The sequence below is a fragment of the Mobula hypostoma genome, chromosome 9 (genome assembly GCF_963921235.1).
Source record: "Mobula hypostoma chromosome 9, sMobHyp1.1, whole genome shotgun sequence".
Lineage (NCBI taxonomy): Eukaryota > Metazoa > Chordata > Chondrichthyes > Myliobatiformes > Myliobatidae > Mobula > Mobula hypostoma.
Window position 1 is genome coordinate 55,422,478 of NC_086105.1, and position 60,948 is coordinate 55,483,425.

Below are 60,948 nucleotides of genomic sequence, written 5' to 3' on the forward strand. Positions count from 1 at the left end.
TGTGGGAGACAATGGCCTGGTGCTCCTTAGTGGGGTCACGATCAAGGGGTAAATAAGAGGAGGTATCCGCGAGTTGTCGCTGTGCCTCGGCAAGGTAGAGGTCAGTACGCCAGACTACAACAGCACCCCCCTTATCGGCGGGTTTAATAATAAGGTTAGGATTAGTGCGGAGGGAGTGGAGAGCAGAGCGTTCCGAAGGAGTGAGGTTGGAATGGGGACAAGGTGCGGTGAAGTCGAGACGGTTGATGTCCCGTCGGCAATTAGCGATAAAGAGATCCAGAGCAGGCAGAAGACCAGAGCGGGGTGTCCATGAAGAAGAGGAGGGTTGCAGACGGGAGAAGGGGTCATCGGTGGGGGTGGAAGAGTCCTTGCTGAAGAAGTAGGCTCGGAGACGGAGACGGCGGAAGAAAAGTTCCGCATCATGGCGAACACGGAACTCGCTGAGGTGTGGGCGAAGGGGGACAAATGTGAGGCCCTTACTGAGAACAGAGCGTTCTGCCCTCCGACAGTTGAAGGTCCTGCAAAGCATGGCCAAGAAGAACAGGCAGGCTGGAGGCAGATTATTTCATACAGTTCAGTGTATAGTGAGACAGATTGGTAGAAAGAATGAAGAATATGTCGTGACTTGTAGCTCAAAAGGGAGAGAGAGTTGTGGGTGTATGTGAGCATATTTCTTGAAAGTGGAAGACATTTTGAGGTTAAGGTATATGGACACATAACAAAGGCAAAGGCAGACATGAGCAACAAATATCTGACCTATATGGAACTGGTGTAGAGTGAAATGTGGTTGTGCAAGAGCAACTTGGAGGCAGTGCCTGTACTTTAGTGAGATTATCATAGTTGTAGATGAGAACCTTGAGAGACCTGATGTTGAGGTTCTAAACAGGGGAACACAATTTTGCTGGGATGAGATATAATTTTTCAAAGTGGACCAAAAACTAAAAATAAGCTAAAGCAGTGATAAAGGAGTGCAAATATTAAACAAGTGGGATAGGAACAGATGATTAAAAGACATAGAGGACTGTGGTATAAGCAGAGTCTCATAACCCACCTGGTTATATATTCTATATCCTGGTTCAGGAAAGCAAGCATCTGTTTGCCTTCTTTACCATCTCACTAAGGATCAACCCTATTCGCCATATACTATACACTTATATACATTCGGAATTTGCTGTGGTGTGTTGGTAAGTGCACCAGAGAAAACATTCAACAATGATAAAGAATTTTATGATAATAAAATGTGCATAAATACCAGCATATACTTACAATGTAAATAACTTTATAAAGTGCTTATGGTAAACTAGCATCATGTAAAGTGTTTACAGTGCAGTATTTGGGGTAATAGATGAAGGGGGTGCGGGTGGTTAACTAGCACCATTGATCAAATTAACTGCCACGAGGAAGAAATTTTTAAGATGGTGTGAAGATTTTGCTTACATCTACTTGTACTGCCCCCTTCAGGGATCTTTGGACTTGTACACCAAGTTCCTGTCATTCTCTATTCCTTCCCTTATTTTGGACTTTTCAGAATAAAGTTCCATCTGCTCATCTGACTGGTCAATATCATCCTGTACACAACTATCCTCCCCACCATTACCAACATTCGTGTCTTTAGCGAACCTGTCATTCAGTGCAAATTGTGCCCAGTGTGTAGAATCCAGGGTAGCTGATGAGAACGTGGGTAGAATAATGAGAGGGATCTTATTGAAACCTATGAAATGTTGAAAGGCCTAGATAGAGTGGATGTGGAGAGGATGTTTCCTGTAGTGGGGAAGTCTAGGACCAGAGGGTACAGCCTCAGAATAGAAGGACATCCATTTACAACAGAGATGAAGAGGAATTTCTTTTGCCAGAGGGTGGTTAACTGATGGAATTCGTGGCCACAGATGTCGGTGGAGGCCAGGTCATTGGGTGTATTTAAGATGGAGGTTGATAGGTTGTTGATTAGTCAGGTTATGGAGAGAGGCAGGAGACTGGGATTGAAGGGGAAATGGATCAGCCATGATGAAATGGCAGAGCAGATACAACAGGCCAAATTCTGCTTCTATGTTTTATGTTCTTAATAAGAACTGTAGGATTAGCACAAATGGGTGGTTGATGTGTGACACTGACCTGTGGGTCAAAGGCTCCATTTTTCTGCATCTCTCTGTGACTCAATTCCTAACCAGGTGTACATAACTATCAGTAAGGGTCCCGGCACTTATTCCCGTCGTTCACTCAAGTTGAGTTTGATGTCCTCCTAAAGGCCACACTGAGATCCACATATTCTGGTGCCGTGCGTGTAAAAGTGAGTGGTGGCTGTGGTTAGTCTGGTACACCACAGGTCACAGCAAGTACACCATCTCCTGCTTCTCATACATACCACCTGTCCTGCTGAGTTCCTCCAGCAATCTGTGTGTTGCTCTGGGTTTCTGCAGAATCGCTTGTGTTTATGGCCTTCCTCTGCCTCCCATTGCCAACCATTTTTGGGTCAATATACCAACTTGCCATGGATCCCATTGCTCCTACAACTGTCTCCGGTCTGGGACTCTGTGAAAGACCTTATTGAAATAAATGCGGATGACGTAAGCTCCTCTGCTCTCATCAACACATGTTGTTACCAGTCCAGAGAAAGCAGAAACAGCCAAGTTTGTGGCACCATGGTTGGCTTGGCTCCACAGCAGCAAGGAAAAGGACTTGGATAACGATATTAACAGGGATTTGATTGTAAGGGGCAGCCAGGAATTTCTTAGGCCGTGAGCAAGACTTTTGGATAGTATATTATTTCCTGGTGGCAGGATCCGGATGTCATAGAATCATACAACATGGAAGCAAGCCTTTTAGCCCAACTTGCTTATGCTGACAAAGCTGCTTACTTAAGCAGCAACATCCTTGCTGGGACAGAGCAGGGTGTTGTCCATGGGGAGAATAAACAACCAGTGGGAGTAGTACACATTGGTACAAGCAGCGTGGGTAAAAAGAGGAACAAGATTTTGGAATTGTTAGGTTAAATAAGAAGTGCAAAAAGAGAAAGAAAAAGTGGTGAGGTAGTGTTTATGGGTTCAATGTCCATTCAGAAATCTGATGGCAGAGGGGAAGAAGCTATTCCTGAATCATTGCGTGTGTGCCTTCTGGCTCCTCTACCTTCTCCCTAATGGTAGCAATGAGAAGTGGGCATGTCCTGGGTGATGGGGTCCTTAATGATGAATGATGCCCCTTTGAGGCATCGCTCTTTGAAGATGTCCTGGATGCTGGGAAGGCTAGTGCCCATGATGGAGCTGGCTGAGTTTCAATCCTGTGCAGTGCACCCCCCCCATACCAAGCAGTGATGCAGCCAGTTAGAATACATCTGTAGAAATTTGAGAGTGTCTTTGGTGACATACCAAATCTCAAACTCATGATGAAATATGGCTGCCTTTATGCCTCCTTTGTAACTGCATCAATATGTTGGGCCCAGGATAGATCCTCAGAGATGTTGACACCCAGGAGCTTGAAATTGCTGAACCTTTCCACTTCTGATCCCTTGATGAGGTCTAGTGTGTGTTCCCTCATCCTACTCTTTAAGGAGCAGAACTTCTTTGTAATCCAGAACTTCCCTGGATTATTTCTGATGCTGTGTGATCGCAGGTATGGAAATGATCCTTTCGACTGCTTATTCCTCTCCATAGATGCTGCCTGACCCGTTGATTGTGTGTGTCGCATCTGCAGGATCTTGTGTTTATAAGACTAGGAAGGATAGGTTAGATGAATGCATGACCATAGCGGGAATGCCATATGTAAATCTGATCAACAGTGTGGCAAAGACACAACTGTGCTGGAGAGAGTGCAGAGGAGATTCATTAAAATGTTTGGGTGGAATGTTTCGTTTATGAGGAAGGACGGGATTTGTTTGGCTTGGTGCAGAAGAGGCAGAGGGGGAATCTAATGGAGGTATATAAAATGAGAGGCAGAGATAACACAGATAGCAAGAAACTCCCACCCTTCACCTCCAAGCCAAAGGCGGCTACGGCCGGAGGGCATGGGTTTCAGGTAAGGAGTAAAAGTTTAACCAGAACTATGTTTAATATCACAGATGTGTCATAAGATTTGATTTGTGGCAGCAGTACAGTGTGATACATAATAATAAACTATAAAATACAATATATACAATGTATATAAAATTAAAAGAGGAAAAATAGTGGGGTAGTGCAAAAATTTAAAAAAGTGAAGTAGTGCACATGGCTTCATTGTCAATTCAGATATCTGATGGTGGAGAGGACGAAATACATTGAGCCCAAGTTTTCAGGCTCCTGAACCTCCTCCTTGATATTAGCAATGAGAGGAAGGCATGTGGCTTGGGTGATGGGGGTCCTTAATGATGAATGCTGCTTTTTTTGAGGTATCGCCTTTTGAAAATGTCCTCAGTGCTTGGGAAACTAGTAATCATGATGGAGCTGGCTGGGTTTGCAACTTCCCATAGCTTTTTCTGGATCCTGTGCTCTGACCCCTCCATACCAAACAGTGATGCAACCGGTTAGATTCCTCTCCACAGTAATTCTGTAGAAATTTGTGAGTGCCTTTGATGATATACAATTCTCCTCAGAGTCTTAATGAAATATAGCTGCTGTTGTGCCTGTGTAATTACATCATTGTGCTGCCCAGGATAGACCTTCAGAGATGCTGACACTGACAAACTTGAAACTGCTCACCCCTTCCACTGCTAAACCCTCTTTGAGTTCTGGTGTGAGCTCCCTCGACTTCACCTTCCTGAAGTCCACAATCAATTCGTTGGTCTTACTGATGTTGATAGGCAAATTGCAGTGGGTCCAGGTCCTTGTTTAGCCAGGAGTTGATTCTGGTGTTGACCAATCTCTCAAAGCACTTCATGACAGATGTGAGTGCAACTGGGTGATAGTCATTGAGGCAGCTCATCCTGCTCTTCTTGGGCACTGGTATGATTGTTGCCCTTTTGAAGCAGGTGGGAATCTGACTGCAGCAGTGAAAGATTGAAGATGTCCTTGAACATTCCTGCCAGTTGGTTGGCACAGGTTTCCAGTGCCTTACCAGATACACCATCAGGGACTGATGTCTTGAAAGGTTCACCCTTCCAATGTTCTGATCAGCCTCCAAGACAGAGATTACAGGGTCACCAGATGATGTAAGGATTTGCACGGCTGTTGTTTTATTCTCCCCTTCAAAACTTTTATAAAAGACTTTGAGCTCCTCTGGGAGTGAAGCATCACTGCCATTCATGTTAAGTTTCACAATGTAGGAAGTAATGGCCTGCAACACTGTCAGAGCTGACATGTAACCCATTCTGTCTCCAACTTCAATTAGAATAGGTTTTTTTGCTCTTAAGATAGCCTTCTGTAGGCTGTACTTGGACTTCTTACATAGTTCTAGATCACCAGTCTTGAATGCTACAGACATGGCCCTCAGCAGACTGCAAATCTCCTGGTTCATCCACGGCTTTTGGTTTAGGTATGTCCGGTATGATCTCGAAGGCACACACTCATCTACACAGGTTTTGATTAAATCAGTTACAACTATGGCATTTTCATTCAGATTTGAAGATAAATCCTTGAATATTGTCCAGTCCACCAATTCAAAGCAGTCCTGTGAGTGTTCCTCCGTCTCCCTTGATGATACCTTTGTGGTCCTCACTACTGGTGCTGGAGTCCTCAATTTCTGTCTGTATGCCAGAGGAAGCAGCGCAGGCAGATGATCGGACTTGTGGGTATGAGGTGGTACGGTAACCAATGGTGATAGAATCACCAAAGGTATAGTAGTCAATGGACCAAGTGCTGGGAAATAGGATTAGAGAGGTTCTTGATCAGCATTGACTTGATGGGCCAAAGGGCCTGTTTCTGTGCTATAATGGAAAATTGGAAATGTAACACTATTCTTGAGAGGGAGGGAAAAAAGAGAAACCAGGTAGCCAAGGCCAGTAAGCTTCACATTTACCATCAGGAAATTGCTGGTTGCCATTACAAATAAGCACCAAAAGGACACCAAAAAATCCTAATGTGGTTAGGGAGGGGCAAGATGGATGCCTGAAAGGAAACAGCAACCAACAATTTACTTAGAATTTTTTTGGGGTTATGATTAACATGGTGGAAAAAGGAGTACAGTGAATGTGGTGTATCTAGATTTTCAAAATAAATATTCAAGGAGGTACCGGGCAAATTCGGAATATTGAGGACATTAGATCAGTAAGGCAGAAAAGGATGTATAACTGATAGCATGCAGAACAGGGTCATCTTCATATTAGCAAGTGTTACTACAGGATGAAGGATGATGCATACAGTATGTATACTTGCTGATGACAAAACAATTGGTGCTTTAAGAGAAAAATTAAGACCATAAGACATCGGAGCAGAATTAGGCCATTTGGCCCATCAAGTCTGCTCCACCATTTCCCTCTCAACCCCATTTTCCTGCCTTCCTTCCGTAACCTTTCATACTTTAATCAAGAACCCATCTACCTCCACCTTAAATGCACCCACTGACCTGGCCTCCACAGTTGCCTGTGGCAATGAATTCCTCAGATTCACCACCCTCTGGCTAAAGAAATTTCTTCTCATCTCTGTTCTTAAATGGATGTCCCTCTATTCTGAGGCCATGGCCCCTAATCCTATACTCCCCTATCACAGGAAACATCCTCTCCACATCCACTCTAGCTAGGTCTTTCAATATTCAATAGGCTTCAATGAGATTCCCCCCCCCCACCTCCATTCTAAATTCAGTGAGTAAAGACCCATAACCATAAATCATTCCTCATACAATAAGCCTTTTATTCTCAGAATCATTCTCATGTATCCTCTCCAATGTCAGCACATCCTTTCTTAAATGTGGGGGTCCAAAAATGCTCACGATACTCTAAATGAGACCTCACCAATGCCTTATAAAGCTTCAGCATTACATCCTTGCTCTTGTATTCTAGTCCTCTCAAAATGAATGCCATTAAGAGACAACAAAGTCTGTAAAAGGATATGCATAGATTATCCAAGCATTTTGAATGTTTACAGATGGAGAACAAATAGTAAGATAATGAAGGACTAATGAATAAGATCTAGGTGTACAGTATGGTAGCATGTGACGAGAGGGGGATGAGCATGGCAGTGTAGCAGTTAGTACAATGCTTAACAGCAGCTAGCTGTAAGATTGGGGTTTGATTCCTGCCACTGTAAGGAGTTTGCACATTCTCCCCGTGACCATGTCAGCTTTCTACGGGTGCTTAGGTTTCCTCTCACATTCTGAAGATATACGGGTCAGGGTAAAGGAGCTGTGGGTATACTGTACTACAAGGTAAGATATACAGGTCAGGGTAAAGGAGCTGTGGGTATACTGTACTACAAGGTAAGATATACAGGTCAGGGTAAAGGAGCTGCGGGTATACTACAAGGTAAGATATACAGGTCAGGGTAAAGGAGCTGCGGGTATACTACAAGGTAAGATATACAGGTCAGGGTAAAGGAGCTGTGGGTATACTACAAGGTAAGATATACAGGTCAGGGTAAAGGAGCTGTGGGTATACTACAAGGTAAGATATACAGGTCAGGGTAAAGGAGCTGTGGGTATACTACAAGGTAAGATATACAGGTCAGGGTAAAGGAGCTGTGGGTATACTACAAGGTAAGATATACAGGTCAGGGTAAAGGAGCTGTGGGTATACTACAAGGTAAGATATACAGGTCAGGGTAAAGGAGCTGTGGGTATACTACAAGGTAAGATATACAGGTCAGGGTAAAGGAACTGTGGGTATACTACAAGGTAAGATATACAGGTCAGGGTAAAGGAGCTGCAGGTATACTACAAGGTAAGATATACAGGTCAGGGTAAAGGAGCTGTGGGTATACCATGTTGGCACTGGAAGCACAGAGACACTTGCAGGCTGTTCAGCACATTCCTTGCTGATTTGATTTGATGCAAACAACACATTTCACTATTAGTTTTCAAAGTTCAAAGTAAATTTATCAAAATACTTACTGTATATGCCACCATATACAATCCTGAGATTAATTTTCCTGCAGACATACACAGTAAATCAAAGAATCAATGAAAGACTGCACCCAACAGGACGAACAACCAATGTGCAAAAGACAACAAACTGTGCAAAAATAAAAGAATAAATAAATAAGCAATAAATATTGAGAACATGATGAAGAGTCCTTGAGACTGAGTCCATAAGTTGTGGGAACAGTTCAGTGATGGGAGAAGTGAAGTAGAATAAAGTTATCCCCTCTGATTCAAGAACCTGATGGTTGAGGGATAATAACTGCTCCTGAACCTGGTGGCATGGGTCCTGAGGCTCCTTTACCTTCTTCCTGATGGCAGCAGAGAGAAGAGCACGGTCAGGATAGTGGGGGTTCTTGATTATGGACGCTACTTTCCTGCGATAGTGCTCCATGGCGGGGAGGGCTTTATCCATGGACTGGGCTGTATCCACTACTTTTTCTTTCTGTGACAAGAGGCCTAGGTGAAGAAGGTAAGGACCCAAGTGCTGGAGTATCCCAGACTAGAACCCACATATGATTTCAAGACTGAAAACGAGAACAGGTTTCTTGACTAGATGCTGGACAGGGACAGATCCTCTGATATGGTAACACCGAGGAATTTAAATTTCTGCCGCCTGCCATATCTGATCCCCCAATGAGGACTGGCTCATAGACCGCCAGTTTCCACCTCCTGAAGTCAATCAGCTCCTTGGTCTTGGGTGACATTGAGTGAGAGGTGGTTGTTGTGGCACCTCTCAGCCAGATTTTTAATCTCCCTCCTATATGTCGATTCGACCAACGACTAGTGTCGTCAGCAAACTTGAATATGGCATTGGAGCTGTGTTTAGGTTCACAGATATAACTATAAGGCGAGCAGAGTAGGGCACTAAGCACACAAACCCGTGCTGATGGAGAATGTGGAGTAGATTTTGTTGTCAATCCAAACTAACTGGGGTCTGCAAGTGAGGAAATTGAGGATCCATTTGCACAAGGAACTATTGAGGCCAAAGTCTTGAAACTTATTGATTAGCTTTGAGGGGATGATAGTACTGAATCCCAAACTATCATTGATAAAGAGCATCTTGATGCATACATGTTTGCTGTCCAGATGTTCCAGGGTTGAGTGAAAAGCCAATGAAATGGCATCTGCTGCGGACCTGTTGTAATGGGAGGCAAATTGGAGCTGATCCAAGTCACTTCTACAATAGTCGCTGAGGCAGGTCATCACGTTCTTCTTAGGCACTGATATAATTGAAGCCTACTTGAAGCAGGTGGGTACCTCACACTGCCAAAGCAAGAGGTGAAACATATCAATAAACTCTCCAGCCAGTTGATCAGCACAGACCTTTGGTACTTGACCAGGTACCCCATCTGGACTGAACGCTTTTCAGGGGTTCACCCTCATGAAGGATGCTCACACGTCGATCTCCGAAACTGAAATCACAGGATCATTGAGAGCTGCGGGGAGTTCATGATGGTCCCTCCATGTTTTGAAGGTCATAGCGAGCATAAAAGACATTGAGCACATCTGGGAGTGAAACCTTGTATCACCTATGTTGCTTGGTTTCACTTTGTAAGAGGTAAGAGCATTCAAGCCCTCTCAGTTGGTGAGCATTCTTCAGTGATTCAAGTTTGGTCTGGAATTGGCACTTTGTACGCGAGATGGCTTTCCAGGGATCGTATCTGGACCTCTTGTATCTTACTTGGTCATCTGACCTGAATGCCATGATTTGGCCCTCTCATGTTTCATCAAGGACTTGTGGTTGGGAAAGACTGAATGATTTTGTGGGGACATACTCATCTATGACTTTTCATAAATGTCCGGGATAACCATGGTGCATTCATACAGTTCCTCTGATGAGTCCTTGAAGACAGCCCAGTCCACCAACTTGAAGCAATTCCATAGCTGCTACTTTGCCTCCAGTGAGCACCTCTTTTGTTGTTCTTTAGCTCCGAAGCTTTGCTCTTAAGCCTCTGCCTGTATGCAGGTAGAAGGGAAGCCAAATGATCACATTGCGTGATTAAGGTATGGAACGACAGGTATTCCTAATCACATTATAGCAGTGGTCAAGTGTGCTGTAACCTCTGGTGCTGCAGACTATATCCTGATGATAATCGGGCAGATTTCTTCAAACAAGCCTGATTGAAGACCCTATGATTTGAAATATGTTGAGGTGTGCTGTTTCTTGTTTGGCGATGGCAGCATTCAGTATCCTGAGTGCCTGATTAACATCAGCTTTTGGAGGTGCATAAACTGTGGTTAGGATCACAGAGGTGAACTCTCTTAGCAAGTAAAGCAGCTGGCACGTAATTGTTAGATGTTCCGCGTCGGGGGAACAGAAGTGTAATAAGATTGCTATGTCTGAGCAGCACGACCATGAAACATAGACCCCATCTCCGAATCAGCAGTCCGGTCCATCTTGCAGCAAGAAGCCTTCAGTTCTTACTGACATATCGTATCTGGAGTGAGCCACGTTTCCATGAAACACGGATCACAGCAATTCCTCATTTCCCTCCGATACAGCAAATTCGTCCTCAGGTCTTGTCCTCCAGCAACTGTAAGTTTGCTAATAAGAAGCTGGATAGAGGTATTTTCATTCCCTGGCATTTCAGTCTGGCATAAGAGATCCAAGTTCTCTTGTGTAAGCAAAGATGAAATAAATAGCTGCTGTGGTGTTACACACCTGGCAGCCATTTGATGTAAATGGTCTGAAAACTGAGGAACCAATTCTATATGCAGTGATCAACCTATACATGCTTGTTCAATATTGGGACACAGCAAGTGCAACATGACCATTCTGGAGTAGTTGGTCGAATGTACAAGGGAATATGATGGTCCAAGTGGAGATTTGGGACAAAGGGCTACATTTATTGGATTCCAATCAACAGATGGCTAGTGTTGCTTTTGCTACTGCAAGAGTTTCTGCAATTGGGTCATAGCAATGCCCTCTAAATCAGGGTAGAGAGGTCAAGAGCAAGGGTCAATTAAAATCAGGATCATTTGGAGAAAAGGTACTAAAACTGCCATTCAGGCTGAGAAGACAAAATAGTAAAAATTTAATAAATGGATACAAGAATGAAGAGGAGCTCTACAGAACAGAGGGAATCCAACACCTAATGCTCCAGTGATCTGCTTTGGATATTGTACAGGTAGGAACTACGAGAAGTGGAAGAAAAGAAATGCACGCCAGCTATTCAACCTATGTTATCCTGGTAAATCATTTATTGAACAGTGGAACTATGACAGTTGACTAGTATTGATGATTGCTTATCTGGTCAATAAAACTGCAGCCAGTATTAGGTTAATGCCTCAGGCAAAAAGTTTCTTGGATATCATTTAAGGATTCAAGAAAGTATCAAATCACTCAAAGAAATTAAACTGTTGGCTGGAGTGTGAGCAGTTCCTATTGTGATATATTTACCCAGTTAGTGGCACAGTGACAGACAGAACAACTTCAACTGTACAGCATCTGCAGAATTCATGCACGAGAAAGCCAAAATATCCTCATGGAGTCAGTCTGAACAGAATATTACAGAAAGCTGCTCCTTTCCCTTAAAAGCTCTTTACTGTTAAATCAAAAATTAAATCCCACTAAAGTGAACATGAGTAAGGATTTGAAAAATTAAAATGAAAAAACACTGATTTGGTCTGTCTGCCTTCTTATTCCTGTCTGCCTCCTTGTTCAGTTAGGACAAGTACATTATTTTGCTTGGTTTGGTCTAGCTCCCACTCAATAATTGTTATGCACCATCCAGGTATTCCCGTGCTTGGTATCTTGGCGTTGTTGATACAGCTTTACTAAAGGTAAGTCGTGTCCATGAAATGTGTTAGCCAAATCGCAGCTGATTTTCTAAGCCATAAATCTTTGCCTTTAACTTCTTGAGCTCTCCTTGGATCATCTTTGACTGGCTATTCGATTGGCGCACTTCATGCAGTATAGCAAGATCCTGGTCGGGGCCAATTCCAAGCGTTACCTGCCGAGGGAAAAGAGTAGTATTTAAACTTTTAACTGAAGAGGATATCAATCAAACTACTGAATAAGAAATACACCCTCAGAATTGAGAAGAAATTGGCCAATTCTATTTGTTCAAGTCCTTTGTGTTACCCTGCCCAATAATGTATTGAGACCCTAATTACGTCATATCTATTAATGTCATTGAATCACTTTGAGCAACACATAAAATTCTGCACCTTCCATCTATATATTTATTTATTTGTAAATGGACATTGCTGGCAAGGCAACATTTACTATTCACCCCAAATTGCCCTTGAGCTGTGTTCTTAAACCAGTGCGTTCCTTCTGGTGAAGGTACTTCAACTATGCTATTGGCAATGGGTCCAGGATTTAGACCCATTGACAATGAAGGAATCGCAGATCGTTTCCCAATCAGGACAGCATGTGATTGGAGGGAATCCTTCAGGTGATGGTGTTTGCATATGCCTGCTGACTTTGGAGATAGAGACCATTAGGTTTGGAGGAATTGTCATACAAGCAATGATCTTATTTTTAAGGATTCTACCTCATGTTCTCTTTATTTATTGCTAATTATTTTTATTTGTATTTGCAGTTTGTTGTCTTCTACACTCCGGTTGATCTTTCATCGTTATAGTTACTTTTCTATAGATTTGCTGAATATGCCCACAGGAAATTGAATCTCAGGGCTGTATATGGTGACATACAAGTACTTTGATAATAAAATTTACTTTGAATTTTGAGCGAACATTTGTGTGGCACCTCAAGCCCTTGTCCTTCATATCCTGAAAACACCCCTGTTCACAAGCTTGTGAGTTACTGCTAGAATAGCCTAGACAAAACAATTGCAATTCATACAGTGTAACCAGAACGACGGTATTGGAGGGATTCTGGCAGAAAATGGAGAAATGGAGATTAGATGATGCAGTCATGTCTTAATGATGAGGCATGTCACGTCTCTGGTTTCTTACATTTTTACACAATACACACTCAAGCCCCTTTTTCTCCTTACACACACTGCTGAGACACTTGCACCTAAACACTGCTCTGTGAACCTGTACCCCATCTATTCAGAGTTCAACACTCTCTATACAAGCCTCTGAACTGCTTACTGCCTGCATCTCATTGCAAATATCATTTCTTTAGCAAATGCAGGTTTCAGAGATTTTCAGATTAATATGCTAAGTTATAAATGAGATTCTTGGAACTGGCAAGTGACTGGAGAACACATCCTTGATCTAGTCAGTCAATGAGATCAAAATATCAAGGCCTGAGTATGACTGAGGAATATGCTTAAATTGCAGTGGTATATTAGTGAATATTAAATGCCCAGTCCTACCTTGAACAGCTGCTTCTCCACATCTTTTAACCTCTGCCGCAGCAGCTTTATATCATTTTTAAAGCCTTCGACTTCCATAGCTCGTCGCTTTTCCAGTGCCTCATACCGCTGTGTCATTAACTGAAGCCGCTTCACTGTTTTATCAGAGCGCTCCTATATCAAAGTAGTACATCCTGTATTAGTATGAGGTAGAGTAGTGGTACAGTGGTTACACAGCACAAAGATTAGTCAGTCATACAGCACGGGAACAGGCCCTTCAGCCCAACTGGTCCATGTTAGCCAACCTGCCCCATCCCAGCTAGTCCCATTAATCTGAAATGAAAACAGAGAATGCTCGCAACATTCAGTAGTGCAGTGGTTCGTGTAACACTATTACAGCAGCAGCAACTCTGGTTCAATTCTGCTGCTCTCTGCAAGGAGTTTGTACGTTCTCCGTGACCGCATCAGTTTCACCCCACATTCCAAAGACGTACGGGTTAGTAGGTTAATTTGTCACACAAGTGTAATTGAACCGCGCGGGCTCATTGGGACAGAAAGGCCTGGTACCCTATTCTGTCTCTAAATAAAGAAAGACCAGGCAGCATCTGTAGAAAAGGAAATAGTTGACATTTTAGATCAGAGACACTTTGCCAAAACAAGTGAATTCTAAGAAGAGTCCTTGGCCTGAAATGCTAGTTCTGTTTCCCTTTTCACTGATGCTGTCAGTATCTTCTTTGGATTTTCGGCATCTATAGTTTATCTTTTCCACTCGCTAATAATCTAGAAACCTGGACTAATAACTGAGAAAGCAAAGTTCCCAACATAGATCCTAACTGTGGAATTTAAAGTCACTTAATAATTTGGAATTCTAAAAATCACAAGCCATTAGGATGATTCAAGTTAATTTGTCACATGTACATAGAAACATACAGCAAAATGCATCACTTGAACTAACAAGCAATTCAGCTGTAGGTGCACTGGGGGCAGCCCACAAGCACCATCATTCCAGCCCCAACAAAGCATGCCCACAATTCTCAGCACAGCACAGAACATAACCAAACAGGACACAACGAACAACAGCACAAGCAAGAAACAACAGCAAAACAAGCCCCAATCCTCCCTCCCACCCACACACATACACAGTTCTCTAACCCCAAGACATCTCCTTCAGCCTCCAATGGGCACTGCAATGATACTCACAAATCTACCACATCAATGGAATTAACAGGAGACATGCTCATCCTATAGGGGTTATTTACAACTCCAGCCCCTCCACAAAGCAATGTAAAAATATACACCATAATATTCCTAGTCTGACATGTTAGTCCATACCCATTTTAATTCCACTTCCCATTCCGACATGTCAGTCCATGGCCTCCTCCTCTGTCGCGATCAGGCCATGCTCAGATTAGAGGAGAAACACCTTATATTTCGTCTGGGTAGAGTCTAACCTGATGGCATGAACATCGATTTCTTGAACTTCCAGCAATGCCCCCCGTATCCAGAGAGCCGTGCCTGTCACGGCTCAGCACTGCCCTCTACCTGGTCGGAAGGCACACCACGTGCCAGTCAACATTTCACCTCTCCCAACTAATCAATGCACACTTAACCACTGGCCACCTTAATTGGATTAACCTACCTAGCACCAAGCCGTTGGCCCCCGGGTGAATCACCTGGGCTGAACCCTCCAGCCCTCTGACCTATAAAGGGTGCTACATGTGCTTGGCTTGCTCTCTTTTTTGCCATCCTCGAGGGATCACCCTGCTTCACTCCAGGCTGAAGACTACAGAGCAGCGCTGGAGACATGTGGTGAGCTGTGCATTGAATAGGGTTTTGGGAGCGTGTATTGTTGTCCCTGTAGCAGAGAGCCGTGCCTGTCCATAGTCGAGAGGGGCAGGTATCGTAGTTACTTTTCCCTTGCTTGTATATGTACCTGTACTCTGTCCCCACACCGTTTTCCCATGTATTGTACTGCTGACCCAACTTTTCCCACACTTGTCTATTCTCAGCGCATTTGTGCGAATATTGTAGCCGCTTGTGTTGTCCCCAAGCTCTTCTCCCCGTGTAAATAAACTTATTGTTAAAACTGTGTGTCCAGAATCCTTGCCTTGAGACCCAAAGAATCTGTCTCATTTCCATCACAACCCCCCCCCACCCACCATTCCCCAGTACAATTTCCCTCTCTCACCATATCTCCTTAATTGTCCATCACCTCCCTCTGGTGCTTCTCCCCCTTTTCTTTCTTCCATTGCCTCTGTCCTCTCCTATCAGACCCCTTCTCCAGGCCTGTATCTATTTCTCCAGTCAACTTCCCAACTCTTTACTTCATCCCTCCCCCTCCTGGTTTCACCTATCACCTTGTGTTTCTTCCTCCTCTCCCCCACCTTCTCATCTTTTTTTCTTCAGCCTTGATGAAGGGTCTCAGGCTGAAATGGTGACTGTACTCTTTTCCATACATGCTGCTTGGCCTACAGAGTTCCTCCAGCATTTTACGTGTGTTGCTTGGATTTCCAGCATCTGCAGGTTTTCTCTTGACCATAATAATCTATACACCTTGCCTTGTATATCCCCCTATCCACCACAGCCATCAAGCCAAGTTTACCAATGAATCAACCAGACAAATGACTTAAACTTATCAGTCCTTAGAAATTTGACTATTCAGAGATGGTGGGTACAAAACACTGACTATGTGGTTGTCTATCATGTCTGGTGCTCAAGATGCAGCCTCTAAACTGGTGAGAGTCATCGTAAATTAGGGGACCACTTTGTAGAGCACCTCTGCTCCATCCACCAAAAGCGAATCTTCCCAGTGGCCAAATATTTTAATTCTGATTCCCATTTCCGTTCCACTATGTCAGTCCATGGCCTCCTCTTGTGCCATGATGAGGCCACCCTCAGGGCAACACCTTATATTCTGTCTGGGTAGCCTCCAACCTGATGGCATGAATATAGATCTTCCCTTCAGGTACAAAACTCTTTCCCTCCCTTCCTCTTCTATTCCCCCATTCTGGCCTTTTGTCTCTCCTCACCCACCTATCACCTCCTCCTGGGTCCCCTTCTACTTCCCTTTCTCCTATGGTCTACTTTCCTCTCTTATCAATTCTTTCCTCTGAAGCCCTTTACCTTTCCCACCCACCTGGCTTCACCTGTCACATTCTAGCTATTCTCCTTCCCCTCCCCCACCTTTTAAGTCTGACGTCTTCCCCCCTTCCTTTCCAGTCTTCATCTCTACAGATGCCGCCCAACCTGCTAAATTCATCTTGCATTTTGTGTGTGATGTTTTGGATTTCCAGCATCTGTAGAACTTCTTGTGTAAATGTTGACTATTTCTCTTGTCACAGATGTGCCTGACGTGGTCAGTATTTCCAACATCTTCTGTTTCAGTTTTAACATTTTGTTGTCCTACTCAAGTACCAAGGTTCTTTTTTGTTCTTTCTTTCAAAGTGGATAACCCATTTTCATACATTTACTGATTGTTAACTTCATAACACTCACTTCACCAGTCTATAGACATCTAATCTCTGATGGCTAACTACTCCATCAAGGAGAAAATGCTCTAGTGAGAATTAGAACTTCTCTCTCACAGGGTAGTCGCAGTTATTGGAGGGTAACTCAGCAGAGCCCCAGGAATGCCACATTGCTACAAACATTCCTCAATGACCTTCCTTCCATCACAGTACCTGTGGCAAATTACTGTATAATGCTCAATTTCAATCATAACTCACCAAAAGACCAAGAAAATGCTCAGACATAGGCTAATAAAACGCAGTAACAGATGTACGACCCAAATCCAAGTAATATGAATTTTCAACAAGAGAGATAAACCAGCTCTACTTGATCATACTTCCAAGTTCAGTTTTATCAGCCAGGCCACTTGCATTAAAATAAATGCACTCCAACCTACCTGCCCCATCTACTCTTCTGAGTGGACCTGCTGGGTTGATCCTCTATACTTGTCTCTAGCTCCCCATCTACTGTACTACTGTTCAGCATTCCATTCCAGTGTCTGATTAATTTAAATCCTCCCCTGAGTGAAAGCAAACCTCCCTTTCAAGGATATTGGGCCCCTTGCAGTTCAGGTGCAACCTGTTCTACTTGTACAGGTCTCACCTTCCCTAAAAGCAGATCATTACCTAAAGCCCTCCTCCCTGCACCACACCCTCAGCTGTGCATTTAGTTGACCTTATTTTTTTTAATACACATTAGTATGTGGCACAGCTGCCAATCCAGAGATTACATATTGGAGTGCCCTGCTCTTTAATTTTCTACCCAACTCCCCAAATTAACTTTACAGGACATCATTCCTCTACTCAGGTGGTTACTATCGATGTGTACCACAGCCCCTGGCCAACCACCCTAATCCTTTCAGAGCACCCTGCAGCTACTCCAAGACGCATCTGACCCTGGCACCAGGGAAGCAATATCTGGGAGCAGTCCCATCCCTGCCCCTCATCTCCCTGTTTCTTTCCCCTCCTCCACCTACCACATCAACCCAGCACTCACACAGTGTCCCCACCATTTACCGTCACCCACACACCTTCTCTGATGCTCTCTTTCTCATCAGATTCTATCTGCACCCCTTTGTTGCTCCACCAATCATCTCCCTGCCTCCATCATCAGTCTTTCCCCCATCGACCTATCATGGCTCCTCATCTAATACTTGCCAGTTCTTGCTCCACCCCTTCTGCTCACTTTTTTTTAATATACTGACTTTCTCCTCTACTCTTAGGTCAGATGAAGGGACTCCTCACTCCTCATTTCCCTCTATAGATGGCACGACTCGGAGTCCCAAAGTTCAAAGTATATTAATTATCAAAGTACGCATGCCGTATATAACCTAGTGATTTGACTTCTTGCAGACAGGCACAAAACAAAAAAAACACTATAGAACCAGTTTAAAGAATCCCCCCACATAACGAGACCAAATGTGCAAAAAAAAAACAAGTCATGCTAACAGCAAAAAAACAAATAATACACAAACCATTAAACATCAAATGGCAGAGTCCCCAAAAGTGAGTCCACAGCTATGAGCCACCACAGCAAGAACAGCCATAGCCACCATGTTAATCAGTTCAGCACTGTGTCGATAATCACTCAAATGGCAAACTGTGTTCAGCACGGAGGACATTAAATATCAAACCACAGCTGAAAGTGAGTCCATAGCCAAAGCCGCCAAAGCAATCAAAACTTTCAGCATTGGACCCAAGATTCCGGTCAAACGCACACAGACAGCACTGAATAGCCATTCATTTTCAGTTCTTATGCTCCTCACTTTAATAGGCACGGAACGATAGAGCTATCCAGAGGTTCGTATTCTGCCCATAGGAATCAACACAGCATACACTCCCAGCGACAACCATAGCTGCACTCCACACCAAATCCCCCAGATCAGAGAAGCACCGGATCTTCAGTCCGCACAAAAATCCATACTTAAAAAGATAATTACAGGCTAAAATCGATACAATTTCAGAAGATGAAGAATATTTGGAATAAAAGTATCCAGTAGGTTCATAAGGTGACTGCAAGACACCGCTGTTGGTCACTGGCGCCATCTTGTCTCACTAACAGCCACAGAAATATCTACCTGCTTGCTGCTGCCTTTCCTACAGGTCATTTCCCCAACAAAAAGCTGCACCTGTTGGAAAAGGGGATAGGGCCGGGAGACCTGACTACTGCTTCTCTCGGGGTGTTACCAATCTCCTTTCTGCTTGTGGCTGTGGTGCAATGGCTCATGAAATGGCCTATCCAATTCCTTATCCAAATAAAAATAAAATTTAAAAAAAAAAATGGCCTATCCACAATGTTCTCAACATTGCAGATGCTCCAGAGGGCCCAACCTGAGCATCAGCACAGTTTCTCCTTCCACAAATGCTGCCTGACCTGCTGACTGCAACCAGCACTTACTTTGTTTTCTGTTCCCATCCATTTCATCCCATATGAATCTCATTCACAGTAGCTTCTACCTTCATCAGCTCCTTCAGCTTGCACATACCCACTATCCTGCTCCCCACCTGTGGTAGAGGCAACTCATTGCCTACAATCCTGCCAGTCATCTCCAACACAACCACAGACCATAACACAATGCTGCAGAATTAGGCCAATTGACCCATTGAACCTGCCCTGCCATTCCATCTTGTCTTCTCCCCGTAACCTTTGACGCCCTTACTAATCAAAAACTATCAGCCTCTGCTTTAAATATACCCAGTGAGTTGGCCTCCACAGTCGTCTGTGGCAATTAATTCCACAGATTCACCACCCTCTGGCTAAAGAAATCCCTCCTCATCTCTTTTCTAAGGGATGTTCTTCTTTTCCGAGACTGTGCCCTCTGATCCTCGACTCCCCCACTATAGGAAACATGCTCTCCACATCCACTCTACCTTGGCCTTTCAATATTCGATAGGTTTCAATGAGATTCCACCCCCACCACCCCCAAACTTCCAAACTCCAGTGAGTACATGTCCACAGCCATGAAACGCTCGTCATACATTAAATCTTTCATTCTCGGGATCATTCTCATGAACCTCTTCTGGACCCTCCCAGCATATCCTTTCTCAGATAAGGGGCCCAAAACTGCTCACATACTCCACATTGGAGGGAGTGTGGAAGGGACTAGTCTCCCCTTTAATTCAGTTGACTTGTATCTGCCAGTGAATCTATTATTGCATGGACCTCTTGATTATCCACAATATTCTTCCATTTATGGCTTCGTTAGATACAAGTGAAAGAAACTGCATTCTTACCTTAAACAGCTGCTGGCCTATGTCTCCTTCTTCTCGAATGCATGCCAGATTGTCTTCAAGTGTCACACACTGCTCCCTGTACATATCAGCCAATCGATGTGCCTGGTTTAACTGCTCCTCCAGTGACTGGGAAAAGACAGTAATATTTCATGACAAACAACGAATTCCCAAGTACTTACAATAATGTTACTGTTCTATGTTCTATGACAACAGACAGATTAAGCTGACTAAACTCCACTTGTATTTGTCAGCTGCAGTAGTGGCTGCTTTTGTGCCACTAGCTACCACTCATTCAGAACCAAAGTAGCAGTGCTGAAACCCTTTATGGCATTCCGACTAACAGCTAACAAGCTTCTCAGCTCTTGCACCCTTTCGCTGTATCCTGAGAAAGTGATCTGAGAACAGAAGTTATTAAAATTGAACATTGTCAGAAGACGCTTGAGTTTACATCAGCCTTGCACGTTATCCCAATACACCTAAGCACAAGACAAAATGCATTGGAGCACTGATGGGCTCTACCTTACAGAATGAATGAAGGTACTCTGCAAAGCAGTCATTCATTTTGCTTTTGATTTCTCTGATGTACAAACTGAGAGCATCAAATATACAGTAGCATCGTCACCGATTAACTGAAAATTCACACTGATTCCACAATCTCACTTTATTTACTTGTGGCCAAACAGAACAGCCTGATCTCTGTCACCACACTGTTCTGAAGTCTGAACAGAGGAATGCCATTTTGATACAGAATTGACTCGCAGCTATGGATATTGACAATTTGGTAAACGGTGGATATTCACATTCCTTATTTAGGAGATCAATCACCATTCACCATACAGATGTTAAAAGTCAATGGAAACTACAACTAACAACCAATGATACTTTAAAGTTAGTAAAGTAATAGTCCCTTTGTTGGTGTACATGGCCTGCGCCCTTCTGTAACATCCTTATCTTGTCTTTGTATGCCAGATGGCTCCAGTCCCCTGTTGTGCAAACGCAAGCTATACTCTTCCTGTTCTTGCAACACACATAAAAGTTGCTGGTAAACGCAGCAGGCCAGGCAGCATCTCTAGGAAGAGGTACAGCCGACGTTTCAGGCCGAGACCCTTAGTCAGGACTAAATGAAGGAAGAGTGAGTAAGAGATTTGAAAGTGGGAGGGGGAGGGGGAGATCCAAAATGCTATGAGAAGACAGGAGGGGGAGGGATGGAGCCAAGAGCTGGACAGGTGATTGGCAAAAGGGATATGAGAGGATCATGGGACAGGAGGCCCAGGGAGAAGGAAAAGGGGGAGGGGGGGGAAACCCAGAGGATGGGCAAGGGGTATAGTCAGAGGGACGGAGGGAGAAAAAGGAGAGAGAGAAAGAATGTGTGTATATAAACAAATAATGGATGGGGTACGAGGGGGAGGTGGGGCATTAGCGGCAGTTTGAGAAGTCAATGTTCATGCCATCAGGTTGGAGGCTACCCAGACGGAATATAAGGTGTTGTTCCTCCAACCTGAGTGTGGCTTCATCTTGACAGCAGAGGAGGCTGTGGATAGACATATCAGAATGGGAATGGGATGTGGAATTAAAATGTGTGGACACTGGGAGATCCTGCTTTCTCTGGCGGACAGAGCGTAGGTGTTCTCTTCCTGTTCTTGCCTGGGCTGACTGCACACTGCCTATTGCCCAGATATCACTTTATCCCTTGCCTTGCTGCAAATTCCACAACAGCCAGCTAAGCTGGGAGTTCACTGCTTCACCTGAAAGGAGAAACTCAGAAGCGAAAAAGCCCATGTCCAACAAATGAGAGTTGCAAAGGCACTAGGATTGAAACTAAACACATAAAGTGACTATTCACTCCACTTGATCTGTGCTGGTATTTAAAATCCATCAAAGATTTTCTGCACATCAATTATATCCTCCAACCTGTATTTCATATCCTTTTAACTTTCTCCCTCACACCTGGCTCAAATCAGCATTTTAATTGAATTCGTCAAGTCAATCTACAAGGCAGTCAGATCTTTACTTTCATTACAAACACCTTCCTATTTTTTCATGCAAGTCACTTAACCACAGCGGAAATCACTGACACAACACAATATATTTGAGTGCAGTATATTGGCAAGGCCTCACTTTGACACCACCGACAAATCTAACGAGCAACAAAGTGGCAATAAATACTGGAATACGTTTGATAAAGAATTTTTTTATTAAACTCATCATATAGGAAAGATGTGGTTAAACTGGAAAGAGCACAGAAAAGATCACAAGAGGCACAGATAAGGTAGGCAGTAGCAATCCTTTCCCCAGGGTAGGGCAGTCCAAAACTAGGGGGTATAGGGAGATTTAAAAAGAACCTGAGATGCAACTTTTTCCACACAGAGTGTGGTGAGTACGTGGAACCAGCTGCCAGAGGAAGTGGCTGAGGCAGATAGGATAGTATCAGTTAAGTACTTGGATCGATACATGGAGAGGTGGGGCTAAGAGGGATATGGGCCAATGCAGGAAATTGGGACTAGCTGGGTGGGTACTAGAGTCCGCATGCACCAGTTGGGCTGAAGTGCCTGTATCCATACTGATTTACTCTATGACTCTGCAGCCTAAGAAGGCAAAAGCACTTTTCACCAAAAAAAGCAGTTCAGGACAACACTCTCTCATTATGTGCCATGTCAAACGTTGTGGGTGATCATGGTCTTTCCATGACCATGATTGTTCTTGGCAAATTTTTCTACAGAAGCAGTTTGATATTACTTTCTTCTGGGCAGTGTCTTTATAAGACAGGTGACTCCAGCCATTATCAATATTCATGACTGACCTGTGCTGTCTGAACTTGTTTCCTTTTCTGTGACAGTTCCCCTCAGCCCTCAATTCCTCAAACTTAAAAATATCTATTTAGTTCCATCTTAAATATTTCTAGTAATCAGGCCCATCATCTTTTGGAGTAAAGACTTCCGGAAGTTCACTAGTATCTAAGAGAAGACAATTTTACTCTGTTTTAAATGACTGGTCTTTTATCTTGAAAGAATGTCCCTGCGTTGAAGGGGTGAAGCAATATTTAAGAAAAATAAAGATCTCCAGAAATGAATGGTTTCCATCCAAGGATGCTTTGGCCAAAGTTCTTACCTCAGAGGTTATGCCCTTACCTTAGAAAACTGCACGTTCATGCATTGAGAAAAATAAAGTAGGTTAATTGGCTTATAATTCCTCAGGTGGTTAACAACTAACGTCAGCAAGTTACTGGAGCCTAAAATTAAGCCCAAGGGGCAGGACACCTTAAGAAAAAGAACACCTTGATTACAGGTAGCTAGATTTCTAGGGTAGTTGTGGCTTAGAAACCCAACAAATCAAAGATTTGCAGTAACTTATCATACAAAGAAATTCCAATTCACCCATCATGTCTATGTCAGCCAAAAACAGATTTGAAGTTATTTCCACTTCCTGGTTTTTATTCCTTAGCTTTAAAGGTTATTGCTCTTTAATCGGTCATCTACACAATTCAAAAAAAAAATGTGATGAAGGTTTCTGCTTCCATCACCACTTCTAAACATAATGAAATACGTATTTAAAAACTCTCTTCTTGACAGGTTCCAGCTCTCTTTGCGAAGGAAACAGAAATTTTGCCTTCACACCGCGTCTTAATTTCCCTTCAGATAACTGCTCTAGTCCTATCATCTATTCAACACAATGACCAGTACTGCAAGTACAATTCTAACTGTATCGTAAGCAACACCTTGTATCAGACTAGCACTGATTTCCTGTTCTTGTATTCCGTATCTTGGTCAATAATGTTAATAATCCTGAATGTCTTTTAACCACCTTATTTCACTGTCTTGTCAACTTCAAGGATCTGTGAACATACATTCCAAGATCATTCTATTCAATAGCCACCAGGAGATTGAGGAATAGACACGCAGGCAGATAAAGGAAGGGTTGTTGTCATGGAGGATTTCAACTTCCTCAATATAAATTGGGACATTCTGTGTGCAAGAGGTTTAGATGAGATAGAATTTGTTAAGTGCATCTTAAATCAACATGTAGACAGAATTTGTTAAGTGCATTCTTAAATCAACATGTAGATAGTCCAACAAGAGGAGGGGCTGTACTGGACCTGGTGTTGGTTAATGCGCCTGTCCAGGTGACTGACCTTTCAGTGGGTGAGCAGTTAGGGAACTATGACCACAACTCCTCAAGTTTTAAGATAGCTACAGACAAAGGGTAAGTATGAACCTTGAAAAAGAGTATTAAATTGGAGCAGGGAAATTATGAGAGCAAGAGGCAGGAACTAGGGAGATTTAATAGAGGACAGCTGTCTCTCGGCAAGTCCACATATGATGTGTTGAGTGTTTAAACAACTGTACAGAGTACAGCACAGATGTGCTCTGGTCAGAAGTAAGTACAGGGACGGCAAGGCAAGAGAACCTTGGATGTCGAGAGGAGTGATGAATTTATTCAAGGAAAAAAAAGACGAATTATGTAAAGCTTAGGAAGCTAGAATCAACAGAGCCCTTGAGGATTATAAAGAAACCAGAAAAGGACTCAAGAGGGATTTAGGAAAACCAAGCGAGGCCATTAAAGGGAATCCCAAGGCAATCTCACAGTAGTGGTAGGGAAGTTACTGGAGAGAATAACTAGAGATAGGATTTGTGAACATTTGGAAAATCATGGCCTAAATCAGGGACAGCCTTTGTGAGGGGCAAGTCATGTCTTACTAACTTGATTGTATTTTTTGATGAGGAGACGAGAGTAATTGATAAACATAGAGCTGTGGATTTGCCTACATGGATTTTAGTATGGCGTTTGACAAGGTCCTCATGGGAGGCCCATTCAGAAGATTAAGATCTATGGGATACATGGTGAATTGGGAGTTTGAATTCAGAACTAACTTGCCCATTGAAGACTGGGGGTAGTGGTCGGAAGATTTATTCTAGCTAGAGGTCTGCAATTAGTGGAGTTTTGCAGGGATCTGTACTGGGTCCTGTTTGTGATGTATATAAATGACCTGGATGAAAACGTAGATGGGTGGGTTCGTAAATTTGCAGATGATACGAAGATTATTGGTGTGGTGGATAGCATAGAAGACTGACAAAAAATACAGCGGGATATAGATCAGTTGCAGATGTGGTCAGAGAAATGACAGATGGAGCTTAACCCAGCCAAATGTGAAGTGTTACACCTTGGTAGGTCAAATATAAAGAGACCCTTAACAGTGTTGATGAGCAGATGGATCTTGAGGTCCAAGTTCATAGCTCCCTGAAAGCAGCCACACAGGTTACTCGTGTGGTTAAGAAAGTGTATGGCATGCTTGCTTTTATTAGTTGAGATACTGAATTCAAAATGTTACGTTGCAGCTTTATAAAACTCTAGCTAGGCTGCATCGGAAGTACTGCATACAGTTCAGATTGCCCCATTGTAGGAAAGATGTTGAGGCGTTAGAAGAGGTTCACCAGGATGTTGTCTGAATTAGAGGGCCTGTGCTATAATGAGAAGTTGGACAAACACAGGTTTCTTCTCTGGAGCAGTGGAGGCTGAGGGGAGAGCTGAAAAATTTATGAGATTATGAAAGACATAGATAGAAAAGATAGACAGCATCTTTTTCTCAGGGTTGAAATGTCTAAAACCAAAGGGCATGGATTTTAGGTGATAGGGAGTAATTTCAAATGAGATGTGAGGGGCAATTTTTAAATTGAACTGGACTGCGCTGCCAAGGGGAGGTGGTGGAGGCAGAAACATTAGGGACTTATAAGAGACATTTAGAAAAGCACAAGAATGTGAGGAAAATGGAAGGATACGGATATTGAGTAGGCAGAAGGGATTAGTTTAGGTGACTAATTGAATTGGTTCAGAACTACACAGTGAGCCGAAGGGCCTGTTCCTGAGCTGTACTGTTCTATGTTGTATTACATTCTGCAATTTGTTATGTATCCCCTTGATTTGTCTGACCTCCCCAAATGTCTTGCATCATATTTTACTGGTTCAAATGCCACTTGCCACTTTGAACCCACATGATCAATCTACTGATATTATTGGCAAACCTAGTTGAGGTTGCAAACTATACTTAATTCCGCTTCTTAAAATACCGTGCTTAATACCAAGACACTAAAGACAAGTTATTAGCCAAACTAAAGAATTGCCAGTGGGCAAGGATAGTAGACAGCCAGATACTCAAAGCTGGATGGATATGATTACAGATTAAGCATTAAGAGCATACTCGTACCTCAGGAAATGAAGTGATTCAAGAAGGCAGTACACCACCACCTTCTCAAACTCATCTAGGGATGGGCAGTTTAATACCGCAAAGCCCACATCACTTGACTCTGACTTGAATGAATATAAACATAAAAGAGTTGGAGTTATGGCCAGAGTAACTGTGCGCATCTGAGAGCAAGGACTTTGTGAAAAGAACTTTTAAGGAATAATACCCCCTATAGCTTAAGAAGTGAGTGTACCAGGAATAGATGACCAACAAGCAGAATGGAGGCAAACAACAAGAATAAAAGGGTATCATTCCAGGAGACAAGATACAACATGGGATGTGAACATCAAGAACATGAGTAAAGAGTCATTGAAAGTGAGTCCATTGGTTGTGTAAATATTTCAATGATGGGACAAATGAAGTTGAGTGAAATTATCCCTTTGTTCAAGAGCCTGATGGTTGAGGGGTAGTAACTGTTACTAAACCTAGTAGTGCGAGTCCTGAGGCTCCTGAAGATTCTTCCTGATGGCAGCAACGAGAAGAGAGCATGTCTTGGGTGGTGGGGGTCTCTGATGATGGATACTGCTTTCCTGTGACAGTGCTTCATGTAGACATACTCAGTGGTTGGGAGAACTTTACCCGTGATGGACTCCACTCCTTTTTGTAGAATTTTCTATTCCAGGGCATTGGTGTTCCCATACCATGCTGTAATGCAGCTGCTCAATATATTTTCCACTACACACCTACACCAGTTTTATATCTAAATCTGCTAGTGCCACAACGATAGGAAGAAAATTAATTTCTGAAGAAAACATGAGGTTACAAGACGATTATAGACAGGTTAAGTGAATAGGCAAAAAAAAAAAATCTTATGGGTAAATGTGAAATTGCCCATAAAAGCAAGATAAAAAAATATTATCTATATGGAGAAAGACTGCAAAGCTCTAAAGCTCTAAGATACAACCAAATCTGAGTGTCCCAGTGCATTGGGTTGGAATGCAAGAACAGCAATGAAATAATAACATAATGTTATTATTTATCTCAAGGGACACCAAATCCAGAAGTAAAGAGTTGAAAATCATTGGTGAAACTGTGTAGACAGTCAATTATATTCTTTATTTAAGAAAGGACATCAACATGTTGGAAACAGTTCAGAAGTTTGCTGGACAAATACCTGGAAAGAACAGGTTGCTACATGACAAAACGTTTGTCAGAATAGGCTTGTGTTTGTTAAAGTTTGAGTGAGAGGGGATCTGATTGAAGCCCCACAGATCTTGACAAATGGATATGGAGACACTGAATTTCCTCATGAGAGAATTTAGAACTGGGAGGTCGCAATAAAAATTAGGCATTGTTGTGACAAATCTTTCTCCTCACAGGGCATTATGAATTTTTGGAACACTCTTTGTCAAAGGGCTGTAAGGCAGAATCTTTGAATATTTTAGGACAGAGGCAGATTTTTAATAATGGATTGAAAGGCTAAACAGGAACACAGTTTCAGTTACAATCAGATCAGGCACAATTGTATTAGATTATGGCGAAGGCTTGAGGGACCAAGTAGCCTACTCAAGGTGCTAAATTCTGTTAGTGTGAATGTGAATCTCTGTGTCCAAAGAACCAAAGAGCATGGGAATAGAGGTAAAACACTAACAGCACGAGCCCAGGATTAGATTGTGACACAAGACTGACAGCAGCTGTACATAAAGATCTCTATGTTATGGACAAATCGGGAATAAGTACTGGTCTTGTCAGCAACACCTTTATACAGCACAGGAACAGGCTCTTTAGCCCATTATGTTATGCCAAACTAATTATTTAGATTATCCCATCGGACATTTACTGCATTGAGCAGCTCTGAATATCACACCTTACAAGGAATTCATCATAAACACAAGAAAATCTGCAGATGCTAGAAATCCAAAGCAACACACACACACAAAGTTCTGGAGGAACTCTGCAGGTCAGGCAGCATCTGTAACCTGGTCTTGGCCTGAAATGTTGATAGTGTATTCATTTCTACTGATGCTGCCTGACCTGCTGAATTCCTCCTGTATTTTGTGTGTGATGCAAGGGATTCATCAGTCTAGAATGGAGAACAACATGTTTACCAGAATGAAATCTGGATATCCAAGGAATAAATTACAAGAAGAAACATTAAAGTTGTTTCTTTGGCGATAAGGAAGGTACAATTGAAATTTTCATATCGAGGAAAACCAAAGGATAATTAATTTGTGAATCTTATACAGGGAGCAAAGTTTAAAACTTAGGACCAGATTTCTATATCAATAACTGTTCTTAGGTCCATTTTAAAAACCAAGATATTGAGGAATAAGGGTAAGAAGTTAGATTTAGGTCGTAAATCAGCCATGATGTAAACATCTTCCTTCCATTTGAATCCCACTATGAGCTGCAGTATTTCACCTTCATTCGATTACCATATCAGCTGCATTGCCTCCTTTAAAGGTTTTTATGTACATCCTTGTTCCTGCTCGACGCAAGCTCTTTTCTATTAACCCAATGACTGCAATACGTATTTTTAAAACTCTACTTATGCTCCACAAAGCACTGCCAGACCTTTCAGACAGTCTACGATAGAAGAGGACCATATCAAATAGTATAGATCAAAAGGCAGAGAGTCGGACAAGTAGCTGAAAGGAACGGATAGAGGTCTGGGTGATAGACAGTTGGTGCAAGCTTAGTGGGCAAGTGACTTCCTTTTAATTTATAACTTCCCTCACTCCAAATTTTTGAAGCAAGGTATGCTACCTTTATCTCTTCACTTTGTACCCGTTGTATCTCAAGTTCCATTGGTGACTCCTGAAGCAACTGTGTCTCATTTTCACAGCATCGGTTTCTTTGCCTGCTGTATCTGTCCAGCTCCTGTAGCAGGTGATCCTTCTCAGCCATCCAGACCTTTTCAATGTCTCGCCCCTCAAACTTTAGTTGTAGGTAATCTCTGGTACTCTCGTAAAGGAGATTTTGAGTCTTTTGCAATCTAGAGTAATGCAAAATAGTTGCAATTTAGTGAAGAAAATGTCATTCTACCTCCTCAAGTAAACCAAGGAAATTCCAGCTTACTTGGCCACTGTTAAAATAGGCAGACCCAAATACAGAAGTAAAGACACCGTACTATGAACTTGATACTAATGAGACCATACCAAGAATATAATGCACAGGAGATGAGAAAGTTTTGTCAGACTGATACTTGGAACAAATAGGAAAAACTACCTCAGGAAGTACATATGTTTAAGTAGATTGAGTCTATAATCAGAGATGCTCATTGAAACATACAAAATTTGCAGAGACTGACTAGGTATTGCAGGAATATTTGTCCTGACTGGGGTTTTAACAAGGTTAGTAAATCTTCATGGGTGCTCAGTCACTATGATTTCTCAATATAAAAATTGTCCAACACTTAATCTATTCTTATACCAACCATTTTTTAAAAAATTTGACATGTCCATGAAATATTTTCCCATTTACTTTCATGATCTTTGATATACTTAACCTCAAAGCTCCTATGTTGTACCTTTACTAATCCTTTAGTATACTCTCTTATGCAAAGCTCTGCTGTCTATGTTCTCAAAGTATGCATCCCTTTCATGTCCTCAGTCATCCCCTCACATCTTCATAGCTGATAGATTCTCAAAGGATCATGTTTTTTTTCCTTTGAGGAAAATTAATTTGCTGCAATCTGTTTCCCCATTGTTTGATATTTTGGCTTCTCCAAATTATACTCTCAGAATCATCTCATCGCCAACCTGATGAATTATAGTAGGGTTTGTCGCAAGACCTTCCCTTTCTTCATTTAAGGATAAAGTGTGGCACAGCAGAGAGCACTGCTGTCTTGCAGTTCCATGGACCTAGATTCAATTCTTAGCTCAGATGATGTCTGTGTGAAGTTTTTACATTACCGCTCTGACCACATTGCTTTCAGTCAGATGCTCTAGTTTCCTTCAAGTTTGCAAAGCTATGCTGGACAAGAAAAGCACAATAGAAGGCAAGTGTAGACAGGTGAGAGAGAAAAAAGGGGAGTTTGCATAAAAAATAAACTATAAAAATTATAAAAAAGGAAAAGACTAGCTAGAGCAAGCATGGGTACCTTGCAGAGAGATATACAATTTATAATGCGGAATAAAGAGTTCATTTGTAGAGTCATAAGAGACAGAGAGTACTACAGAACAGACACAGCTCACCTTGTTTATGCCGAATTGTTATTCTGCCTAGTCCCATTGACTGCGTCTCGACCATACCCCTCCATATCCCATCTATCCATCACCTTTCACCCTTAACATGAACTCTAGTTCTAGTCTCACTCAACCTCAGTGGAAAAAGCCTGCTTGCACTTAGCCCATCTATAGGAAAGGTACGTCGCATCCGGAGTTTCTCTGGTTAGCAGATGAACATCAGCCATGATCATTATGAATGGCAGACAAGAATACCAAGATCTTAACTTCTGACATTCCCTTTCTAAATCTGATAAGCTGCCAGGTCACCTTTAAGATTCTCATTAAATCTTACTCAAGTTCTTTAACAACATCTGGCTACCTGGCTCAGTGTTAAATCCTGTTTTGGACTACCATTATAAAGCTACCAGGGATGTTTTACTATATTGAAAATAGCCAGTAAATGTGTTCACTGGCACAGCCTTTGTAAGCCAGCCAGGTTTATACCAGCAAGAACTCTCCATAGTACACATCCCTCCAACATCCTCTCACATCATATCACTATCCTGATAAAAGAACTGACCAACCCAGGATCAGAAATGAAACACATCCTCAGTAATTGGGGTGGCACAGTAGCGTAGTGGTTAGCAGAGAACCCCATTACAACGCCAGGGAACTGAGTTCAATTCCTGCCACTGTCTGTAAGGAGTTTGTATGTTCTCTCCATGACTGCGTGGGTTTCCTCTGGGTTCTCTTCCACATTAATTGGTCACATGGATGTAGTTAGGTGGCTCGAACTTGTTGGGCTGGAGGGGCCTGGTACTGAGCTGTATCTCTAAAGAAGAGTAAAATTTAAATGTTTTGAATGTTGTACACTGCATTAACTGACTTTTCTGCCAGAGTTCTTATTTTTTCTTTATCCCGTTCATGTTGCACTTGTGCCTCTTCCACACGAATTCGTCGATCTTCCAGCAGTGCATCAATTTGCTCTTTTGCTAGCTGTGTCTGTTCTTGCAACTGGGACTGCAAGGCTTCAACCTTTACAGAGTGGTGGGTGGGGGGGGGGTGAGGAAGAGATAAGCAAAAAGAAATCCACATCAATATCAACATTGTGGATTGCTACTGCACACTGAACATACCCCACCAGAAGAGATTCACTAGGAAGTTGCCTGCAATAGAGGGTACAGTAACAAAGAGAAATTGGATATGCTAGGATTGTTCTCACTGATATGCAGTATGACATACAGGTTTATAAAGTTATGAGGGGCATAAATTGGATTGAGGGTTAAAAGTCTTCTTCCCAAAGGGAAGGGAGTCAAAACTAGAGGATGTAGGTTTAAGGTTAGAGGAAAAAGATTTAAAGGGGTTCTTGGGGGCAAGGTCTTTCACACAGAGTTTTGGTTATCAGGAACGATCTATCAAGAGGTGAAAGAGCCAATAATAATGAGAACAACTGAAAGGAATACAGATAGATAGGAAGGGAATAGAGGTGCAGGGGCTTCATGCAGACAAATGGGATTAGTGTAGCATGGCATCATGGTTGGTATGGATGAGGTGGGCCACTTTCTGCGCTGCATGATTCTACAATTGATTCTGCAGTGACTGTCAAGCCTTTTTTAATATAAACACAATTCCTACTCATATCCATTTTGTAATTCCCATCGACTCCAGCCCCAGGTCCTTCACTCAACCACACACTCTGCGTGCAGTGTCCCTAGCGGGGTGGTGGATTATCAGTTCCCATTTGACCTACCACCTCAATATTTTTGGGAAGTGAGTGAACAGCAGTCACAGGAAACAGGAGGAAACCCAGTCACAGGGAGAGCATGCAAAATCCACACTGACAGCACTGGATGTTGGGAGTGCAGCTGGCTCACTGGAGTGGTAAGGCAGCAGCTCTATAGGATGCAGCATTGAGCACTGTCTTCATTCTCAGTCAGCTCCCTCTATTTACACCTCCTGTAGACCCATCAGCTGCCATTAACAAGCCAGGTAACACCATCACCTCCCGTGTCGTAAACACGAGATTCTGCAGATGCTGGAAATCAAGAGAAACACACACAAACGCTAAAGGAACTCAGCAGGACAGACAGCATCTACCGAAATGAATAAACAGTCAATATTTTGGACCGAGAACCTTCATCGGGACTCACTCGAAATGTCATTTCCATAAATGCTGTCTGACGTGCAGAGTTGCTCCAGCATCTTGCCTGTGTTGCACTTCCCATATCATCATCTTTCTTTGGTCTCCAGCCTATCACTGTTTCCCCTCCCTCTTCCCTGCCAATTAAAACAAGCTTGTTTTCTAACTTCACTTCATTGATGATCACTGATTTAACAGATCAAATCTATTTCCCCCTCTACATACACTACCTGACTCATTGAATATTTCTGGCATTTTTGTATTCATTTCAGATTTCCAGAATTAGGATTTTTAAAATTAAAGCTATTGATTGAACATAATCAACTGACTGCCCTTAACCTCAATTTTTAATCTCTAAATGTACACAAATTTTGCAGTTTTCTAAAACTAAAAGCACCTCCTTTGGTTTTAGTGATACTTATGTATTTTATGCAAATATCACCTAATACATGGTTGTAGTTGGGGGTTCAGCAAAATGTTAACAGACGCCGGTTAAACTTTGTAATCTCATTGTGTTGACGGTAATCAAACTATCAAACATTTTTATTGGCAAGTTTTGGTTATGCTGCCGGAGGATTGCATACCGCTTTCTTTCATGTCACTCGGCATCGAGGATGATCGACTCTACTCCGTTTTAGCCACCACAAAACAACAATGTAGTAATTGACCAAATAAACTTGTTGTATGCAGCCACTACAACTAAGTCTGGGTCAATAGAAGGCAGCTGTGTGCAACGTGAGCCGAGCTGGGACGTACCTGTAGTAGTAAAGTCTGATTATCACGTTGGTAATTTTCTGGGATAGTAGGACTAATTGTAGTGGTAACTTTAGATCTTGTTCGTTTATGACCTAGTTGGAGACAAACAAATAAAACATTCTTACAAGAAATAAAGCTGTTGGCAGTATATGTTACGCTATCAGTCCTACAACTATGAAAATGAATCTTGCTGTAGTACATAGTTTGGTAATAAATTGACTTTGAAATGTGTCCTTTGGCCCACCAAGCCAGTAGCAAACATCAAATCGACTGGCAACAATCCTATTTTATTCTCTTCATAGTCTATCAACAGCTCACCTCCTCCACCCCAGTTCTATCACTCATTTTTATGAATTAATCTACCAATCACATCATTGGGATGTGGGAGTAACCAGAGCACCCAAGGAAAATCCATGCGGTTGAAGAGAGAACATGGTCAACACTGGGGATCAAGATTGAACCTAGGTTGCTGGACCTGTGAGGGAGCAACTCAACTGCTGTGCCCACATGACAATAAACAGTCTTTAATTACCTTGGCAGAAAATAAAAATATTTCCTCATTGAACTGCGGATAAGGCCTCAGCTGATTGTAACTAACACACACACACACACACACACACACACAAAATGCTGTAAGAGCTCAGCAGGTCAGGCAGCATCTATGGAAATTAATAGAGTCGAGTCTCAGGTTGAGACCCTTCATTGAGATCTCTTGTGCTTCAGTCCATTCTCCAGCACCGATAAAATCCACAATTCCTCAAAATCATAATCCAACATTCACTCCTTCCACCTCTACCTATTGTAGCCTTATCCAATCCCTCAAACCGAGAACATAGTAATATAATGTTAGATTATCACAATATTAACTATTGATCAGCCAATTTCAATTCAATTTACAAGATTACAGCTGGGAAATTTAAATTTCATTAATTAGGTCTGGAATTAAAGATGCTGGCATCAACAACAGACACGCATTTAGAATGGCATAAAAACATAAGAGATTCTGCAGATGCTAAAAATCTGTAACAACACACACAAAATACCGGAGGAACTCAGCAGGTGAGGCAGCACCTATGGAGGGGAAAGAACAGTTCACATTTTGGGCTGAGGGAACAGATCGACTGTTTATTTCCCTCTGTAGATGCTGCCTGACTTGCTTTCATCCAGAACTTTGTGTGCAACTTAAAAGTATTTAGAACACTGTTATCCTGATACTTGAAATCTCCATTCTTCCCTAGTCTGGCCTATAATCATGTTGTTGTGGGTTTTGGCCCAGCTCTTCACTACCTGAAGAACAATGGCTACTGTTTCAGAGCCAGATGCCACCTTAACCTACTTCCAGTGAACGAAAATATACCACTGCCCTCTCTCCATATATATTTACCTCTTCCCATTCCTGTCCTAACAAAACTGACTAAAGCCCAACGGCAGGAACTTCACAAAGTTTTTGCATAGTGCAAACATATAAGAGGAGCTGTAGGTGAGCCTGTATGCATTGTGTGGGCAGTTTCTAGAATGCGTCTTGCATGTAACAGAATCCTAAGAATAAATGCAAGTTTGATGTATTGTCATAACATAATTTGTACAATGTAAACACTGTGCTTTGGTCTTCAACTCCTGTTGAAATCTAAGACCATAAAACATGGCAGAATTGGGCTGTTTAGCTCATTGATTCTACTCTGCCATTTGATCATGGCCCATTTATTTTTCCTCTTAACCCAATTCTTCTGCCTTTTTCCCATAGCCTCAATACCCTTACTAATCAAGAACCTATCAAACTTCACTTTAAATATACCTAATGACTTGGCCTCCATAGATTCACCACCTTCTAGCTAAAGAAATTCCTCATCTCTCCTCTGAAGGAGGGCCATTCCCTCTGGGCCTAGACTCCCACTGTTAGAAACATCCTCTCAACGACCACTCTGTCTAGGCCCTTTAATACGATGTATATTTTTAACCAAGATCTTTGGTATGTTTGTCTTAATTAATTGTCTTGAATGATGTGACACAAGTAATTAACATTTACCATCTTTTGAAGATTTAACGTCTGTGCGCCCATGCTTCTTTGTACACTGGGGGACAATAACCTGAAAAATAATTTTATACAATTACTTTTTAGAAATGGGATTAGAACCCAGAAAGTGTAGTACTGGGTAGTATGTTGTATATTGAACTATAGAAAATTTATGAAAGAGCAGGCCATTCAGCCCACTGAACAGGGTTAAAATTTGCTAACAGGTCTAAAACCCACTTTCCAGCACCAAACCCGTAACACTGCAGATCCTTAAGGGAAAATCCAAGTTTATTTTAAATGTTCTGAAGATTATCATCCCTACCATCATTTCAGACAAGTTCTGGACTTAACTTTCTTCACCTCGCCCCCAACAAACACAACTAACTGTAACTTAATAATTAAATGAATACCGTTTACAAGCACACCAGACAGATAATCTGGCATTTTTGCTTCTCATCCCAAAATGGATTGGTCTCAAAATGTACTGAAGCTCTAACAAGCTGAACTTGACATGAAATAGAAAGCTTCAACTGTAACAGGTTAATATAACTTTTCAAAGGACGTAAAGATGTACGTACAGAAAAAAGTACCAAAGAAGATGATGCTATCACTTGAAATGGATAATGTGCAGATGGCGGGACAAATTTGGACAGTGACAAGTTTACAGCAATGAAGTGTAAACAGAACAACAGAGTACAATTAATGTACTATACAAACACACTTGTGGTGTATGGAGTGATCTTATGATTCACGCTCAAAGCAAGACCTCCAATTGTGCTTTCTAAATTCCATCTTTTGACAATAGCTGGTTGTTTTGTCTATCGTAGATGTACTCTGAGCTCCCGTTTAGTCTTAGGATGGAAACGAAAGGAGGTAGTAAATGACTCTGGCAGCAGCAACCAGGTGTCCAGATTTAAACTTAACCCAGATGAGTTTCCTGTCTAAAGTCATGAGCAAACAGCAAAAAGCAGACTTTAATGGATATAGGCAACAGAGCATAAATCAAAGAAATGGTCCCTGCTGATATAACAAGTGCTGGGAACCTGCAGGATTAACACAATAAAAGATCTCAATATACATAGTAGGATTACATTCATTGTGATAAATGCGAAGAATAATGTTATAGAGGTGGAAATAGACAGGCTAGCTGATGAGCACATTATGGAGTGAAAGGCTTGGCTTCTGGTTAAATAGAACACTAAGTTATGAACAGTACATTTCAGCCTTGGGGAGTAGTCAAAGAAATGAATGAAGTCCAATCACAAACAAGAGAAAATCTGCAGATGGTGGAAATCCAAGCCACACACACACACACACACACACAAAATGCTGGAGGAACTCAGCAGGCCAGGCAGCATCTATGGAAAAGGGTATAGTCAGTATGAAGTCAGTAGTTTAGGAACCCTTTGTAGCGGGAGATTTTGGTAACTGCTATATTATTGTCACATGAAGAAGGTGGAGTTCAGGAGGGTTAATGGTGTCTAACAGCAACTCCTTTCCTTGCATCTTCGGAAACAGCTCTATTTACATATTTAATATCGGTAATGTTCCCTTTCAGGGTTCTTTTGAAGACCCTGACCTAGAGTTACACGCTGACTACGGTTCTTTGCAGGAATAGGACCCACTCTCGGGGTTTCACAACCGGTCATTGTTCGGCACGGTAAGGGCTCGGCCTTCTGAGGACCGCGTTTTCATGGCTCTGGAGACAGGGGGATCGGAGGTCAGTATCCGAGCAGAAGACCGCTGTGTCGTGGGAGATGGAAGATCTAAGGCTGTGTGCCCAGAGACCCAAGATCTTTGGGCACAAAGATCGGAAAAAGCGACGCAATGGACTTTTAACATCGTAAACCAATGAGTTGTTATGTCTCCCCTCTCGCTGAAACACCGCTTTCTCCCTTAATAGGGAGAGAGAGCCTGTGGTATGTCGAATGCCAGCTGAACAATGTAGTCATTGGAGTACTGCAAGTCTGTGTCTTCGCTGGTGCCTTGCTCATGCTTGAATGCTCAGTGGCAGGTGACGATACTTTTTTTTGCTGGTGGGGGAAGGGGGGATTGTTGCTTGCTGCCACTTACGTGCAGAAGGGAGGGGAGCTGGGGGAGGGGCTTTGGGGTTCTAACATTTAACTGTCATTCATTCTTTGGGGGCACTCCTCTGTTTTCGTGTATGGTTGCAAAGGAAAAGCATTTCAGGATATATATTGTATAATTTCTCTGATATGAAATGTACCTTTGAAACCTTTGAAACATGTATTGAGGTGCAATGAAAAACTGATTTGCATGCCACTTCACAAACGAGAGTACGTTGAAGTAGCACTAAAAGAAAACAGTAACAAAATGTAGAACATAGTGTTACAGTTAGAGTAAGTGCCATATTACTAATTCTTAAAGCCTTAGAATTTGGATTTAAAAAGCAGAATGATTATAGCAGTGATAATAAATAGATCTGCTGGGAGCAGCTAGCAAGTTGCCATGTTCCAGTGACATTGTGTCTTCTGAAGCTAGATCTTTATAAATAAGACCATAAGATATAGTGCCAGAATTAGGCCATTCGGCCCATTGAGTCTGCCCTGTCATCCCTTCATAACTGATTTATTGTCCCTCTCAACCCCATTCTCCTGCCTTCTTTCTGTAACCTTTGATGCCTTTTCTAATCAGGAACTTATCAACCTCAGCTTTAAATATATCCAATGACTTGGCCTCCACAACTATCTGTGGCAAATAATTGCACCAATTCACCACCCTCTGGCTAAAGAAATTCCTCCTCATCTCTGCCTAAAGGGACATCCTTCTATCCTGAGGCTGTGCTCTCTGGCCCTAGACTTCCCAACCATAGGAAACATCCTCTCCACATCTATTCTATCTTGACCTTTCAATATTCGATAGGTTTCAAATAGAAACCCCTCCCCCCATTCTTCTAAATTCCAGAGAGTACAGAGACATCAAATGCTCATGTTAACCCTTTCATTCCTAGAATCATTCTCAAGAACCTCCTCTGGATCCTCTCCAACACCAGCATATCATTTCAAACATAAGGGGCCCAAAATTATTCACAATACTCCAAGTGCAATCTGACCGATGGCTTATAAAGCCTCAGCATTACATCCTTCTTTTCACATTCTAGTCCTTTTGAAACGAATGCTGACATTACATTTGCCTTCCTTACCATCAACTCAACCAGTAAATTAACCTTTCAGGAATCCTGCACGAGGACTCCCAAATACCCTTTGCACCTGATTTCTGAAATTTTTTCCCCGTTGAGAAAATAGTCTACACCTTTATTCCTTCTATCAAAGTGCATGACCATATACTTCCTTACACTATATTCCATCTGCCACTTTGCTCATTCTCCTAATCTGCCCAAGTCCTCTGCAGACTCCCTGCTTCCTCAACACACCTGTCCCTCTACCTATCTTCATCCATCATCCAAAATCATTGAACTATGTGAAAAGAAGCAGTCCTAACACCAAACCCTGTGGAACAACTAGCCATTGGCAGCCAACCAGAAAAGGTCCCCTTTATTCCCATTCTTTACCTCCTACTAGTCAGCCAATCTTGTATCCTTTCTAGCATCTGTCCTGTAACACCGTGGGATAGTATTTTGTTTAGCAGCCTCATGTGTGGCACCTTGTCAAGGGCCTTTTTGAACATCCAAGCAGAACAAGTAGAGTTAAGAACTGGGTCAGGATCAGTTGAACTTGGGTCAGGGACAGGGCTTGGGTTAGTGATGAACATTAGTGTTAGAAATTGAGGTACCAGTTAAGATTTAGTGTGAGGGATTTGGATTAGATTAACAAATTACAGGTCTGATCAGAGACAGGGTTAGTATAATGGTTAGGGATTAGCGTGATGGTTACAAGTTGAGATGGGTGAGGGATAGGGTTTAGTGTCAGGGTTTGCTTATTATGACCGGAGATTTGGATCAAAAAAAGTGGGTGCTAGGTCTATCCTTTTGCTTATAACCTGTGGTATCAGATTGTTTGATTGTATCTCATTCTTTGCAACTTCACTGTTTTACAAAGGTGCTCCTATGTTATATTAATGACCATTCAAGAAAATGCTTAGTTTTTTTGCAAACATCCTCATAACATCCCAAATTTGGGAATGATGCCTCAGAATTTCCTATCTTTGCCACTCATTCTCTCTCTCTACCCCCCTTCTGTCGCCTTACATCTCCCTCCTTGAGGTGGCTCTCCCCTTTGGTTGCTGCCCATGAGCTTGTGATTTTGTTCGGGGAAAGCTGTCCCCCTCCCCCTTGGGTCTCAATGAGGTCACATAGCCAGTTACAAAGCCATTGTGACATGGCTTGGTGTTGACAAGGTAGTGATTGTTGCCATTTTGTTTATATTCTCTTCATGGTGAAAGCCAGACAAGTCAAAGCATTGATATGTTCAGATTCATCCTCAGTTCTAGCAAGTTTAAGGTCTTTTCACACAAACAGTCAGCAAGATGTACTTTATGAAGTCCTTCAGTTAGTTACAAGAATTGCAAATCAGGGAGGTCAGGTAAAATTTCTATGGGCTCCAGCACATGTAGGGGTGACGGGGAATGAGAGGGTGGATGAGTTGGCAAAGAGGGCGTTAAAGAAAGAAACTGTAGAAATGCACATTAGTATCAGTAAAGCAGAGGTTAAGTGTGTAATCTGGGAAAAAGTCAACCAAATGTAGCAAGAAAGATGGGACAGAGAGGGGAAAGGGAGGCATTTATATCAAATACAAAGAAGTGTTGCAGGTACTAGGGTAGGTAGTAGAAACAGAAGAGAGGAAACTGTGTGGACTAGGTTAAGGCTGGGGCATTGTGCATTAAACAAAACATTGAAAATGATAGGGAAACACCAGACAGGATTGTGTGAGGAATGTCAAGAAGAGGAGTCAGTAGAACATGTAGTTTTGTGTTGCAGGAAGTATGGGATACAGAGAGAGATGATGAGAATTAAACTAAGGGAGTTGGGGGTGCAGGAATTCACATTAAAAGGGTTGCTGGGCATGGGTGAGAGAGCACAGGTCCAGGTATTTTTAGCGTTTTTAAGGGGTACAGGGGTTTTTTATAGGATATGACGGATAAACAGGAATAGGGTACTAGGATGGTCAAAGATAGGAGGGTAAAGTGTAGGTTTGTGTGTGCGTGCGCGCCATTGGGTGAAGGGATTTAGAATATCTGTCCAGTGCACATTCCAGAGCAGAAGGTGGCGGTAATGCACCATTAAGCTGGATGCCAACCGCCGCAAAACAAGACACAGACAGACTGATCTAGCAGACATATTCTGGTCCTTGTTGCCCCATTAGTCTCTACTGGGAGGCCAGCCAGCAAATTTGTGTGAGCATTTTGTTAATCCCTCAATCTGCCCTGAATCCGTCCCATTGTTGACATGATTGCATCAGCATTGTTTATACATTCATTGCGATGTGAGGAATTTATTCAACCAATATATTACATTACATTTAAGCAGTTGGCTTACATCCTACAACAGCTCAGATCTCATGAATATGAGATATATGGCGGGTCATCAAGGGAATGGCGGCGTAAGGAAAAGGTCTCTCGACAAAAAAGAAGGTAAACTGCCCCAAAATCGAATTTAGACAAATACTTAATATTGCATAACTATATTAATAAAAGGGGCAAGGATGATGTCTAAGAACAAGAATAAAAAGTCCGCTTCGAAGGCTGATAAACATAAAGAGATGCAGCAAGGCGACGGGCCTAGCTCCCCGACGGCAAGCCAGGATGGAGATAATGAGGGGGAATCGGTGACTCTGTCTTTGATTCTCGGAGAGATTCGCGAGTTCTGACAAGATAACAGCAAACAGCTGGAAGATATTAAAGGAGAAATAGTAAAAACTAACTCGCGGATAGATGAAGCCGAAGCGAGGATTGTTGGAATTGAAGAGAAGCTACAAAACGCCGAGGAAGTGATAGCAGAAATGCTGAAGCTACAAGACCAGCTCCAGTGGAAACTAATAGATCAAGAAGGCCGCTCGAGAAGGGAAAATGTGAGGATCTACGGAGTTCCCGAAGGAACCGAAGGTAAACCCGGATTGATGATTCCCTTCGTGGAGAAGCTGCTTAGAGAGAACCTTGATATACCGGCCGCAAAAGACCTACAGATAGAAAGGGCTCACCGCGCGTTGGCACCACAGCCTCCGGCAGGCGCCCAGCCCAGATCGATTCTGATCAGATTTCTCAGTTACAGAACGAAGGAAGAGGTGCTTAAAAGAGCATGGCAAAAGAAAGGTTTCATGTGGAACAACTGCAAAATCAGTTTAGACCACGACTACGCACCGGGGATTCTTGCCAGACGGAAGGAATATACGGAAACACGGAGAGTCCTGAAGGAAAACAACATCAGATTCCAGACCCTGTATCCAGATCGGCTGAGAGTCTTTTACGACGAAGGGACAAAAACTTACGCTACGGTGGAGGAGGCAACGTTGGACCTGGCGGACCGGGGACTACCTATTAAAGTTGTCACCCAACCGGAGTCGCTACTGGAGAGGATTCGGCAGAAGTCGTGGCAGTTAGTGGGACGAGGACGCTCCACTCGAACCAGAGTGTCAAACTACAAGGAAAAGCTGCAAATATTCAGACGCGAATGTACAGAGAATACAGATTAATTAAGAGAAATGACTGAAAAGAGTAAATCGGACTTAAAAGTAAAATGAAAACTGGTAACTGAAAATAAACTAGGCGGAATAACTTGAATGATAGCAATATGGTCGAGACATAAATAGGAGAAAATTCTCTATGATTATTCAAACTGCTGAGGGCCCTCTAACACAGGGTGAAGATAGAGGTTATCCCTCTGAACTGAGGCGGGTCGGTGCTCAGGCCTCACTGTGGGAAGTCGGGAAAAATTTTCAAATGTTATACGTTCAGAAATGTCTAGGATGTGGTTATATGTCTTGGTTTACTGTTGAGAAGGGATTGCTTACTGTTTGGTTAGAAAAGGAGAGTGCTTTTTTTCTACTAGAGAAAAATGCAAACTGAATTGGTAAAAATAATTTCCTATAATGTTAATGGGATTTTGAATCCCATTAAAAGAAATAAGATTATGTCTAAATTGAAAAAAGAGAGGGCACAAATAGCTTTCCTCCAGGAAACACATATGAGCCAATCTGAACATGGAAAATTAAAAAGAATGGGCTTTAAGCATGTATTTTATTCATCATATAAATTGAGTCACAAAAGAGGGGTAGCTACTTTAATATCAAGTACTCTTAATTATGAACATATTTCAGAGACTAGAGACAAAGAAGGACGGTTTGTAAAAATCACAGGAAGAATAGAAGGTACAGAAATAGCATTGCTGAATGTTTATGCTCCTCCAGGTAGTGAATGGTCATTTTATAGACACATTTTTGACCTAATGGTCAGTTCTCGAGGGGTAGTAATTTGTGGAGGGGATTTTAATATTAGATTAAATCCTATATTAGATTCTTCAAGAATAGTTACTCAGAATAAACCTCTGACTCGGAAAGTGAATTCATTGATGGAGGAGTTGGGAATTATAGATGTCTAGAGGGAATTACACCCTACTAGTAAAGATTATACATATTACTCTTTCCCTCATTCAGCCTATTCAAGGATAGACTATTTCTTTATCTTTAATACAGATAGACTCAGGATAAAAAACTAATATTGCAACAATTGATCTGTCGGATCATAGCCCAGTCTCTATGTCTCTAATCCTGGAAAGGAAAATGAGGAAAACACTATGGAGGCTAAACTCACATATACTCAATAACCCGAAAGTAATGGAGAGATTAAGGGGAGAAATCAAAGAATATCTAGACCTTAATGACACGGGAGAAACATCACCAGTGATTTTATGAGATACATTGAAAGCTGTACTGAGAGGGAAAATTATTTCCATTACTACTCACATGAAAAAAATCAATGCACAAAAATTAGCAGACCTTCAAGGAAAATTAAAACAACTTCAAGTTGTAGATAGCAACAAAAGTAATTCAAATCGAAAACAGGAAATTAGGAAATTGCAAAGTGAAATTGATGATATTTATACGTTGGAAACTCAAAGAAATTTTCTTTACCTGAGACAAAAGAATTATGAAGTAGGAGGTAAATCAGCTAGATTATTAGCATATAAATTACGAAAACAACAAGCAGACAATACAATTCATAAAATAAAGAATCCAAAGACAAAGCTTGTGGAGAGTACAATAGGGAAAATTCAAGAGAGTTTTGAAACATATTATCGAGAGCTGTACTCCCAACCCCGGGCCCCCAATGAGCCCTATATAGACAGTGTATTGAATTTTTTAGATCTACCTAAACTTACAGATTTACAAAATGAAAGTTTATTAGAACCAGTAACTGTCAAAGAACTGAACGTGGCCATCTCTAGGTTAAAGGCTGGAAAGTCCCCGGGTTCTGATGGGTTTACCTCAGAGTGGTACAAGTCCCTGAAGACACAGTTAGCCCCATTACTACTTAACACCTTTAATTGGATCTTGCAGAGAGGAGAAACTCCACCTTCCTGGAGAGAAGCGATTATTTCAGTTATTCCTAAAGAGGGTAAAGATAAACTAGAATGTGGCAATTATCGGCCAATTAGTGTTCTTAATTTAGATTACAAACTATTTACATCTATATTAGCGTGCAGATTGGAAAAGCTTTTACCTGGCCTAATCCATTTAGACCAGACTGGATTTATTCAACAAAGACAAACACAGGACAACATAAGGAGAACTCTGCACATATTAGAACAGGTTAATAAGAACGAGACAGAGACAATGGTAGTAGGATTGGACGCTGAGAAAGCTTTTGATTCGGTTAGTTGGGCATTCCTATACAGAGTGTTAGGAAGATTCGGCTTTCAAGAAAGGTTTATTAAAGTAATTCAGACTCTATATGACAGCCCTACAGCCCGAATTAAGATAAATGGGGACCTCTCTGACTCCTTCATTTTAGAGAGAGGCACTAGACAGGGATGCCCAATTTCTCCTCTCCTTTTTGCGCTATATATTGAACCACTTGCCCAACTAATAAGACAGAGCGAAATCGTAAAAGGTATCAAGGTGGCAGGGATTGAACAGAAAGTGGCGTTATTCGCAGATGATGTTTTGGTCTATCTGAGTGAACCAGAAAAATCATTTATAGGATTGTTTACACTGTTGGATGACTTTGGGAAAATATCAGGTTATAAAATAAATGTAAAGAAAACGCAGGTTATGTCCCTAAATTATACACCATCCAAAAAATTGCAGGATACATACGATCTTAAGTGGGAAGCTAAATCATTAAAATATTTAGGAATAACCCTGCCGAAGGATCTTTCAACACTGTCACAGGTAAATTATGGGCCATTAATCTCAGAGATAAAAGCAGATATGCATATATGGAATCTTATCCCCTTTTTAAGTTTAAATTCAAGGATAAATACTATAAAAATGAATATTCTTCCTCGGTTATTATATCTTTTCCGTACTTTACCAGTGGAGGTGGATGATAATCAATTCAGGGAATGGGACAAATGGATCTCCCGCTTCATTTGGCAAGGAAGGAAACCTAGAATTCGATATAACACCTTACAGTTAGGGAAGGAAGGAGGTATGGTTCTTCCTTGCCTGAGAAATTATTTTTATGCCTCACAGATAACCCCTCTGTTATATTGGTGTAATAGGGAATATAAAGCTAGATGGAAGGAAATAGAATTTGGATTAGTTGACAGTTTTCCTCTTCAGGCCTCAATAGCTGACAAAGGATTGATGGCCCAGTTGGAAAAATTTAATAATGCTTGGATAAATCTTACATTAAAAGTATGGCAGAAGGTGGTTAATTCATGTGGAATTAATAACATGTTAAAACTCTTTAGATGGTGTGCATATGACACCGAATTCCTTCCCAACAGAGAAGATAAAAGATTTGAGCTATGGATAAAGAAAGGTCTTACAACCTACCTCTCATTTATAGATAAAAGAGTATTACAAAGTTTCCAAATCCTGCAGGACAAACATGGCCTAGAACATAATGACTTTTTTAGGTACCTTCAAATACGAAACTATGTTAACCAGAGTTGTAGATATACAGACCTATCAACAGTAGAATTAGAATTTTTCAAGATTCTGAATTCGGCTTGCAGTTCAATACCTAGTAAATCAGTTTCTCGCCTATATAATGCACTCTCCCATGCTAAAAATGTAAATACACTGTATATTAAAGAGAAGTGGGAGAAAGAAGTGGGGTTGGTACTTTCAGAGGAGGCTTGGGGGAAAATCTGCAGCTTTCAATGGTCCTCGACTAATTCTTTGACTTGGAGAGAACATTGTTGGAAAAACATTATGAGATACTTCAAGACCCCATATCAGGAAAAATATAAAGATACAAATGTGATGTGTTGGAGAAGGTGCGGCTCCAAGGAGGCAAATCATTTTCATATTTTCTGGGATTGCCCTAAATTAAGTCTATTTTGGGAAGGTATTCACAGAACATTAGTTAAGGTACTTAGGTCCCAGATACCTCTGAACTTTGAGACGCTCTATTTGGGGCATGTATTGTTCCTTGAACAGAAGGAAGATATAAAGTTGCTGCATGCCCTGTTAGCGGCAAGTAAGAAATCAATCACTAGAAAATGGCTAAATCCAATACCACCTACATTAGAAGATTGGTACGAAATTATCTTGGAAATATTTAAAATGGAAAAGTTGACTTACTCCCTGAGAACTCAAAAAGAAACATTTTATCAAATCTGGAATAAATGGATTGAATATATAACCCCAATGCGAGCAGATTTTAGATGACTCTCCTAATGATTTATATTGCTCTTCTCATCAACACAGTAATATTACTAACGTAAGCACCCCTAGTCTAAATGTTTGTTTTTTTTTGGAAAATAGAGAATTAACACAAGTAAAGGGAAAGATTTGGGAAAGGGATTAAAAAAAAATGAAAAAATTAAGTAAATAAGTACATAGGGATTGGATAATTATGTCTGCGGGCAGGAACAAGCACGAACAAATTGGGATATAAACACCTACAATGGTTGGTATATAGGCTTGTATGCAACATTTTGGACCAGTGGAAATGGTCCAGAAGGGTTGTATGGAAACTATTATTACCATTTTTCTTAACAACTAATTTCATTACTTAGCCTAATAGGTTAGATTTACCACAGTACATAATTATCTATTTAAATGTTTATTTTCCTTTTATATCATCTCAATGTGTACTTAAGAATGTATAAATAATTGTCGTTTTATACATATAAAAAAATGGAAAAGGTTATATGTGTGAAAAAAGTACATGATAATTGTGAATTCCTTATCCAAATAAAAATAAAATTTAAAAAAAAAGAATATGAGATATATGAAAGTCAGGACCAGCATGAGATTCAGGCAGAGGCTGTGGTATCCATAGATGTGGCACTCCAGGAGTTGGGAAGATGGAGTTTCTCAGCAACCAAATGTAAGAACACATTGCTTGCACTGCAGTTGGTGGAGAAAGAGGATCGTCGTCCACCATTGGCCAAGTCGCAGCCAGTTAAGAACATAAGAAATAGGAGCAATAGGCCATTTGGCCCGTCAAGCCTACCCTGCCATTCAATAAGATCATGGCTGATGCTACCATGGGTTCAACTCCACCTACCTGCCTTTTCTCCATAACCCTTAATTCCCCTACTATGCAAAGACCTATCTAACCTTGTATTAAATATATTTACTGAGGTAACCTCCACTATATTTGGGCAAAAAATTCCAGATTCACCATTCTTTGGGAAAAACAGCTCTTCTTCATCTCCATCCTAAATTTACTCCCCGAATATTGAGGCTATGTTCCTTACGTTCTAGTCTCACCAATGGAAACAACTATCCTGCCTCTATCTCATCTGTCACTTTCATAATTTTATATGTTTCTATAAGATCTCCTTTCATCCTTCTGAATTCCAATGAGTACAGTCCTAGGCGACTCAATTTCTACTCATAGTCAAACCCCCTCATCTCTGGAATCAACCTGGTGAACCTCCGCTGCACCACCTCCACAGCCAGTATATCCCTCAAGTAAGGAGACCAGAACTGCAAATAGTACTCCAGATGCAGCCTCACCAGTATTCTATACAGTTGCAGCATAACCCCTCGCTCTTAAATTCAATCCCTCCAGCACTGAAGGCCAACATCCCATTTGCCTTACTGATAGCCTGCTGTACCTGCAAACCATCCTTTTGCAAATCATGCACAAGCACCCAAGTCCTTCTGCAGAGGAACATGCTGCAATCTTTTCCCATTTAAATAATAATCTGATCTTCCATTTGTCCTTTCAAAGTGGATGACTTTGCATTTACCAACATTGTACTCCATCTGCCAGACCCTTGCCCACTCACTTAACCTACCTATATCCCTCTGCAGACTCTCCATATCCCCTTCACAATTTGCTTTTCCACTCAATTTAGTGTCATCAGCAAATTTAAGATACGCTACACTCAGTCAACTTCTTCCAGATCGTTAATGTATATTGTGAACGGTGAGCCTGGCACCGATCCCTGCGGCACACTGCCCACCACTGATTGCCAACGACAGAAACACCCATGTATCCCAACTCTCTGCTCTCTATTGGTTAACCAATTCTCTACTCACGTAATACGTCACCCCCAACTCAATGCAACCTATCTTATGGATTGGTCTTTTATGTGGCACCTTAGCGAACGCCTTCTGGAAATCCAAGTAAAAAACGTCCACCTGTTCCCCTGTATCCACTGTGCCTGTTATGTCCTCAAAGAACTCCAGTTAGTTTGTCAAACAGAAACTGCCTTTGCTGAATCCATGCTGCGTCTGCCTGATGGATCCATTTCTTTCCAGATGCCTCGCTAGTTATTCTTTAATGATAACTTCATGCATTTTCCTAACTACAGATGTTAAACTAACTGGCCTATAGTTACCTGCCTTTTGCCTACATTCTTTTTTGAACAATGGCATGACATTCGCCTTCTTCCAGTCTGTCGGGACCTGCCCAAAGTCCAGAGAATTTTGGTAAATTATCACCAAAGCCTCAACCATAACCTTTGCCATTTCTTTCAGTACCCTGGGATGCATTCCATCAGGACCCAGGGGTCTTGTCTATCTTCAGGCTCACAAGTTTGCTCAGCACAACCTCTTTATTATTGTATTGAGGTCTTCACCTCCCATCGCATCCATTATCATCTCTCTTCGGCAAGTTAGATGTGTCCTCCACCGTGAAAACCAACACAAAATAGTCATTCAAAGCCTTGGCCACTTCCTCATTACCCAATATCAATTCCCCCTTCTTGTCCTCCAAGGGACCTACTTTGGCCACCCTTTTTCGATTTATATAATTATAAAAACTTTTATTATCTGTTTTTATATTTTGGGCTAGTTTATTTTCATAATCTAGCTTCCCTTTTTTTATTGCTTGTTTAGTGGTTCTTTGTTGCTTCTTAAAGTGTTCCCAATCTTCCAGTTTCCCACTACTCTTGGCAACGTTGTACACAAAAGTTTTCAGTTTGATACCTTCCTTTATTTTCTCAATTATCCATGGCTGGCTTTCCCCACCCTTACTGTCCTTGCTTTTAATTGGAATATACTTTTGTTAAGCACCATGAAAAAACTCTATGAAAGTCTTCCCCGGTTCCTTAACTGTCCCACCATGTAGCCAATATTCCCAGTCTACCCTATCCAATTCCTCCCTCATCCCATTGTAGTCTCTCATTTAGGCATAATACATTGGTTTTAGATCGAATTATTGCACTCTCCATTTGTATGAGAAACTCAATCATACTGTGATCACTCTTTCCAACAGGATCCTTAATGACAAGATCACTAATTTTTCCTGTCTCATTGCACGTGACCAGATCTAAGATAACACATTCCTTTGTAGGTTCAGTAACATGCTGTTCAAGAAAGCCATCACGGATGAATTCTACGAAGTCCTCCTGAAGACTGCCTCGACCAACTTGATTCAACCAGTCTATGTGCAAGTTAAAGTTCCCCATGATAACGCTGTTCCAGTCTTACGTGCCTCATATTTCTCTGTTCATTGCCTGTGCCACTGTAATGTTATTACTCGGTGGCCAATAGATAACCCCCACCAGTGATTTTTTCCCCCTTACTATTCCTAATCTTTACCCAGATGGATTCAACATTCTGCTCCTTAGATCTTATATCATCTCTCACTCTCACCCTGATCTCATTCTTAATTAAGAGTGCTACCCCAACTCCCTTACCTTCCTGCCTATCCTTCCATATTACCTAATATTCTTGTATATTTAATTCTCAATCCTCTCCACTCTGCAACCACGTCCCTGTAACGGCTACTAAATCATACCTGACCTTGTCACTAATACTACGGACATTCAGATAACGGGTCCTTACACTCATTGTGCCTTGAAGATCTAGTAATCATTGTGACTTTTCCGCATCCTGACTTTTCTCTTTTTTAACTTTTGCTTTTACTTTATCTTTATCGACACTTTTCTCTTTTACTTTACCCATACTTCTTCAATCTGTTGGACCTACTCCCCTGCTATTTAGTTTAAAGCCCTATCCACAACCGTAATTATGCGATTTGACAGGATCCAGGTCCCATCGTGGTTCAGGTGGAGCCCGTCTCAATGGAACATCTCCCTCCTTCCGCAATACTAGTGACAGTTTCCCATGAATTCAAACCCACCTCTCCCTCACCAATCCATGCATTTAACACTGATCATCCAACTCAGAACCCTGCCCCAGCCTTCCCTCCATACCCCCTGACCCCCGTAGCCACAAGGGCCATATCTAACTCCCTCTTAAATATAGCCAATGAACTGGCCTCAACTGTTTCCTGTGGCAGAGAATTCCACAGATTCACCACTCTCTGTGTGAAGAAGTTTTTCCTAATCTCGGTCCTAAAAGGCTTCCCCTCTATCCTCAAACGGTGGCCCCTCGTTCTGGACTTCCCCAACCCCTTTAGGATCTTATATGTTTCAATCAGATCCCCCCTCAATCTTCTAAATTCCAATGAGTACAAGCCCAGTTCATCCAGTCTTTCTTCATATGAAAGTCCTGCCATCCCAGGAATCAATCTGGTGAACCTTCTTTGTACTCCCTCTATGGCAAAGATGTCTTTCCTCAGATTAGGGAACCAAAACTGCACACAATACTCCAGGTGTGGTCTCACCAAGGCCTTGTACAACTGCAGTAGTACCTCCCTGCTCCTGTACTCGAATCCTCTCGCTATAAATGCCAGCATACCATTCGCCTTTTTCACCGCCTGCTGTACCTGCATGCCCACTTTCAATGACTGGTGTATAATGACACCCAGGTCTCGTTGCACCTCCCCTTTTCCTAATCGGCCACCATTCAGATAATAATCTGTTTTCCTATTTTTGCCACCAAAGTGGATAACTTCACATTTATCCACATTAAATTGCATCTGCCATGAATTTGCCCACTCACCCAACCTATCCAAGTCACCCTGCATCCTCTTAGCATCCTCCTTGTGCCCTTAAGCTTTTATATGGGATGGGAAAATAGAAAATGATTGGGCTGGGAGGGGTTCTTGATTATGTTGGCTGCTTTCTTGAGACAGTGGAAAGGAGATTGGTTTGTGTGAGGGACTGGGCTGTGTTCATAACTCTCTACAGTGCCGAGGTCTGGAGCAGAGCTATATTCCATACCAAGCATGATGCATCCGTATAGAATGTTTTCTATGGTGAATCTGTGACAATTGGTGGGTCATTGAGGATGCACTGAATTTTTTTAGCCTTGGGAAAAAGTAGAGATACTAGTGCACTTTTTTGGCTGCAACATCAATGTGGACCAGCAGAAAGTATTGGTCATCTTTACTTCTAGGAACTTGAAGCTCTCATCTAGCTCATTTTTAAAAAATAAAATTATGGGGGGAGAGGGGTGTGGATAGGGTCCACTGTGCAAAACTTCATAATGAAAAACATCTAAAATTTTTTTAGCCAGAGGGTGGTGAATCTATGGAATTTGTTGCCACGGGCAGCAGTGGAGGCCAAGTCATTGGGTGTACTTAAGGCAGAGATTGATAGGTATCTGAGTAGCCAGGGCATCAAAGGTTATGGTGAAAAGGCAGGGGAGTGGGACTAAATGGGAGAATGGATCAGCTCATGGTAAAATGGCGGAGCAGACTCGATGGGCCGAATGGCCGACTTCTGCTCCTTTGTCTTATGGTCTAAGACCAACAGGCAAATGTTTAAAAGTTAGAGGGTATCTGAGGAGAAAGGTTTTCACCTGGAGGGTGGTTACATTCTGGAACTTGTTGCCCAAGTAGGTGAGGGACATGAGTACCGTCATGTTTATTCAATACCTAGAGCAGCTCTTGAATGGCCAAGTCACAGAAAGTGACAGACCAAGTGTTATTAAATGGGATTACTGTCATGGGCTACTTGATGCCTCACATGGACAAGGCTCACAAAATGTTTGTTTCTGCAAACATTGATTCTGAGGTATGGCAAGCAATTTACTTTGAGGACAATTCATCATCCTCCCGCGTTCAAAGTTTAAAATGTATGCCTTGTGGGCATGTCTTTACCTTATTTTCAGATTTTTGCATCACTGAGATCTGGGTATATTCCATTTGATCAATATAATCTCCTCACACAGTTCTTCAGGGTTGAGGACAATTACCTCTATTTCAGAGCCGACTGATCTGAAATAACTAATCAATCCATTGAAAGATCTGCAGCCTCAGCTGTATGTGAAGCAGATGATGTTTGATGGAGCAAGTGGGCAAGAGGTTTGGGAAGTCCAAATGTTTGCACTTCTGCCAGACACCAGAAATTGTCAGCACCAACCTGAATGCTACTGTCCATCATGAGCAATCATGAAACCAGGACTCCCATAGGTTTATAATGAAGTTACATTTATTCCAAAGAGACTGAGATAATCTTGAAGCTTTTGCAGTCCTTCAGGGAATTGACCGAACTCACAGGGCTTGTTTTGGGACTGAGGTACCCAGCATGCTGCCACACTCGAGTTACTGATGACTATTTGCTTGATGTCCATCTTCACCCAAGGAAGCAACATCTTGGATACCAGTCATTGACATTAGATGCAAATAACTAAGACCTCAGTGCAAATTCTTGATGTTTTCCAACAGTTAACTATTGAATACTTCACTTACTAACTTGTCTTCTCTCCTAATGTCTTCATCCTTCATGATCATAGCTACCATATACTCTCTGTCCATCTTACCCATCTTTCCAAAAGCCCAAGTTTCTAATTCAATTCCTAGCCTTGGAACACTGTGCAGCCTCATCTCTGGAAATAGCTATTTATATCAACCTCCTTCTCTCCTCATTGTGCCATTTCAATTTGAATACCTTATTGATTTAAACAGAGGCTTTAATTTTGATGCCCATTTTATCCATATTTTCTGCTGCATTATTTCCATGCCTATCATTCTCTGCTTACTACAATGAATAATTATCTTATTCTTTCTCTGAAATTTTCAGTAATTGTCCTTAACAGAAATATGCATTTCTCCATCATCCTCACTCTTTCTCCTACCACTAATTTCATTGAAAATCTCATAAACAGCACGGGTTATTTGATTTCTTAGAATTGGATTCCAGCCTAATTGACGTAAAGCTCATCCCTACCTTTCACCATGCAAGCCCCCAACCCTACCCCAGGTGTAGAATACCAATGCCAATTCCTCCCAAATCTAGATCCTTTATGCTCAGACAGTTTGAGCTACACTTTAGAACCGATTGCCAGTGCAAAAGAGTTGAAGTGTGGCTCAGAATGTCCAAGCTTGTTTGTGTTTTTTAATAACTAAAATCACAGATTTTCTTCTTTCATAGTAGGTAAGTTTTTTTAAAATCAATTTAAAAATAACCCTAGCCTCTTCGATCTATCCAGAAAGTTAAAGTCCCTCACCTCTGAAAGTAAACATCATAGAAAAGTGAAATCAAAATAGAATGCTGAGAACACTCAGCAGCTGAAGCAAAAGGGGAAAAAGGGGCCACATGTCAGCATGGGAAGCTGGATTCAAGAGAACCCCTTGAAATTAAGACAGGAAGGTGACAGTAACTCAAATAACCATGTGTTGCAGCAGTGGTGTGCAGTAGAGCATGTCTGAAAGCACAACACATCAAAGTTTGAAGTGGATGAGCTACAGCAGAAGATCACGAACATACACTCTGTGGCCTCTTTATTAAGTACAGGAGGTGCCTAATAAAGTGGCCACTGAGTGTACCTTCTAAACAACTGGATGATTGAAAGAGGGCCAACAGAAATGCAGAAGGAAACTTACAAAACAAACCCAATCCCTGAAATTGTGTCCTCATCTCCCTGTTCTCTAACTTTGAATTATTCACATTCTTATGGAATGGAGGAAATTGCATGCAAAGATAAAGCGATGATCTTAATTTTACAAGTTTCTCCAAGAATAAAAATCAACAAACTGAATATCCTTTCACGTGTTCTAAGTACCAGTGTTACCTTGTGTGGAGGCTCTTTGTGAAAATAAGTGAGTGCTTCTTCTTCAGAACCCACCAGAGTTAAGAGATGTTGTATCTTCTTCCGATCTTCTAGCTCCCTGCAAAAAATTGTTTTCTATAAACAATCAGCATATCCACATGTGGAAATACTAGTTGAGTTCTTATTCCCTCAAAGACCTATTTCAAAACCTTAAACTAAGACCAAAGAGGTACAGGCATGCATCAATTTGCTTATAGTATAGGACACAATGAGTGTTCTATTTGCTTAACAGCTCCTTGTTCGAGACTTGTCTCCACAGGAGAGAGAGCACTACAATCAACAGCATCACTTTTCAGGAGTTAAAACAATTCGCAGGAATTTTGTTTCCTACCTAATTTTTAGCCGATCATTTTCAGCATAAAGACGCAGTGCATGCTCACGCTCCTGAAAGAGGTAAACCTGCATATCACTGAGTGCTTTTTGTAGCTCCTCGATCTCTTCTTCCCTCTGTCGAATCTCCCAGTGGAGTTTGTGCTGAGGAGGAAAAGACGAGTCCAATATTGACAATGTAGATAATATTGTAAGCACAGCTTTGATAGTAGCTTTAATCTGATTCAGATGTATTTATCATGTGTACAACAAACCAATGAAATATATCATGAGCATTCAAGATAAATTTATTATCAAAGTACATACTATATACGGCACCATATGGCATCCTGAGATTCATTTACTGTCAATCTGATCTGAATGAGGTCTACAAGTGAGGAATTCCAGGATCAAATTACACAAGAAGGTATTGAGGCCAAGGTCTTGGAGCTTATTGATCAGTTTTGAGGGGATGATGGTATTGAATGCTGAGTTTCAGTCAATAAAGAGACCCTGATATATGGGTCTTTGCTCTCTATATGTTCCAGGATTGAGTGAAGAGCCAATGAGATGGCATCTGCTGTGAAGCTGTTGCTCCAGTAGGTAAACAGAGCGGATCCAAGTCACCTCTCAGACAGGAGCTGATAAGTTTCATCACCAACCTCTCAAAGCACTTCATCACTGTGGATGTAATTGCAACTGGGTGATAATCATTGAAGAAAGTCACCACACTCTTTTTGGGCATCGGTATATTTGAAGCCTGCTTGAAGCAAGAGGGTACCACACACTGCCAAAGCGAGAGGTTAAACATACCAGTGAACACTCCAGCCAGTTGGTGAGCACAGGTCCTGAAGTTTACAAATTTACACATGGGCTATTCACTAATTACCAATTTAACAGAAATGCAACAAACAAAACTGGAATATAGAAGATCTCTCTACCCATCAAGGCAACATCCACACTTGGAAACTAATCTACATTAGACCTACTCCCTACTACTTCTCCCGTTGTGCTCATATTTCCCCCTCCATTTGCTGGTGTACGCTTTCACCCAACAAATAAAAGCTGCACTTGGAAAGTAATTTCCCGTACGACTAGATGAAAAAAATCACAAGAAATAGGGTCTATGTATTCTCACAACGTTTAAAATGTACCTAGGTGAGCATTTGAGGGCTGTGTAACAGGAGCTGGTAAATTAATTTAATACAAACAGTGTTGAACCAGGAGACAGAAAATTAAAATACAAGGGAGAAAGTGCAAAGAAGGTAATAGAGAATGCAATCCTATGTTATGGGCTATCCAGGAAAATGTGCAGCTATTCACTTTGTTATGACTGATAGGTGAACAATGTTTGGAATGTTATACAGAAAAATGCTGGCTCAGGATTTTGAATAACGAAATGCAGTAGGTGTACTTAAGAATAAAACTGGACAAATTACTCAATATTAATCCAGGTACCACAAAGCACATCCAGTTTAGCTCACACTCTTCACAGACAACGAATGGAAAAACTATCCCACAGCCTTCAAGCATTATCACTTGAACCCTCCCCCAGTAGAGTCATACAATTCTCTGAAAATTGGACTCTCCTTTGTATAGCTTGTCCCAAAGGTAGGACCAGAGAAAAAAAGCATAGTAGTATGCATTCCAAGGGGAATGACACTGGGAATTCTCACTGCAGAGTCTTCAGCATTGATCCTGGAGGCTATATTATCAAGGCACCACATCCAATGCAAGTGAGGAAAACTCCTGTAGATTAACACTTCCTTCAGGTGAAGGATCAGCACCATCTCCATAGTGAGCAATGTTTGGAGTTACAAGAGGACAGAATAAACATTAATGGGAAACTTCAGTGATCATCCCTAAGAAATATGTGGCAGCAGCACAATAACTGTAGATATAACCACCAGCTGGGTCACCAAAAGCTAACAATGTATCAGTGAGGGGGGACATTGGCATATCAGTCTATTAAATTTAAAACCTGTGGGGCGAGGAAGTTCTACTTAGATCCTTTCTAAATCTTGTCCGCCTGAACGTATGCCATAAAGTTTTAGGTAACTCTACTATGCTATCTCTGCCCTTCAAGCCTTATACATCTCTATCTGGTCCTCCCTTAAACTCCTGCATAATAAGGAAACAAACGCCACCTATCAAGCCTCTACTCAAAATAGAAATGCTCCATCTCGGGTAACACAGTGAATCTCCTCCTGAATTCTCTTCTATGCAATTACTTCCCTTCTTAAGGGTGGCAAACAGAATAGCACATAGTACCTAGCTGGTTTAGCCTATATTGATATACCATGGTCATCCTACTCTGATAAGTTAATCAAGGCCTTCTTCACCACATCTACCTGTGCTGCCACCTTCAAGGAATCTTTGATTCATACATCCCTGTTGCTCAGTGCTCCCTGGCACCACTCACTCACTGCGTATATACTACCCTTGTTAGTTAGAAACATAGAAAACCTACAGCACAATACAGGCCCTTCGGCCTACAAAGCTGTGCCGAACATGTCCTTAACTTAGAAATTACCTAGGGTTACTTATAACCCTCTATTTTTCTGAGCTCCATTTACCTGTCCAGGAGTCTCTTAAAAGACCCTATCAGATCCATCTCCACCACCGTCGCCGGCAGCCCATTCCACACACTCACCACTCTCTGCGTAAAAAATTTACCCCTGACATCTCCTCTGTACCTACTCCCCAGCACCTTAAACCTGTATCCTCTTGTGGCAACCATTTCATCCATGGGAAAAAGCCTCTGATTATCCACACGATCAATGCCTCTCATCATCCTATCTGGTCACCTCTCATCCTCCGTCGCTCCAAGGAAAAAAGGCCGAGTTCATTCAACCTATTCTCATAAGACATGCTCCCCAATCCAGGCAACATTCTTGTAAATCTCCTCTGCACCCTTTCTATGGTTTCCACATCCTTCCTGTAGTGAGGCAACCAGAAATGAGCACAGTACTCCAAGTGGGATCTGACTAGGGTCCTACATAGCTGCAACATTACCTCTCTGCTCCTAAACTCAATCCCATGATTGATGAAGGCCAATGCACCATATGCCTTCTTAACCACAGAGTCAACCTGCGTATCAGCTTTGAGGGTTCTGTGGACTCGAACCTCAAGATCCCCCTGATCCTCCACACTGCCAGGAGTCTTACCATTAATACTATATTCTGCCATCATATTTGACCTACCAAAATTAACCACCTCACACTTATCTGGGTTGAACTCCATCTGCCACTTCTCAGCCCAGTTTTGTATCCTATCAATGTTCCGTTGTAACCTCTGACAGCCCTCCACACTATCCACAACACCCCCAACCTTTGTGTCATCAGCAAATTTACTAACCCATCCCTCTACTTTCTCATCCAGGTCATTTATAAAAATCACAAAGAGTAGGGGTCCCAGAATAGATTCCTGAGGCACACCACTGGTCACCAACTTCCATGCAGAATATGACCCATCTACAACCACTCTTTGCTTTCTGTGGGCAAGCCATTTCTGGATCCACAAAGCAGTATCGCCTTGGAACCCACATCTCCTTACTTGCTCAATAAGCCTTGAATGGGGTACCTTATCAAATGCCTTGCTGAAATCCATATACACTACATCTACTGCTCTACCTTCATCAATGTGTTTAGTCACATCCGCAAAAAAATCAATCAAGCTCGTAAGGCATGACCTGCCTTTGACAAAGCCATGCTGAATATTCCTAATCATATTACGCCTCTCCAAATGTTCATAAATCCTGCCTCTCAGGATCTTCTCCATCAACTTACCAACCACTGAAGTAAGACTCAGTGGTATATAATTTCCTGGGCTTTCTCTACTCCCTTTCTTAAATAAAGGAACAAAATCCGCAACCCTCCAATCCTCCAGGACCTCTCCCGTCTCCATTGATGATGCAAAGATCATCGCCAGAGGCTCAGCAAATCTCCTCCTTCGCCTCCCACAATAGCCTGGGGTACTGGTGACTTACCCAGCTTGATGCTTTCCAAAGGCTCCAGCACATCCTCTTTCTTAATATCTACATGCTCAAGCTTTTCAGTCCGCTGTGAGCAATCGCTATAATCACCAAGATCCTTTTCCGTAGTGAATACTGAAGCAAGGTACTCATTAAGTACCTCTGCTATCTCCTCTGGTTCCATACACACTTTTCCACTGTCATACTTGATTGGTCCTTTTCTCTCATATCTTATCATCTTGCTCTTCACATACTTCTAGAATATTTTCCCTAATCGTGTCTGCCAAGGCCTTCTCATGGCCCCTTCTGGCTCTCCTAATTTCTTTCTTAAGCTCCCTCCTGCTAGCATAATCTTCCAGATCTCTATCATTACCTAGTTTTTTGAACCTTTCGTAAGCTATTTTCTTCTTGACTAGATTTACAACAGCCTTTGTAAACCATCCTTTCCCGGTCTCATTGGAACGGACCTATGCAGAACTCCACGCAACTATCCCCTGAACATTTGTCACATTTCTTCTGTACCGTCCCCTGAGAACATCTGTTCCCAATTTATGTTTCCAAGTTCCTGCCTGATAGCCTCAAATTTCCGCTTACTCCAATTAAATGCTTTCCTAACTCGTCTGTTCCTATCCCCCTCCAATGCTATGGTAAAGGAGATAGAATTGTGATCACTATCTCCAAAATGCTCTCCCACTGAGAGATCTGACACCTGACCAGGTTCATATCCCAATACCAGATCAAGTACAGCCTATCCTCTTGTATGCTTCCTGAACACACCCAACAAACTCCACTCCATCTAAACCCCTTGCTCTAGGGACATGCCAATCGATATTTGGGAAATTAAAATCTCCCACCACGACAACCCTGTTATTACACCTTTCCAGAACCTGTCTCCCTATCTGCTCCTTGATATCCCTGTTACCATTGGGTCCCTGTTACTATTGTTTTCTCCCAAAACAAACCAGTTTACATCTACCAAAATAAAATTTCACCTGTCATTTCTCTGCCTATTTTTTCAATATATCCCTGTAGCCTATGACTATTACCCTAACTACAATGCCAACTGACTTTACCTGCAAACTTACTAATTGTTCCTCCTACATACACAGTCAACTTGTTCATGTCCATAGACAGCAAAGGTCCCGGGACACTGTTTACCAGGTTCCTATAGCAAAACAGCAACCCGACCCCGTAATCACCCTCGAAGCTAGGGGGTCCTCAGCCTTTTTTATGCCATGGTCCAATAAGCAAGGAGTCTGTAGACCCCAGTTTGGGTACCTTTGCTCTGAGCCTCAAGGTTGAAATACCCTATACGCTGTGATTTGTCTACAGATCTGCTTCTTTATCTCTTGACATTAGTTCAGAGGCCTGTAATATATACCATAGGAACACAATCCACACATTTTGTTCCCAAGCCCATTGGTCACATTTGAAAAGCCTTCTCCTCCCTCATCACAGCAATGGACTTGATAATCAATGCCAGCTCCTCCCCTACATTCCCCCACCCCCATCACAACTGAAGATTCCATACCTTTGAATGTTGCGCTGAAAACTAACTATATAGTTTGAATGCAGAATGTACGAGTCATAGAAATAGAATTGTATATGATAACTTAGCGGTTCCAGCGAGAGGCAGAAAATGGGAACTCATCAACTAGGAATCCACAAAGGCTGCATGGCCCAACCTTCATCTGTACCGTACCTGTTCTATATTTTTGGCAATTAAATGGAAGATAATTACTCATTTCTTTCTAACGCCAATCACACAGTTATTTTACACTCAGTCTGTGCTTGCTGAGACCCACCTGCTCTTCATAAGTGGCCTTGTACTTCTCCAGTTTTCCCATAAGATTTTCATGCTCCTCGTCGAACTGTGCAATCTTTTTACGGTAGTACTCCAACAGCTCCCGGGAAGGACGGAGAAAAGCCAAGCGCTCGTTTACTGACGGAATGGGCGGAGAACGATCATGCTGGGGTGTTAGTTGTTTATTCGAGTGGGTTGAATTACGGCCCATTGTAGATCTACAAAGCAAAATCAAAACTTTCTAAATAGATTATACGGGGGGGGGGGGAGGCCTATGCTCTGTGGCGAATACGGAGACTCGGGGGTTTGTTTTGTTCTGACAGAGAAGCAGAAAAACACTGGAAATCCTCACCGGGTCATCAGGCAGAATAAATGGAGAGAGGAACAGTTAACGTTATCGGGCCACTCTCTCTGATACCGACCAACAGAGTGGTTCGGCGCAGCTGGGAGGCTTTGGAGTTTACACAGCCCGGACCCGCATCGGATCCGACCGCACCGCGCACTTCCCTCCCGCAAAACTTACCGCGCCCCGCACGCCCGGCTCTCCATCCGGGCCCGAGCCACACCGGCAAACCGCCACCAGCTCCCGCACTCGCGCCCCTCGCACACCCCCACCAATCATTGACCACCCAGCTCCAGATGCAGCCAATCAGCAACCGGGACGCCGGTGATTGGACAGAATGCTAGCTGGGCATGCGCGGTGGGGAAGAGGCGGTGAGTCTCGGTGAGCACCGGAAGCGAGATGTTTTCATGCAAGCACGGGAAATGCTGGGGGAAGTCTGCAGACCAGGGAGCAGCTGGTGAGATAAATAAATCTCCACAGATGCTGAGTTCCTCCGGCGTGTTGTGATAAATAAACAATTGACGCTATCGAAACATCGACTGTTTATTCATTTCCATAAATGCTGCCTGACCTACTGAGTTCCTCCAGCATTTTGTGTGTATTGCACTGCGTTACAGGCATGCTTGCCCGTCGCCTCTCTCCGGTGTTACATTCCCTTTTCTTTCTTCCATGGCCTTCTGTTCTCTCCTATTAGATTCCCCCTTCTCCGGCCCTGTATCTCTTTCACCAATTAACTTCTCAGTTCTTTACTTCAGCACAACCCCCCTCCTCCAGATTTCACTTATCACGCTGTGTTTCTCCCTCTCCCCCACCTGACGCCTCATCT

General features: G+C 42.1%; 1 protein-coding gene across 2 annotated transcripts; it reads right to left on the minus strand.

Annotated features, from left to right (window-relative positions):
- Window positions 1-9,335: 9,335 nt before the first annotated feature.
- On the minus strand, window positions 9,336-60,389 carry ccdc77 (coiled-coil domain containing 77). Of its 2 annotated transcripts, none has more exons than XM_063059702.1 (11): window positions 60,303-60,389; window positions 59,781-59,997; window positions 54,025-54,167; window positions 53,655-53,751; window positions 35,257-35,317; window positions 33,231-33,322; window positions 31,221-31,369; window positions 28,932-29,160; window positions 19,988-20,113; window positions 13,269-13,421; window positions 9,336-11,930 (listed from the first exon to the last, which is right to left on the minus strand). In XM_063059702.1, exons 1-11 carry the CDS (start codon window positions 60,326-60,328, stop codon window positions 11,784-11,786), a joined length of 1,440 nt encoding a protein of 479 aa, XP_062915772.1. In that variant the 5' UTR covers window positions 60,329-60,389; the 3' UTR covers window positions 9,336-11,783. The 2 variants fall into 2 exon arrangements, with proteins under 2 accessions (XP_062915772.1, XP_062915773.1); XM_063059703.1 differs by lacking the exon at window positions 60,303-60,389 and adding an exon at window positions 60,132-60,252.
- Window positions 60,390-60,948: the final 559 nt, after the last annotated feature.

What these genes read in the sequence shown, in the direction of transcription:
- ccdc77 (XM_063059702.1), bottom strand. Translation starts at nt 60,328, where the DNA reads ATGGAGAGCCGGGCGTGCGGGGCGCG. An exon ending in ACAAAGAGCCTCCACACAAG is followed by an intron (nt 35,318 to 53,654) that starts GTAACACTGGTA and finishes ATTATTTTTCAG; the next exon opens with GTTATTGTCCCCCAGTGTAC. An exon ending in TACAAAGTGAAGAGATAAAG is followed by an intron (nt 20,114 to 28,931) that starts GTAGCATACCTT and finishes GTCTTTTCCCAG; the next exon opens with TCACTGGAGGAGCAGTTAAA.